General features: G+C 44.1%; 1 protein-coding gene across 1 annotated transcript; it reads left to right on the top strand.

The window, feature by feature from the left end:
• The first annotated feature begins 3,345 nt into the window (after window positions 1-3,345).
• On the top strand, window positions 3,346-57,717 carry ALDH9A1 (aldehyde dehydrogenase 9 family member A1). Its single transcript, XM_088459052.1, has 12 exons — window positions 3,346-3,420; window positions 8,247-8,432; window positions 15,384-15,529; window positions 25,951-26,080; window positions 30,561-30,695; window positions 47,751-47,947; window positions 48,129-48,269; window positions 52,977-53,165; window positions 54,210-54,297; window positions 55,865-56,006; window positions 56,914-57,026; window positions 57,414-57,717. Exons 2-12 carry the CDS (start codon window positions 8,255-8,257, stop codon window positions 57,506-57,508), a joined length of 1,554 nt encoding a protein of 517 aa, XP_088315178.1. The 5' UTR covers window positions 3,346-3,420; window positions 8,247-8,254; the 3' UTR covers window positions 57,509-57,717.
• The last annotated feature ends 14,372 nt before the right edge of the window (window positions 57,718-72,089 follow it).

Below are 72,089 nucleotides of genomic sequence, written 5' to 3' on the forward strand. Positions count from 1 at the left end.
ACGGCCCAACGCTGGCAGACCTCTGCGTACACGCAATGCCAATCTCCACACACCAGCTCCCCTGCCAGAAGGACCGTGCCACAGCACCCTCACTGGTAAGGACCGCAAACCTCCACACCGCGAAACCTGGGTTATGACAAACACATTGCTTTACAACACCTTTCTTTAGACAGGTAGTGCAGCCTGATGACAGAATCATCTTTGTTGATGGGTCACGCTTTCATTTGGATGGGTCATATGTGACAGGATATGCGGTCTTGGATGAGACCACAGAATGGTTAGACTTCCAGGTCACCTGTCAGCCCAACGTGCTGAATTGGAGGCAGTGAAGGAAGCACTCTTCCTCCATCCCCCAGGGAGACGCAATATATTATACAAAATTTATATAAAGGAGATGTCTGGGCGCAACTAAAACGGTATGTTGTAGCTCCAATCCTATCCTACTCTTGCCCAAAATACAAGAAAACAGTAGTATTTATGAATAGATTTTTAAAATTTGATCAAAGAGCGCTCCCGATAACTAGAAAAGGGCAAATAATATTCCAAATGTCCAAAAAAAAGATTCTTACAAAGTTCCTGTAACTTTTTCTTTTCTATATGCTTCTTTCACTCAAAGTTTTTCCAATATGAAAAGGAAAACAAGACAAAATCTGTATAAACTCTTTAAACGTTCTTACTCACTTCATAAAGACAAACAGTATGTGGAAATAGGTATCTTCAAAATTAGCACTCAACGTGTAATATCCACCAAAAATTTTTTATAATTGAGATATGTAATATACCTTACTCACTTAGTAACTACACAGTGGCATATCTATAATGGGTGCAGTGTGTGCAGGGCACACGGGCCCCCGTGTCCAGGGGGGTCCCGCACTGCACCCATATTTTTTTAAACTTACCTGTCCGAGGTCCTGCGTTGGTTAATCTGTCTCAGGGCACCGCATTATAACACATTTTCCTTTATAACACATTTTAACTCTTTACTGTGTGTGTTTAATATATATGTACTTCACTTTTTTTATTTTCATTATTTATATGCAGCTGCTCCTAACTATCTCTTTACACTGCACTTTTCTTACTATGGTGGTGCCCTGGGGAAGCTTGGCTGGGCCAGTTTTGGGGGGTCCTGCACTCTGGATTTGAACCCTAGTATGTTAGGGACCTACCCGAAAGAGGTTACCTGGATATGGTGGCTAGGCCCATAACCTTGGCAAAATTTTATTTCATTTATATATATATATTATTATTAATTTGGAGTTGTGCATCTGAAATTTGTCTGTTTCTGTGCCTGCAATTAGTCTTATCAGGTAGCACCTCCCATCATATATAGTCAGGTTGTGCAGTCCAGAAATCTTTCCCATATGCTCCATTTAATGTGCTTTATTGCACTTCTGAGGGAAAGGAAACGCCCACATTCTGGATTAGCACCCTTCCTTATTGGTTTAAAAGCATGGAGTATGGTAATGTATATGCACACTGTATTAGGCACAATTCTAGGTAAGTCCTACAAGTTATATACTGTAGTGCAACTTTGGTTCATTTTTGGGGTGTGGGTCCCCCTGGATTGCGTTGGTTAATCTGTCTCAGGGCACCGCATTATAACACATTTTCCTTTATAACACATTTTAACTCTTCACTGTGTGTGTTTAATATATATGTACTTCACTTTTTTTATTTTCAGTCTTTATATGCAGCTGCTCCTAACTATCTCTTTACACTGCACTTTTCTTACTATGGTGGTGCCCTGGGGCAGCTTGGCTGGGACAGTTTTGGGGGGTCCTGCGCTCTGGATTTGAACCCTAGTATGTTAGGGACCTACCCGAAAGAGGTTACCTGGATATGGTGGGTAGGCCCATAACCTTGGCCATGATTATGCTAAAAACCTCTATTGATTGCAAAATTTGATTGCATTTATATATATTATTAATAATTTGGAGTTGTGCACCTGAGATTTGTCTGTTTCTGTGCCTGCAATTAGTCTCATCAGGTAGCACCTCCCATCATATATATAGTCAGGTTGTGCAGTCCAGAAATCTTTCCCATAAACTCTTTAAACGTTCTTCCTCACTTCATAAAGACAAACAGTATGTGGAAATAGGTATCTTCAAAATTAGCACTCAACGTGTAATATCAACCAAAAAAATTTAATAATTGAGATATGTAATATACCTTACTCACTTAGTAACTACACAGTGGCGTATCTATAATGGGTGCAGTGTGTGCAGGGCACATGGGCACCCAGGTCCAGGGGGGCCCCGCACTGCACACACTGCACCCATATTAATTTTAAACTTACCTGTCCGAGGTCCCGCGTTGGGTGTCACTGCTGCTCAGAACAATGGAAAAATGGCCGCTGCAGCCATTTCCCGGTGTTCTGCGCATGCGCAGTAGACTCCGGGCACTAGAGAAAAACCATTGACAACTAAAAAGGAATCTCGAAGGAGGCGCAAGGTATTCAGGGTACATATTGATCAGGTGAAAACCACATGTGCTGTTTCCACTCAATAGGGTTCACACATCTTATTGCAAAAAAACAAGGAAACATTTTTCTTTTGCCCATTTTGTTGTAAATAAGTTTTTGAAAGAAATCTGTATAATCATACATGGCACTAAGCCAGAATCTACTCACCCGCCGCAGCACCGCTAGAGAGAGGAGGGGGCCTGCACTGAGTCTGCACACAGGACCCCTCCTCTCTTAAAACGCCCTTGAAAATCTGAACACTAACACGAAGCGGGCAGGGAAGTTGCTTACCTCCATGTATGCTGCCCGCAGTGCCAGGCACCCGGCGCTGACTCCGCCCCCTCATTTCACAGCAGCCACCCCGGAGCTCAGCTGCCGGCGCATACACAGAAAGGTCCTGCTGTCACCTCCCGACTACTCACCCTGGACTGCAGCCAAAAACAGGACCCCAACTGTGATCTTTAACTCTTATCAACTCCAGATTTATATGTAAATAATCAGCAAATTTTCTAATCCCTCCGTGTCTGGGCTCAGGCACAGCACCCACAAGGCAGCTCCAGTGTCAGTCTGCAACATGTGCCAGCCAGCAGCCTATTTTTCATATTCTTAAAATTAACAAATCTGTAGTTTCCATTGATGGTCCGAACATAAAGCAGCAGTGGACTATCTGGTGATCTGTGCTGTACTCCCCTCATGAGAATATCTGCCCTGCTCACTGGATTACTTGTTTGTGGTTATATTTTGTACCAAACATAATAAAAGTTAAAACATATAATGCAGTGGAAGAAGAGACACTGCTTATCTGAAAGCAATAAAAAGCTGGCAGGCATGGGTGCAACTGTCCTCCTGACAGCTGAGGGGAGGAGAGCTACAGTAGGCGGGGTAATGGTGATGAGCTGCTCTATAAAGCTGCATCCTGGGTAGCGCGAAGCCGTAGCAGGAACTCAGAGGAAACTGAGGTGAGTGGCTTATAACGGTGCTGGTGTGATTATAACAGGATCACGGCTGCAGTCAGTGTTTCTGCACTAGGTAGTCGTGTTCCGTGTTAGGTATGTGCTATGAATTGCACAGTGCACGCAGCGCGATTCAGTAGTGGGGAGTATCGCAATGGTTGCCGGGCTCGACGTCCTATACCTGTGTATTATGATTGTACGTCGCTCATGTAGTGTGCGAGGCACTGGCTACTGTACAACATAGGACATGGGTGGCAGTGTATTGTTTGGGGTCTGTTGGTTACCTGTCGGAATAGTTCATAGCTAGGACAGAATGTTAGAGAAAACACAGGAGTTTATTAAAGGTCCAGAATACAAACTGTTCTTCCCACAAAGGTCTTTAGAGTGCTTAAAAATAATTTTCCCTTTTAGACGGTGAATCTGCAATATTAGTAGTATTTTACATAGAGGGGAGACATCACCATGTGAATGGTGCCACATTGGGGAGACTGGGAAAGTAACAGTATATGCCAGGGTAACAGTGTATGCCAGGGTTTCCCAAACTCCTACATGTAAATACTGTGTGCAATGACTATGTACTACTAGTGGTGACCTGAAGCAACAGCAATCTGCCTTTCCTTCTGTAAAAAATAAAATATATAATGCACATAAAAATGAATAACCCCTCTGCTTTTAGGAAGTGTATTAATTGATAAATACTGTATTCATAATTCTATACTTAATTTCCAGTTCTCTGAACAGTAGAAGCAGAATAATGTAATCAAGTTTATGAAGCTGATTATAATTGTTATAAACTACAAGATTCTTGGCAACAATTATTCAATCTTGATCTGTATAATTTGCTGGTGGTAACTTCATTTGTAAATTGCCCCTGGTTTGCAAATAACTGACTTCTTACAGGAGGATCTGGCAACTCTGTCCTGGCATACAAAGCATGGTGACTGTTATGGCAATTGCTGAAACACCCCACGTTACATTACTTTCTATGCAGGCAGTGGTAACAGGACCAGCCTCCTGTAGATCTCTGTAATGGTTGGACCAGTACTTCTTTGAAGTAGCATATAAACTTAAAAAAAAAATGCCCCATTTCCTCAAATTCTCAACCATCTCCAGTGTTAGCTATGGTGTGTATCCACTAGCAGACTGTGAAACGATTACGACATTGTAATCGTGCAGTCATGACAGTCTGTGCAGTGCCTACACTGAACGATCAGTCATTTTAGTGCAGACAGTCTCCCTCATCCCTGAACATGGTCAATCTGTCGTTATCGTCAGATTGACCAGCATGTTTGGGCGATGATAGATGTCAAAAACTACCAGCGGGAGCACACATCACTGGTTGTTCTTGAAATTAAACAGCCCGATTTGTGCCTGATTAACTAACTATTGAATGATATCTGTCATTATCGTTCAAACGCTTTGTTTAATCGGGTAGTGGATACCTCTGGGCATGTTTTCACTAACAGGGAAACTGAGGTCCTGATGCTGATTCTTATGTGGACAGTATTGCACAGCCGCAGGGCAGCAGCTGTGCAATACCAGGGAAGCGGCTGTGCAATACCGTACAACGTAGGAGTCTTTCAATGGGTGCACACAGGCCCTGGGTCCAGGGGGGCCCACACCGCACACCCTGCACCCACAGGTAATCATACTTGCCTCTCCGCTGATTCCTGAAGTACTGCTCTGCAGCGCCAGACCGCATGCGCAAAAAAGATGTCCCCGGGGAAGTAGGCTTGAGCACCATTTTTCCAGAGACCCGCACATGTGCTGTCGATTCTGGCATGAAGCCAGAATCTACAGCGCTCAGTGCCACGCTCAGCTGCCGACAGAGGAGGGGGCCCAAATGGAGGCTCAATACGGGCCCCCCTCTCTTAAAATACCCCTGCCGTACAACTAAAATGCAACTGCAGAAGGAAATGCCTGCATCTGCGATCAGTGCCGTGATCAGACACTGCATTGGTTCACCATCAAGATGGTTGCAGCCTTTGGCCAGCCTGTGCAAGCTGAAGCTTAGCCAGGCTGGCTGTTTGAATTGGTCAGCTGAGTCCAGGAAGTCTGCATCCCGACAACGCAGACCCTGGGCTCTGCACGCCTACAAAACTAGGGCGACATGCCACTGTTTTGTAGAACGGTCTCTCTGAATCATGCTGTGGGAACTGAGTGATCACTCAGGACCCATTCTGCACATGTGCAGACTGAGCCCTGTGCATGACACCCAAATTTGGGCAAATCCGAATCTGGCCCAGAGTGTGGACCCAGTTTCTCTTGCCACAGCCATCATAAGGCTAGTCAGTGCATGGGCTTCTTCTGACCCCCTTATGCTGTAGAGCTGAGGCCTTTAATCAAGATTAGGACTGATCTCTGCTATGATCACTCAATGTTATCAATTAGGGCTAGAGCGTGTAGGTCATGGTTTGGGACCTCCATTTGGACTACAACTTGCGAAAGTCTAAAAGTGGCGAATGGGGGTCATGGGACTTCTCAAACATTATTTGCTGATTGGGTATGTTGTAATGGGCAAGTGTGCTAGATATTTTGAGTTGACATGAACAGATTATGGGGGGGTTTCATATGCCTCTTTTCGGTACATAACCTAAAGCTGGGTACACTTAACAATATTTTTAACTATTTGCTCTATTCCGACGGATCAGGAACGACAAATCATTTCAATTGTCAAGTGTGTAGCAACTATGTTGGCCGTTGTGGCTGACGACCCAACGGGAGCGTGCATCACCCGATCGGCCCTTCATGCAGCTCAATCTGATAGTGTGACTGCACCATGCTGCGGGAAGTGACAGGGGCCAACCTGTCGGACGAGCACTGGATCGTTTAATGTGTACCAGCCGCCCAATATGTTGGGGGGGGGGGGTTTCAGTTGCATTGCTGGGTGTACACGCCACATGTTGGTTAACACCGTATTTAAATATAATAGAACTTCATTAAATTAAAGCTTAGATTAATTAACAGTGACTGCAAACTGAATCCCAACTCTACATTCCAAGAATAACTAGCATAGTTATTAGTGCGTTATCTTTTCGTAACCTGGAACATCCTGAATTTTTTTTTTTTCTCTTGGTGGCTGTGTAAACTTTAAGAGGCCTATAAATCTTGCTTTTTTTTTTTTTTTTACGTGTATTTATCCTGGCTTTGTAACAGCCTAATGCAGGAGATATCAGACTGCCTGCAGTCCCCATTAATGTCAATGGGGACTGCAGTCTGACACCTATGCACAGGGCCGGCTCCAGGGGTCTCAGCACCCTGTGTCTGCTCTCTACAGTGCACCAGAAAATGGGGGCGTGTTCTAATAGATCATGCCTCCAAAGTGATATTTGGAGGCGTGCCAGCATGGCACACCTCTAACGTCAGGCTGGGGGGAGGCTCACTAGCTGGGCTTCCACAGCCCTCTCCCGTCACTGAATGGATGCCACGCGCAGCATCCATTCAGACTCCGGGATCTGGAACAGCTGCGGCGGTGGGGGTACCCAACCTCCCGATTTGACCACCCGCAGGCCACTTCGACCCGCGGGTGGAACAGCGGGACAGTACTGTCCCGCTGAAATTGGGATGTTGGGGAGGGGTGCGCCCTCTATGGGTGGTGCCCCAGTTCAACCACACTGGTCGAACACCCCCTAGAGCCGGCCCTGCCTATGCACCACAGTTTGGTCCCTTTGAGTTAAGCCATCCTCAAATGGCATAAACCGCTTTATGCCTCTGGAGGTATTTTTACTGGAGAGGGATCTTAGGAGGGATGTAGTTGGCATCCAGGCGTGTGGGATGCCGACAGTCTGAATTCCAGTGCCGGGAGCCCGACTGCCGCCATCCTGAAGGTAAGTATCAGTGTGTTAAGGGGAGGTTAGGGTTAGGCACTGGGTCTAGGGGGAGGTTAGGTTTGGGCACCAGTGAGGGGGTGGTAAGGTGCCCACACACATACAGACTATACTGGTGTTCCGACGATGTGTCCGATTTCCTTTGAAACTCTCCTGGCAGCTCTGCACGCGATATGCTGTCCAATCTCCTGCAGCCAGACTTTTTCAGTGCATTTGAGTCTATCGTCAGATCTGCCTTACAGCATGGCAGATCTGAAGATGCTATTTGCGACCTGCGGGGGCACGCATCGTGATTGTGAGTGGGGACTCACGATTTGGTCATTTTTTACCCGATCTGTCGTTCCGATGTGTCAGAATCTGCCAGATCGGGGGGAAAAAAATTGTTGTGTGGCAAGTTTAAGGATTAGGGTGCAGGGAGGGGGAGGTTAGGTTTAGGCACTGGGGCTAGGGGGGGAGGTTAGGGTTAGGCACCGGGGTGGGTTAGGGTAGAAGTTAGAAAAATACTTGCCTTGACTTCCTATGGGTGTCGGGATGCCACTGTCTGTATTCAGTGGCATCCCGACAGCAGGGATTTCATACCCAACCCATCTTGGGATGCCTTTAACTGGCTCCCGATTCTGACACTGTGCATAAGCAGGAGGGGAATCTTATTGTTTTTAGCATGCTTGCTCAGTAATGGGTGCCTGATGGCGCAACACAATTGATGCTGCGATCGGGCGCTAGAGCCACAGATGCAGATATTCCTTCTCGCAGCCACCTGGCGAGCAGAAATGTGTGAGAAGACCATGGTTTGGGTGCCACTTTGCGTGGCTGCACCCAGAGCTTTTGGGTGCTGACGAGCGTGATAATGTACCCATAGGATACAAAACCAGATCGGTTATGATTTTATCACATCAGTTGAGTGACCGAACAGCTTTGTGGAATATTTTTGATTTAAACTTTATTTCCATTACTTTAGAAGTGAAAAGAAATATGCAATGTAAATTTATATTGCACTTTCCTCAGGCTATTGAATGAAACTCCTTGGAGCTCGTCCTCTTGTTTACAGTCTGCTCCCAAAACTCCGACTCGCCATGAGCGCCATCAGTACTGGGACCTTCCAAAACTCCCTGCCCCTCAATTACCGTGGAGGGAGTAGAGTGCAGCCTATAGACTCAGTAGGACAGGAACAGGCCTATGAACCATCCACAGGTGAGTAAGCACTATACTGTAGCTCTTTTGTGTATCTCACCATTAATAAATGTAACAGAACTCTTGGTTACTTTTTTTTTTTTTAATTTTTAACTGTGCTTTGGAAATGTATTATGTATTTGCAGTTCTATGAGAACATTTATACTTTGTACATTTGCTTTATAATGAGCACCCTCAATTTGTCAGTGCATGACCTTAAAAAAGGGCCATGTTAGTATCTACTTCTGAAAACTAGTTTCGGGGAGATTATAGACTTTAGTAGAATATGCAGAGCAGGGGGTGGTGCCATTGAGAGGGTGTCTAGCTTCACTGAAGTGGGTATCTATTCCCACTAAGGGGGGGGGGGGGGGTGTACTGCAGTGGCAAGTGAGCCCTGCTTGTGCGAGAGCTCACAATCTAATGGGAAACAGAACTGGCACAAGAAAAGTGAACTTTTGCTGCACTATGGGGACAGTAAAAAATAGATTTTTACTGCGCTATGCACTGCTAAATTCTCAAATTGAAATCTCTATCAGGTTTGCTGTCTGTTTAATGACCAGGAGGCTTTTAAATAAAATGATTCTGATATTTTAATACAATATAATCCACATATAAACACCAATACTTGCAGTCAAATGTACAAGAGTAAAATCAGTTATATAGAAAAATGTCAATCATATAGAAAATTACAGAAATTATAACTCTCTAACTTTGATGCATTATTGTGAGAGTGTGGCTTGATACTATATCACTGAGGTTTCTACAGCACAGCGTTCTAATGCTGCCACTCCTGCAACAATGTGGCTTTGAATGTGGCAAATTGTTTCCAATGGTAAGGCAGCTCAATTCCGCTGCTTGAATTGCAATCACTACTGGCGTCCCAGTGTGAAATGTAGTCACGCTGGAGAGTGTAAAGGTGGAAAATGGACAACTGGAGTATCTCACCCCTGGATATCTGTGGCCCCACTGATGTCCGTCCCAGCTCAGCCCGTCTGAATGCTGTATATCCGTGGCTGGATGGAGTCAACTGCCGTGCAGCCGAAGACCAAAGCTGCTTGTAGAGCGGTTGCTGTGTAACGGCTGGCGGTAAGCTCCAGGGATGAATCGGCACCTTACACCTTATAGAGATCCTCCAAAATAGCGTGCAGCAGGTGGTAATGTGCTGTGAAACAATCTCAGATGCCTGGATAATGACGTCAATGCGTTTCGTCCCGTAAAAAACAGGACTTTCTCAAGACTGTCTATGACTATGGGGACAGTAACAAGGGTGCATAGGTGGGAGTATAGGTTGGAGTATGGCAGACTGTTGTAAAAGGGTGGGCTAGTGAATGTGAGGGAGTTCAGTGTGAGGCTGGGGCGGTCTGTACTAACAGTCCGGATTTTCAACTGCACAGTGAGGAAACCGGGAGGCTCTCATCACTTTCCAGGGGTAGTGGGAGCTCCCATCATAAAACAGGAGGCTCCCGTGGAAATCGGGAGAGTAGGAAAGTCTGATCTACTCAGACATGTCCTATTGTAAATTAGCTGTTGGTAGGTCTGTACATTGAATATCTAATTTTATCTCGACTCTGTTGCTAGATTTTTTTGGAAATCTGGTTAATTTGAAGTGTCTGCATTAAAACCGACTAGTAAGGGCTTCATAATAAACGTTTTCTTTTTCAACTTGCAATTATAATTTCTTATATTTTAACTAGCATTAAAAATTACAGGAATCTGCTTCCTTTGTTAATAAACTGGGGAAGTGGGTCACCACCGTCACACCCCCTCCCCAGACAGCGACAATCCACTCCAGTGCGTTTCGCAGGTGAGCGCCTGTTCGTCAGGCAATTTGCAGGCTTTGGCACCTGGAGGGAGACAGTCCACTCCTAGAGCAATCCCTGCCAGTCAGGAACACCGCTGTACTCCGTCCCTGGGAACACCTATCCGGGCATCTATATTAAACAGCCAGTGGGACGCCGCAGGTCCATAGACAGTTTATTTTGGAACCATATTCATATTAGCATGACTCTTCATTAAGCCTTGACATTTCACATCAAGTTGCAATAAGCCTTCAGTCCTTTTGACACACCTGCAAGAGAGCCCCAGATGGTTTCTTTATGTGCAAGTGACTGACAACAGCTTAAGCAACATCCGTATGCACCATTTATGAGAATTGTCTACTTCAGTACACAGTAGTCAGACTACCTCATAACCCCCCCCCCCCCCCAAGTATCTAATATTCATATGTTTTATTGTATACCTCACTTAAAGAATGATTAAGTTATTACTGTATTTTGAAAGTAAAAGATTTTTATGCATACAACTGTTTTTGAACATTGGGATCTGGCATACCTAACTTTTGACTAGTAACAAGCATTTCCACCAACATTACAGGGACTATTTTTGGATTTTTCTTTGACTATAGAATTTATGATGCAGTGCTTTCGTACAACTAATCTTTAATACTATTTTGAGGAGAGAATAGGACATCTCCGTTACCTCAGCAGCTCCCAAACAATAATACATTTGAGCGCTGGATCAAAATACCCTCTTGTTTACTATATTGGAGGTAGTCTCAGAAGGAGGGTGTATTAAAATTGGGGCATCCAAATTTCAATTATATTGAAAATAAGGAGATGTACTACCTTCCAAAGTGAGGCTATCCTTGGACACTCTAAAAATATTTAGGTCTGAGTACCCTCTTCTCCGCAGCACTTCCAGTAGATGGGTGTTATGCTTGTAGAAAATGGTAGCTAGTTCCATCAGATATATTCAGTTTTCCCAGATTACTGGTATCTGCCATAATGCGCATGCAGGAGGAAGATGTTGCAACATTAACTTGTCTCAAAATCTAGGCCCCCACCTCAGTGTCCCGTGCTCATGTAATCCCTTGCCAGGGCCTTTGGCAGAGAGCAGTCTATATATTGTGAATAATAGACCTCTAGTGGAAGATAAGAGCAAGCAGAAATGCTTGAGGGTGGATTTCTAAGGGTAAATACTTTTCCTGCAGTACTTGCAGAAGGAGTACCTCAGTTGAAAATAGTGAAAACTTGTCACGTTAATGACATGCAATATGGTGTTTATCTGATTACTGCAAGGAGAGGTGAAGTCTGATATCTTTCATGCTTCCCTTTGAGCATTGAGCTAACCCTTATATGTCTGGTGTTCTCCATTGTCAAGATATGTTAGTCTCTATCCACCTTTGCCCAATCTTCCTCCTGCTTTCCTGGCTGCCCAGTACCCCCCTCTCCCCAAAAAATTAACCAAACTGTTCACTTCTCTTATTACTCTAAAGCTGGGGTGGCCAACCAGTAAAAGGCAGAGACCAAAAATTTCTTATGTCAAAGAGCCAAGATCATCTGTGCACCAAAGGCGTGCATGCAAAAAAATGGTGTGGTCTTGTGCCAGCCAGGCTACGCCCCTGGTATGACGTTTGTAGGAGCTTGTAAAAGCACATGCATACAATCACAGTAGAGGTAATTGTTAAAGGGAAAGAAAAAGCCAGAGCAATACAGAAAACATTGGAAAAAAAAATCTACCTAAAATACACTGAAACAAGCCAGATCCAGAAATAATTCACTGAAAAAGCCACATCCACAAAAAAATTAATTTAAGTGAAAAAATTCACATTATACAATTGTGCCCTCCATGTGTCACTCCAGTGCCCTCCATGTGTCGCATCAGCAGACCCTCGTGCCACTTCAGCCTCCCTCACTTTCTCTCTCCAGGCCACTTCAAACCCCCCACATGTCACAAAAAAATTAAAATCACAAATCAAAACCCCATAGCTCCTACCTTGCTGTAGACTATGCATCTCATAGGTAGGCTTTGGCATCTGTGACAGCGTCCTTGTGGGTCCAGGTTGTCAAGTTGAGCTCCTTCTCCTGTTTGCAGCATGACATCATAACGTCATACATGCCTCCGGAGTGGAGCAGACTGCTGCAACAAAGGATGAGCTTCCTATGATCAGCTACGCGCCGATCAGTGGAGGCAGTCTGCCAGTCAGGGGAGCCACATCAGAATTATTGAAGAGCCACAGGTTGGCCACCACTGCTCTAAAGGATGACTTAATTTTCATCCAAGAAACCCAGCTGCTTTTCGCACTAAAGGGCCCCATGCTTCAGGCAGCAGTTTTGCAAGTTGGTGGCCATCGATCACCGAGCTGTCTGGGAATCCGTAAAATTCTTCATGTTAAATGCTCGTTTTGCTGTTCCTGATCATATTTTGGTCGGGATCAGCAAATTTGTGATGTCCAACATGTGTTTCACCCATGTCCCAGCATCTGGGGATTGGAGAATTGGCCCAATACATTGCAGATATATGGGGGCCTTAATGTCTGCTGTGACTGTCTCAGCTCCACATGTCAGGAAATGTACATTGGCCAAAAACATTGTAGTAAATATAAAAAGTCAATGATAAAATACAGAAAACATGATTGATCATTTTATAACTGGGAGAGAGAGTGCACAAGGGAAGAGCACACTTCAAGAAGTTACACACGCCCCCCCCAAAATGTCAGATCATATAGACTATATATTAACTATAAACTGCAATGTGTTGGGCCAGATGGTCAGGGCATCTGAAATCAAAAATTTTGATTCCTTGTTTTGCCTATAGACTATAAAATGATGGATCAGCAAATTGGGCATTTTTAACGTGAATTTCAGATTCCCAGATTGCACGGCTGTCATCAATCGCTGCTGATCAGCAATTCTGGTTCGATCAGGGAATTGGTGAAACCGCCGCCTGATGTATGGGGCCCTTAACACCCTTACTATTTCCAATGTGTTTCTGTAATAGACTGGTCCTAGCCCTCAGCAATATTGAGTTGCATAAATAGTAGATTTATAAAGTGGAAAGTAAACCCTACTGGTAATCAATCCTTCAAACAGATGATACATCCTATTGAATGCAGGAGGTAGTTGCAGACCAACCAAGGGTGCTGTAATAAGCCATGCTCCTATCTCAAATGGCTAGTTGCTGAATCTATAACTGGTGCACGTTATTAGCAGATTATGTGACTACTTCTGCTTGGGTGCAGCTCCATTTTAGTCCCAGCTGAAAGCTGTGTGTTGGGTAAATGACCAGGAGGGCCAGTTAAGCTGCCCATCCAGTACTAGATGCAGGGACAATGGCACGATTACGACATCATAATTGTGCCGTCGTCCCCCTAGTGGTGAAGTACATACAGTGAACGTTCAGTGTATGCAGATCAATCATCCCCGAACATGGCAACCTGACGGCAGTCGTCAGATTGGCCATCATGTTCAAGCGATTGATGGATGTTAAAAATGATCAGCGGGCACGCACATTGCTGGTTGTTTACATTTTACTGCACGATTTTGTGTGCGATTACCAAGCGATTGAGCGATAACTACAGTTGTTGTTGCTCAAGCGCTGCCCATCCACTAGGCGATTAAACCTAGCATTACTGCACATGCCTCCCCACCCCCACTGAGTGAAATACTGTGGCAGTTACATTTTGTAATATTTGCTTTCTGCATTTACCTGTTTATCTGTTCTTCCATGGAAGAAACTTCTGTTTTGGAATAACTTAAGTTTCCCTGTTGTAAACAAACACTTTTTTTAATCCAGCAGTTAAAAATGTTTAAGCCTAGTTTACTTTGATCTATTCACATTCCTTCAGAAATACATTCAATAATAACTATTGTCAACTTTTTTTATTTTTATCCCGTTTCTGGGGAACTTTCCTTTTTTGTAGCACTTTCAATATCCAAACTGACCTTTTAGCTACTGTGGTTGTGTAACTGTACAGAACAGTTGGTTTTGTGCCATAACAGTTGTGCAATATGTGGCATTGTCTATGTTCTGAAATGCTGCCAGTCTGTTTGGTACAGCTAGCGCTAAAGGCTGTTTTGGATAAAACTCCTATAATGTGACTTCTCTTTAGTAGACATTACTGTTATGTCTGTAGAAAATGTATTGGCTTGCCTGTGACTCTTAAACACATGCTTTTTATGATACTGTGCATATGATGTGGTAGATGACCTGTGGTTGGTCTAGAAAACTATCTTTCTGCCAAACATTTGAGCAATGTGGTGATCGTTTGATCTATTTATTTTGCTTTGCCATGAACTTCTGTTCAAGGTTTTCAATTCAATTTGTTTTAACTGAAACACATAAGTACCTCATACTTTGTAGTTCTTACCTATATAATTTTTTTTTTTTTTTTTACTGCAAATGCATCTTACTCAGGAGACTACACTGAATCATTTGCTATGTGGCACTAACTGCATGCAACTGAATCTACATGTGAAGTTCTATGATACCGTAGCTTTTTTCCACGCCAAGTTCTGTTGACAGACTGTTGTGCACAGATAAAAGTTGCATGTCAAATTAATCAGTGCAGTCTCCTGGTGCCTCCCTGTCACATCACATCGTTACGAAGATGCATTTTTGGTTGAAAAAAACAGCCAGAAACATGCTCTACACAAGCAGTCACACAGGACCTGGCAGCGGCTCACTCAGTGTGTCTCACACCTCATGGTGTATTGAGGCTAGGTGTATGCCCATATGGCTTCCAGGCTTTTGTGTGGTAATGTAGTATTGAAACATTTTGTCATAGCTTATGGGAAATGGTAATGGAAACTATAAATGTGAAACAAAAGAATATGGTCTCTAACCATAAAGCTTGAAATCTAAAGCCGGGCCCACACTAGACTATGTCTTTCACATCGGCCAGTGTGTACCAGCTATGTCGCTGACTATGTGCTTCGGCTAAATCATCTGTCGGACCTGCATGCAGGTCAGACGGGCAATATCTGCAGGGGCCATGCTACCGAATGCAGCATGGCCCCCGGCATCTGGAACTGTCTGCACCTTCCAATGCCAGGTCCTGTCGGAGACTAGATCGTGTTGGGTACACATTGTTTAGTGTACCCAGCATAAAGCTTAATTATTGGATGGATTTGAGAAATGTATTGGTCAGTTTTGATGTGGTAATCTGTTTTAATTTATTTGGTCTTTCGATAGGGCGTGTCACTGCAACTTTTGATTGCTCTGGAGAGAAAGAGGTAAATGAAGCTATTCAAAGTGCCAAGGCTGCCTTTAAAATATGGAGTCGGAAGTCTGGAATGGAGCGAAGTCGGGTCCTGTTGGAAGCAGCCCGTATTATAAGGGTAAGGAGACCTATTTTAATCTAATATAAACTCCTACCAGGTCTTCTTAAACATTAGTAAAATGTGGACTGACCAAACCTCAAATGACAGGCTGGCATATTCCAAAACTATTTTTTTGCAAAGAGGGTACATGCAGGTGACAATAGGGCTAACTCTTGTTGTGAATCCAATGATTATACTTTCATTTTTAAAGGTAAATTATCTGTTAATTTCCAAAGTTCAGCGCACTAATCTGTTTATGATCTGGATTAAACCAGTGAGCCATTAAGGGTGATAAATTAGTAGAGTAAGTTTAATGTTTAACATTTAATCCAAGTCACCACTTAATTCACACTGTAGTGGCACAGTGTGGGCCTGATTCAGTATGGATCACAACTGCAATTTAAATAGCAACTACGCACAGTCTCTCTGCATAGATAATCCACTGCGATCGCTATGCCGTCGATGTACAACATAAGGACATCCACTTTACCTTACACACATCCGAAATATTTAGCAAGACTGTGAAACCATTGGTACCATTGCAGCCTCATGCACACTTGCACAAGTTCTGACTCTGGAATTGCTAACCTCGTTGCACAAGCTGTGTATGGCATCGCAGTGGATAATTTATGCACGCAACGGCGTTCAAATACCCTGGCACGCCTGTTTCGCTGTCACCACCCCTAAACATTACTTCCTATTTCTACTTCAGGGTCCATAGGGGTCCACAGGGTTGACCTTGGGGTATAGCTGGATCTGGATCAACGGGCACCATGCAGTTAAAGCTTTGCTGCTCCCAGGATGCACTTTGGTCCGTCCTCCTCTATACCCCGCCCCCGAGCCACAGGCACCTCAGTTTTAGTTGGTGCCTGGCCAGAGTCTGGTCACCCTGGCGCAGTGGGGCTGCATAAGCAGCCCCTAAGCTTTCTTTTTATTTTTACAAAAGAAGAAAAGAGTTTATTTCTTTATTTTTACTTCTTCTGAGCGGCAGCATCAGACTGTCCATCTGGACATCCACGCTGCCGCTCCAACAGCCCCGCTGGCGCTGCGACGCCAGTACTGATCAGGGGATCGCAGCGGGACCCCGGAGTCCGTACTAGCGTGGCTCCGGGACCTCCCACAGACTGCTGCCAGACACAAGGGGTGAGGTAAGCCGCGTGCAGCGCTTCGCGCTGCGCGCGGGGGAAGTGTAAATGCAGTCTTTATGCCGCCGGTCTCTGGGGACAGACCGGCGGCGCTAGTAGCTGCGGCGGGCTCCCCCCTCTGTGGTATACCCCGCGTGTCCGCTGGACCACCTGGGTATAAGGCTGGCAGGGAACCGGTGTCCCTGGGGTTTGTTTACTAGCAGGGGAGGCAGCCTTCCCTGCTTTAACGCTCCTCCCCTCAGCCCAGCGTGCCTTCTCTCATGCGTCGCTGGGCTGTTCTCACTCTGCCACTCCTCCTCAGAGCTCTCTGGCGGCCATCTTCCCAGGCAGCAACGCAGAGCTCCCAGGCGGCTTCCAGTGGACCGGTCCCCCTGCGTACCTCTCCCCTGTTCAGGACAGTGTTCGCAGCGCTATAGCCCTCCCAGACACTGAATCTGGGAGGTTGATTGTAGCTGAAGGTGCAGTGAGTATAACTTCCTGCATGTTATGTGACTATTGCTAGTGCTGCTGTCTGTGGTTTTTCTACTTCCTGTCAGCTTTTTACCTATCCCTTTCCTTCTCCTACGGCCTGCAGGTGCGTGGGGGAGGGGTGTTCTTTCTGTCTACCTCACTTATATAGATCTACGTATTTGTGAGGTCTGTCACATACAGCGGTGTGCTACTCAGTACCATATTGTGGGCTGTTTGTGTTGCATACTTGGGAGTGCGCAGGTGTTATACGCCTTACCTCGTTTCGGTGATACATTTTTGCTGCAAAATTTTTTGTCATGTCTGAGGAGAATGAGCGCTCCGTGGCTCCTGTGTTGGTTTCCTGCCGACGCTGTTCGGCAGGGGTTGACGGGGCAGATTTGTCTCAGGACGGTCTGTGCGGGTGGTGCCAACTGGTACCTGGTCCCTCTAAACCCCCAGTGGCGCAGGATCCTCCGTGGGCGATTTTTACACAAGTGCTTGCGTCGATCGCAGACCGGCTTGCGGTCCCTTCTAGGGCGTTGCCCTAGCCTACCATCCCCCGTTCCCCGAGTGACGCATCTGGTGCAGTCTCCTCCTGGGTCTCAGACTGTGGGTCCTTGTGCGGGATTGCCTGTATTCGTGCAATCTCCCACGGTGCCGCAGCAGTCGATGGTACCTTTTCAGGGGTATCCTCAAACGGTACCCCCTCCCTGGGTGGATGTCCTCTCCAGCTCTGTTCAGAGTCCGGCGGCTTCATCATCGGCCTTTCAATATATGTTGCACAGTGATTTGCCCCCACGGGCGTCCAAGCGACCCGTTCCGGCTTCATTGGCGGCACAGTTCACGGACACGGACGTGTCTTCGGATGACGGGGAGATCCATGAAGACTCTGATGCCGGGGCCCCGGAGGTGGAGTCCTCCATTAATGTGCCGGCATTGGTTAGGGCGGTGCGGGCCATCCTTCATATAGAGGAGGATGCGCCGGCTCCCTGGTCGAAGTACCCTAATTGCAGTTGCCCAGCAAGAGATACCAACTGCAGAAAAGGTTGGCTTCCAACTATCCCTTTCCTGAGGCTCATTGCAGGAAGTGGGAAACTCCGCCTGCGGTGGATTCCCACATTACCCGCTTAATTAAAAGTGCTACGCTGCCTTTGCCGTCGATCTCCTCCCTGAAAGATCCCACGGACAGGACGGTGGAGACTTGTTTAAAGTCTACTCACTCTCAGGGGCCGTGGCCCGTCCGTCCATGGCCATCTCTTGGGTGGCTAAGGCCATCGAGAGCTGGGCCAACGCTTTGGAGGATACCTTTCCGGAGGATGCTCCGGAGATCCAGAGAGCGTTGATAGGACAAATGAGGGATGCGGCTTCCTACATTGGGGAAGCATCGTTGGATGCAAGCCTGCTGACCTCTCGGGTGTCGGCTGCAGCTGTGTCAGCGCGTCGGTCCTTGTGGCTGAGGTCTTGGAGAGCTGACGCAGACTCCAAAATGGGCCTGGAGGCCTTGCCTTTTAATGGGGAGTTGCTTTTTGGTCCAGACTTGGACAAAATAGTGGATACACTCACGAAGTCTAAATCCGCCTTCCTTCCTTCGGCTTCTGCGCCTACCAAGGTACGGAGCTCTGCCTTTCGGGTTCAGGGCAAGGCTAAAGGTCAGTCCTTCCCGAGGCAGTCGGCGACCAAGGCCGCTTCTAAGCCCAAGAAGCAGGCCTGAAGTGTCGGACGCCCATCTTCCAAACAGGAAGATAAACCTCTGCCTGATGGGACGGGCCTCCATCTGGGGGACCCCAGAGTGGGAGGCTGACTTCTTCTGTTTGCCCAGTGCTGGCACAATACCACCACGGATGCCTGGGTTCGAGAAGTGGTCTCCCAGGGGTACGCCCTGTCTTTTCGGCACAGACCGCCCCACCAGTTTTTCTGCACGAGTCCTCAGGACAGGACCAAGGCGTTACAGATTCAGGAGGCTATAGCATCCTTGCTGAAAGCAGGGGTCATTGTTCCCGTTCCTCAATCACAACAAGGGGCGGGGTACTATTAGTCTCTGTTTCTGGTGCAGAAACCCAATGGTTCTCATTGCCCTATCCTCAATTTGAAGTCTGAACAAATTCCTGAGTTCCCAAATTGAGGTTTGAAACATTACATTCCATCATTCTAGCGATGGAACCTGGGGATTACATGGTGTCCCTGGATATCCAGGACGCCTACCTCCATGTTCCAATAGCACCTTCGCACCAGTGGTATCTGAGGTTCGCTGTTCTTCAGCAACATTATCAGTTCAGGACGCTACCCTTTGGCCTCTCCACGCCGCTGAGGGTGTTCACGAAGATTATGGCTGTCATGGCCGCACATATTCGGAACCAGAATGTACGGCTGCTGTCGTATCTGGACGACCTCCTGTTGCTGGCGAGCTCCCCGGAGGTACTGCTTCAACATCTGCACCTGACTATCGCTTGCCTGCAAGCGCACGGGTGGCTGATAAATTGGAAAAAGTCCTCCCTGATTCAATCACAGCGGATGGTTAATTTGGGAGCCCTGCTGGATTCTCGTCAGCAACAGATCTTCCTGACTCCAGAGAAGGTCTTCTCCCTACAGCTGCAGATACACAGTTGCCTGAGCAGTTGCCACTTGTCGGTACATTCGGCTATGAAAGTTCTGGGGTCCATGGTGTTGACATGGTGGCATTTGCCCAGTTCCATTCCCGGCCCCTGCAGGGGCTGATTCTATCAGAATGGAACGGGTTACCTCACCGGATCCGCTCTCAGAGGCTGGTGTTGTCCCCGGAGGATCGGCAGTCTTTGGCTTGGAGGCTTCAGACAGCTCATCTGGTCGAGGGGCGCCCCTTTTGGATCCCGGACTGGGTCCTGATCACGATGGATGCCAGTCTCCGGGGTTGGGGGGCAGTGACCGGCTCATTATCGCTTCAGGGTCGTTGGTCCGCGGAAGAAGCACTTCTCCCCATCAACATCCTGGAACTGCAGGCAGTATACAGGGCCCTGCAGTCATCCGGCCCCGTTCTTCACGGAAGGGCGGTTCAGGTGCAGTCCGACAACGCCACCACGGTGGCGTATATCAACCACCAAGGAGGAACTCGCAGTCGGGCAGCTGTGTCGGAGATGTCTCGCATTCTTGCTTGGGCGGAGTGTCACATTCCAGCGATCTCGGCAGTCTTCATTCCCGGAGTCCTCAATTGGGAGGCGGACTTCCTCAGACATCACAACGTGCATCCCGGGGAATGGTCGCTTCATCCAGAGGTATTTCAGCTACTTGTGGACCGGTGGGGACAGCCGGAGCTGGACTTGATGGCCTCCCATCACAATCACAAGTTGCCCGTGTACGGGACAAGGGACGCAGACGCCTGTCTGGTAGACGCGCTGTCTGTGAAATGGACGTTTCACCTGGCGTATCTGTTTCCTCCGATATCCCTGCTTCCTCTGGTTCTGCGGAAATTCAAGCAGGACGGCGGCACGCTCGTGCTGGTAGCTCGGCGTGGCCCAGACGTCCTTGGTACTCCGATCTGAGGTGCCTCTCCATCGACGCTCCATACCTTCTTCCTCAGCGTCAGGACCTATTGTCTCAAGGGCCCTGCCTTTACCCGGATCTGGGTCAGCTGTCTTTGACAGCGTGGCTCTTGAGACAGCCGTCTTAAGGTCTCAGGGTTTCTCCAGTTCGGTCATTGGTACCATGTTTAGGGCACGCAAGCCTGCTTCCGCACGGATTTACCATAGGGTGTGGCACACTTACTTTCGGTGGTGTGAATCAAGAAGCTATGATCCTCAGGTGTTCGGGTTTCCAGAATCTTGGAGTTCCTTCAATCAGGTTTGGACCTCGGCTTACGCCTTGCCTCTCTGAAGGTTCATGTGTCTGCTGTGTCCGTGTGGTTTCAACGACTGATTGCTACACTGCCAGATGTTCACACCTTTTTCCAGGGTGTTCTCCGGATCCAGCCTCGCTTCGTGCCTCCGGTGGCTCCTTGGGACTTTGCGGTGGTACTACGGGTCTTGCAGGGTCCTCCTTTTGAGCCGCTTGAGTCGGTGGAACTCAAGTGGCTGACATTTAAGACCGTTTTTCTCCTGGCAATTGCTTCTGCCAGGAGGGTGTCAGAATTGGGGGCGCTTTCCTGTCGCCCTCCTTTTCTGTTTTTTTTTTCACCAGGACAGAGCGGTGCTCCGCACTCGTCGTGAGTTTTTGCCCAAAGTGGTTTCCAAGTTCCACATTAATCAGGAACTTGTTGTGCCAGCTTTTCAGTCACCTGATCTTTCAGTTGGTGAGGCTTCCTTAGATGTAGTCCGGGCACTTAGAATCTATGTGGACCGGACTGCTTTGGTTAGAAAATCTGATTCATTGTTTGTCCTCTTCGGTTTTCACGAGGGGTTGGCTTGCCAACAAACAAACGTTAGCCCATTGGCTTCGTTACGTTATTTGTGAGGCTTATGCACAGGAGGGTTTACCTGTGCCAGCCTCTGTTAAGGCTCATTCCACTCGTTCTGTGGGTCCCTCTTGGGCTGCTAGACGTGGTTTAATATAAATGGTATGTTTTGCATTGTATGGAAAGTGAGTGTTTTACACCTTTTATCCCATCACCTCATAATATATTCCCTGCAACAGCCCAGCATGATACTACCTATTTAATGTAACAATATACACCCCACCAGAATTCTGTACATGCAAACTGTTCTGTACATACCCCTCCATCCTTAATTTCTTTAAATACTTACCTGATGGTCCTCAACTTCTGATCCACTCTCAGCTTGCCTCAGCAGTGCTTTCACTATCATTCTCTCCAACCTGCTGCTGCTGGCTTTCAGAGAGCTGCTCTCCCCACACTCATTCTCTACACAAATGGTGCAGGGACTGATGTCAGACCATGACACTGCAGACAGAGGGACATCCTCATCCTGCTGACCATACATCAGTCTGTTCATGGTCAAGATCTAAAGCTTGTCTTTTTGGAGCTTCGACTGAAATAGATATGACTCCATAGTAGTCTCCTCTCCATAAAGATCGTCTGGTCATCATATTGGCACTCCGTTATCCCCTTAATTTGCATACCCTCTATCGCTACTACTTAGGCCAAAGTCTGACAGTGATCTGCCTCTGCCCAGAGACAGCCGGAGCAGTGCAAGTAGTAACTACCAACTTCCACAGCGGTCCTGTCATCCTCTGAATACACAACTCAGACTGAGCCCAGTCTTGCTGTAAGAACTGTTTATGTGCAGCAGCTGGATTCTTTATCTGCTCTACAGCCAAGGCTGATGTGGAAGAATAGCCCTGCCTCACTGCAGCCCTTGTATGCCATGAGGAACAGTAAATCCTCCAGTCTCCTTTAGTTGGATATCTCTGCACTGTCTATCCAATCTGCCTCCTCGCCTTCAACTGCCCAGAGGGGCTTATGCCCTTTTCTTAACTGCATCTTGCATCATCATTTCTGATGAGTTTGCCCAGTGCTTGGAGGCCAACTGGTGTTCATTCTACACAAGCTCCTCAGCAGGAGTAATGTATCCTGCCTCGCCTACTTCTCACTGGCAGCCTCCCTGCTGACCCAGACTTTCCTGGAAGTGATACTCTGCATACACTGTTCAACTGTTCAATCAGTCTATGACCCAGAGGTCCCTCTGGTGTAATTTTATGCATGCACAGAATGACACGCACTACAGGTGGGGGGGGAGGTTGTGCTGGCAGGGAACACTCAGCACTCCAAATAGAAGCCCATAGGCTTTAGAAGATTGAGATGCCCTGGAATTCATCGCATTCCAGGGCTTGGTGTATATGAATGCGGTCAAACTCACATTTTCGGAGTTTGACCGCATTTCTAACACTGCTGCATCCCATCCAATGTGCTTTATATAGAGCAACATATCACGCTTTGTCCAATCATATTCCATATATGGTACTAAATCTAATCATACTGACAGTATATACCTATAATTCATAAAACATACTTAACAGCAGGAATCAGGCCTGCCATCAGAAATTGTGGGCCCCCTCTGCCCGGAGGTATGCTGCAGAGGTGGGCAGGGCTGTGGATAATGTTGGTGGAGCTACTTCGGTTTAAAAATTCTCAGTTTGGACTGTGGGGGCAGTAATTAAGGATGGACATCTGAAGCCCACCATCAAAACTTTCACTAAGTAACCATTGCATTAAAAGTTTTTAGATTAAAAAATTTGTTTGCATGCGCAAAAGATCCTTCATGCGCAATAGCCCTATTTCAGTGCAGCGCTCAGCATAAAAAAAACCCATCACAACACCATCAAATCTTTACCATTCGATGGTAGCAAACATCACAAACCCTACAAGAAAAACTGATCTGTGACCATCTCCATGGCAGTTGTTGAAGGCTGGTTGGGTGGACTGGCTGGACTAGGAGGGATGCAGGGAAGACTAGCTGGCTGGACTAGGGGAGCGCAGGGAAGAAAAGTATCTTGGATGCTCTCTCTCTGTACAACATTACGATGATAAAATATAGTGTAGAACTATAAACCTTTTTTATATTAAAAGCCTAAAATACCCAAAAAGAAATGGGACTTCTTCCACCCCAAGGTAAAGTAATGGAAATATAGCTATGGCAAAGGAAGTGGATGTAATTTAACCTGTTTTGCTGTCCTTTACATGAGAACATAGAAAATGCAACTTGATGAATGTGTCTATTCCAGCTTCAAACTCTAAACTTTTTGTGATCACTTAATTCTGTCTATACTGAAAATATTGGCCACACCCACTCGTTACAGTTCAAATATGAATTAAATGTCCCTCTTTGTTACAACTTAAATATATGAGTTGGTTAAGTAATTAAGGGTTATTTGGGTGTAACTTGCTCTGTTCTCTTAAACAGGGTTTGTGCCTCTTCCTTTTTAAAACTACCAAAATCTTGGTCTAGGGTTGTCCCTGATAACCAGGAACAGTATTTGGCTTCTTCCTCCACTTCAGACTGACTGCATAAGATCCACTGTTAAATTAGCAGGTCAATAGTGTTAAGCTCCCAAGTGGCGTTTGTCGCATCTTCTGCAGTGCAGGCCGATCTGAAAATTGGAGGAACACCATGCTTGTGGATACAGCAGGGAAATGACCTATCTGGGCAGTCGTGCACAAGATTGTGTAGTGTACAGACCGCTCAATATTAGACTGTCTACCCAGCTTTAATGTAGGCTACAGTTGTCTGGCTGCTACTAAGTCTTTCATTGGGAACAAACTGCTAATGACACCTGTACTATATCTACTGTGGCAAATACAAATTCTTACATTTTATGTTGAATTCATGTCAAAACTCTAAAGGTGGATCCACCCTATACTGTACTATCTGACCTGTGGAGATAAATCACAGGTTCATATAAGCAGCTTGCATTTAGCCTAGTGACTAATTACATGCAGTAACATTCCTCTTTACACTAAATTACTCTTTAATCCTATACTAATTGTTAGAAAGTAACTTTTTTTTTTTTTTTTTTGTAAGGCTACACATGAGCCAATAAACAGATTGGCAAAACATTCCTATTCCTTCACTTTATTGCTCTCTTGAGCACTGTCCTCTTGGAGCTGTAAAATAGAACTTTTGCAATGCTCGTAGATGAGCAATACTTAATGTTGACTTACAAATACTTATAAGTTTTTATTAAGGGTTTGTTGTCTGAGGGCTGCAAGATTAAATTCTTGCCTTAACTGAATATATTGGGGTACCCAGTGCCAATAGCTTCATTCAGTTCTTTGTCACCTTGATCACAAGATGCTCTCCCATTTGAAGGGAATGGGTTAATGTAGGTAAGTTGTCCATTAAATAGACACAAATTACTTCCCTAACAACCAAAAACCCCTTGTTAAGTTCGATCTATTATCCACATAGGGAGTTATGGGATATGGTGCAAGAGATGCCAACACCAGAATCCTTACACTAGTCAGAATACCGGGTCGGCACTGGCGTCCCGACCGTAAGTACTGTGGTTAGGGGGAGGGTTAGGTTCAGGCACCAGTTAGGGTAATTATGGGGATGGTTAGGATACCAACCAACAAAGTGTTTGGTATTCTAACCCTATCTAGATTCTGACCACCGGCGTCTGGTATGTATTCTGGGAGATATACAATTATACGTACCATGCAGATAGCTGGCACTATGTTGCTGCTTCTGAAATTATCTTCCTGGTGCCTTCCATATTACCTTTCTGTATGAGGACTGGAATATTCAATAAACAGACTTATTTATTTTTATTTTTTAAATCCGCTTGCAATCGTAGCAGTCTCTCTGTCTTTATCTTTCAGGGGTGATGTTCTCTTAAATCTTACTGTCTTCTCACCTGCCCACTGTAAACATACAGCAAGCATAATTTGGAATTTGAGCTTGTAGAAACTTGCTGTCTATAAAATTTTGGTAATATTCATAAAAACTAGAAATTCAACGTTGTTTTTTTTTTTTTATAACACAACCTTAATGTAGTATAAGGTGCGCCACCATACGTAATTCTTTACAAAAAATTGTGTCATACATGTGGATATTTAAGTACTAGGCTATAAAATCGCCTTACTCCCCCAACCCCCCCCCCCCCCTCCTCCATTATATAGTAAGTGCTTATGAGAAATCGCTACAAATCTAAAATAGAAGCATATATTTGCAATTGTGAAAAAAGTGGCTTGCTGTAATGTTTACACAAGTGGTTAAACCCAAATTTACCTAATCTACAATGAGCAGTGATGGTGGTTTCACATTTTAATCCTGTTCTCCCTGTCTGTACTAGGCAAGGGGAGGATCTATTTCATTTACTAATCAAAAAAATTAAGATTGCTACTGACAAAATTGATGCAATACAAACACTTTGGAAATTGGGTAAAACTCTCTGCTAATGGTTAAATCTTTATTACAGGAGCGCAGTGAAGAACTTGCTACAATGGAAACTATTAACAATGGGAAATCCATCTTTGAGGCTAGAGTGGACATTGAGATTTCCTGGCAGACCTTGGAGTATTATGCTGGTCTTGCTGGGAGTATGGCTGGTAAGTGTTTATTTAGGAGTTATAGATAGATTTTTCTTTTCTTATGCTGAATATTAAACTCCTTTTTGAATCCCATTTTCTTGTCTTGCATAAAGAATCTATCTGCAATGCTCCATCTTGCAGATGATTGTGTTTGAGTATTGGCAAAAGTCAACATGTTTGAAATCCTTGTTTTGTCGAATCCAACCCAAAAATGATTGGGGATTTGAACATTTTTGACTTTGCCGGTCGTCTTAAATCTCATTAGAAGAATCAGACAATTGATGTATGGGCTCAGACTTTTCAAGCCAGGAATTTGTACTAATTTGTTAATTAACAAGTTTAATTTTTTTTACACTTTGTGCAGTCACTCTGTAATATAACATGACACTTATATCCAATTAATGTCCTCACTACCAGAAATACATCCCCATCCCTCACTAACTAAAGCTGGGTCCCAATCATGCAGCAGTCCAGTCATTTTCCCTGTGATGGGTAATACAGTTAATCTGTAGAGCTTTGTTATACAGGGGGCATGTTATAGTGAGGGTTTACTCAAGAGTGTGTGTGTGTGTGTCAAAAAATCTTATGGTTTCACATGTCCCGTTAAGGCTTCTTACACATGATATGAAATTTCACAAAACCTATGGAATTTCTGCCAGTCAAACTTCAAAAAGCAATGAAATTACGATTGTTAAGGCTGACTTGTTCCTTGCGTAATACAGCTATGGTATGCCATGATACCATGTGGTTAACTGCAGATTCAGCACTCTCATAGAGTAAGATTGCTGTCACTTACAAAATGGTGGAGCTGCTAATTCACAGAATTGTGTGCTCATTGGAATACCCATAGTCTATGCATCTGAGGTCTGAGTAGTTATTGGCACACATCTCACTCAGTGCCCACAATCTTCCCATTCAGTCACCAAAATAATCCCACTGGGTTCCAACATCCTTCTCACTCAATACATCCATCTCGCTCATTATACACATTCAGCTTCCTAATTGCTAAAACTATCATACTGCCTATGCATGTACACTAACTTTGCCTCCATGCTGCTATAACTTTCCAATCCCTACAGCTGTTTGCTGTCCCTACTGTGCTAGACTGCATGCCCTCATCTGCACAAATGACTTTTCCCATGTGCACCGCCCTGTCTTCCTGCATCCGTGCCACTGTTTCCTTCCATCTGCATCACTGCCTTGCCCCCAGCCATGTCACTGTCTTCCCCTCATTTATCTTCCTGCATCCATGCCACTCTGTATTCCCCATTAATGTTGCTCTGTTCCCCCAAACCGTGCCACTCCCCCATGTACACCAGTTTTCAACCTATCTGCATCACTTTAGCTCACCCCATCTATACTGCTTAATATTCACCCTCTCCACGCCTTTCTTTCTTTCTTCTCCATCCACCATACTCATCACATCTGTACAGTTCTGCTGAGACCTCAGTTGCATAGACTGCATGTGTATTCCAATGAGCACACAAATCTGAATTAGCAGCTCCACCATTTTGTGAGTGACAGCAATCTCACTCTGAGTGCTGAATCTGCAGTTCACTACAGGGTGTGATGGCATACCATATCTGTATTACGCAAGGAACACATACATTAAGGAGTCAGCCTTAATGATAGCAATGAAATTACATTTTGAAGTTTGACTGGCAAAAATTCAATAGGGTTTGTGAAATTTCAGATAATGTGTAAGAAGCCTTAATGGGGCATGTGAAGCCGTAAGTTTTTTTTTTTTTTTTTTTTTAATTAACTATCTGGGTTTGGAGGCGCAAACCGGGCCATCTGCAGGGGAGAAGGGCAACAAAATGGTACACTAACGCAGGTGGAAGAGGGGCCATCACGCAGGAGGTTGTTTTTGGAGGTGCAGAATGAGACTGCTGCAGGCATGCGGGGCAGCAGTGCAGTGCAAAGGGGCATCGGAGGGCTCACCAGTACTGCGCATGCACCTGAGAATATAAAATCAATAAGTCACAGATGCATGAATGCAGCAATGAGATCAATCTATGCTAAAAATTTAATCTCCCGATAAGAGCTGTCCTTTGCTGTGGCTCTGGTCAGAGGGACTTCTGGGCTTAACATCCAGAAGTGCTTCTGGCGGCGTCCTGCGCATGTAGAGCATCCTGATAAAGCCCATAGGCTTCTATTTGGTAACATCACCTGAAGGTGAATGCAGTAAAACCCCTGAAATTGCATTTTTGGGGTTTTACCGCATTTTCATCTTGGTACATCCCACCCTTAGTTTGACTTTCAAACCCTTCTTTTAAAGTAGTGTTAATCTAACCCAAATGAATGCAATTTTACAATTTTAAGTTTTCAGCATCTCAAATGAGCGATATGAAAAGATTTCTGTTGGTTAATGTTACCACAGATCTGTCAATCTAAACAGATTCTTATGAAATCTTTATTTTTTTGTGAGGCTTCTCAATACCAAATACTAAGAGTAAATAAGTGTTCTTTATCCCTAACTGAGGACTACCAGAAAACTTTCCTTCTAAACCTATTAGCGGTATTCATATTCAATGTTTGTTTTTATTTAAAACTATGCAGCACACAATTTCTTCATATGACAATTTTCATATTTAAAAAAAAAAACATGGGTATAATTGACAAAGGGCCATTCAACTATGTATCTCTATATTCAGCATGGATCAAAGACCTTTGTTACAGACCAACTTGCAGCAGCAAACTTTCGGCTCAATTCAGACCTGCTCACTAGATGTATACGCTCAAACCCAGAGTATGCAAAGGCAGGCGATCGCACGGCAGGACATAACGCCCACTGTCTTGGCGTGTGTTCGCAATGTGTATGCAGATGCCCACCAGCCTGTCTTAAGACACCCACTAATGCACATCATGTCCAGGAAGTGTATGCAACCATCGGTAACAACGAGTACCATCGGTTGGATTTCACACTGAAGCACTTACAGTAGGGTATGGTCAACCACAAGCACTGCAATTGCATCCAAGTGTCCAATCCAACTTATATTATGATGCTCTATCAATTGTGCACGCCTCTGAAACGGCATTGAGATGTTCAGGCATGCTTCCATTCTCAGCACCACTTCCCAGTTTCCATCGACCAACCTGTTACCACCCACAGACTACTTGTCCTATCACGCAGGCTATCGAGCTATCTATGCGCAGCAAGCTAACTCTTCCCGATCACCTGGACTAGTTCGCATGTGCACTGCACTGCTTGCACAGACTGCAAACCATAGGCAGCTACGAGCGAACGCAGCCTAGCGAGCAGGTCTGAATTGGGCCATCTGTTCCATGTTGAAGTGGAAGCAGATCCTTGCATTTCTAATCTCCCACAGAGAAGTGTGTTAATCTCCAATATACACAGTAAAACCAACTCACTTAGACATTTCAGTTGTGATTAATGGGACTTGGAATGCTTGGAATATGAGCACATATTAGTCCATGCATGTATAATCCAATGTCTCATTGAGTCCATTAGGATGAAGTGTATCTAAATTTAAAATCCATGGGGGACTGTTTGGCGGGAATCTATTCCCGGCAGCGGAAGCCCGACAGCGCTGGAAATCCCGATCGTCGCTAAGGTAAGTATAAACTAACCTTACCTTAACCCTCCTTAGGCAGCCGGCTTCCCGATTGTATACAGTTTGGTGCGACTGCAGCAAAGATGAGTGAGGACACATCTGTAACCTTTTCAAATCAATTTCCCCCTTTTTTTTAGTTTCTTCAAATTATTCTAGAAGTGTGAGGGTCAAACTAATAGTTGTTGCCTAACCAGGACCAAGCTCCTGAAAGTTTCACTTCCCAAAGCTCTGCATATGTAAAATTGGGCAAAATCCTATTTGGAGGTTTGACTATATTTTTGCCTTTGCTGCATTCTGCCCCAGGTTGTAAGGACAGGGGCAATCTAAGATTTGGATCTGGTAACAAGTGAGTCTCTCAAAGGTCTCTCTCACTCAAAAACATTCATATTCCAAGGATTAAGCTGTGGCTGTAATTTGAGTTGGGTTGGATATTAAGAACTGAAATATTTAGAGTAATGGTACTAGCTACCTTAGGACCCTCAATGCTCATAACAAAAGCTTATTCAGATTGCTCTAAGGTGTGTGTGTGTGCACACTCATGCCATGAGATGCCCTATGAAAGTAAATCCATAAATAAGCAGCCACTTGCCTACAGTATATAGAGCTGCACCAACATTCTATGGTTAACCGATTGGCATCTATGGGTTAAGACTTTCTTTCTCACTTATTGTCAACATCCATTCCCAGGACAAATAATTTTCTTATGCTGTGTATTTAACCAGAAAGTTATGATCTAAGACCATTCTATACCCTTTAACATTTTAATTGACCCCTTTAAAACACATCTATAGACAAAATGACTGCTAAGGATAGTAGTTTTTACCTTGAAAACCACTCTTCTGAAATACTGTCTGTGTGGTGGTCACTTGACTGACTAGTTATGTTGCAGTTATTTATATTTTCCCCTCTCTCCCCACCTACAGGCCAGCATGTGCAGCTTCCAGGAGGATCATTTGCTTATACAAGGAGGGAACCTCTTGGAGTTTGTGTAGGGATTGGCGCCTGGAACTACCCTTTCCAGATTGCTTGCTGGAAGTGTGGACCTTCCCTAGCTTGTGGTATGTTCACTACCCATTTAAACCTTTATATGAATATGAACACTTTCTATTCTAAAACTATCCTTTTTTAGATATTGCAATAAAATTATCCTTAATTTCTTATTGCCATGGTAAGAAATAATCTGGCTGTGCCCTGATCACATCCAGACATCGCTATCAGAGCTGCTATGTTAGAGAACTGCGATCGGTAGACTGCCATTCTACTGCATGTGCTTTCTGCTGACAGACTGTAACATGGAGCGATAGCTGCTGTGTTCCCCCATACATGCATTCAGGGGATCCTTGGTCATTGCGTGTAGTCTATGAAAACTGGTGTTTTTCGAGGGGATATCCCAAATTTTAGATACATGGGAGAGTATCAAGCCTTGGAGAGAAGCTCACTGGTTGGTAAAGTTATTATAATTCTTTGTTCTTTAGGGTCCTTGATATATACACACACACACTGAATCAGAACCTCTATACACTCCTTCCTATACCTTCTAATATCCTGCCTATACCTTTTAAGGATGACGCTAATTTGCGTACAGTCATACAGTAAATAAAGACTTCAGTCCTGGAATCTGTGGTTCTAAAGCACAAGTTTTATTCAAGTAAAAGTAGTCAGTTACACGCTATTGATCCAGACACAATTTGGCGCAAAGGAATTATACAGACCCAAGTACAGTATACATACGCAGCGCTTCCGGACCAGATGTTAGGCATCAGCAAGAAACCCCTTCATCAATCAGCATTCAGCACGAAAACTAAGACCCAGTGTGGGAGCACACATATTTATACCCCCCAGGAATAGACAAAACAATAGGGAAGTTTGTTGCTGCTGCCATTGGTTCCCAAAGGGGATACATCTGTTACAGAGCGTTTAACAGGCTGATTCAAATAGACCCAGCCCAGCCTCCGACAACTGAGGGTCCCTGGATTCCCGCTGCATGCATCATCCTAACAGTTGTTAATAAAATATACATTTTGTTGCTTGAAGTCTCTGCGGTCCATAAGTTGAGAATGCATGATGCGATCTCCCCACCGATAATACCGGAATACTGTGGAAAGAGTACGCATCAGTACAAAACCAAACACTGCTTACTTATGTATAAAACCTTGGTTACCAAACAATCTTTATTTCACAGCATTTATACTAAATTAACAAACTTAAATCTTAATAGCTTATGAAACCTTGTATGTAGATATGTAATGTGTGAGTATGCGGGGTTTGATATAAGGACGCTAGTTAACTTGGTGCAGATGCGTGCGCATAAAGCTAATAAACAGCGCTTTTATATAGGATCTTATGCATTCGCTAATATGCGACTAGTTAACAGCGCATATGGTGCGTATTAATGTGTATATGAGAAATGGTGAAAGATACAATCGCATGGTGCTAATATTAAAATCGCCATATGTACTTAATTGTGAGTTTAACTAAAATGGCTCTTGGGCGGCCATTCGCAAAATGGCATCTTGCGATCTCATTTCCAAGATGGTGTCTTGCTGCCAGTCGCATGATGGTGTCGCTGCGATTCAATTTTAAACTGATCTTGTCTCAGCCAATAATCCAGCTTCGACAATATATATCCTGTTAGTTTTTTGTTTGGTGCGCAGGAGTGCACATTGCTGACAGTGGGACTGCTGCCGCAGTCCCAAACAAGTATGTGGTTTTTTGGTTTTTTTTTCTCCATGAGTAAGTGTCACGAGCTGACCGGCTCAGCATCCGTATGGACGCCCGTGCTTCCTACTCAGTCTTCCTTCGCCGGTGGCGCACCACCAGTGAGGGAACTGTGGCGATTTTCAGCAGGTCTCAGACTGCAGCCGGGGACGTGAGTAAGTTTGTTTCCCACGGCTGCTGACGCGAGGAACCACGTGGCAGTCCATGACTCCGGTGGAGACTTGCCGGAGGACGCTGTAGTGAAGAGCCACGTGAAAAACTGCCTCCCACACTAGACCACCGGGACATGAGGGATCCTGACAGCTGGTGGATAAGTACATGGTGGTGGCCATGTCAGTGTGCCAGGTGGATCCATACAGGGGTGGTACACTCTCCCCTCCTTTGACCCAGACGCTGGTCCAGATTCGAAGCGTCTTGGTTGCTCCTCCCAGCCTCCCTCTGAGTCGGCCAGAGACCACTCTCAGGCGCGCTCGGTGGCTATGTTCTCAGGAAGTTGGGTCAGTCTCCCTGTATACATCTCCTACGGTGATCAGGTCATACAGAGCTCCATATCCTACTTGGCCTGAGGCTGTTTGTAGTTGACTAAAGAACTTTCTGCATATAGATATTGTGTATCATTGCATGTGATTTGTGATTCTGCTGGGTTTTTTCATACTGCATTTTATTTTTAATTTTTATTTCTGAATAACACTATTATAAGCTATCACTACTGTTTCCCCTCATAAACACTCTACTACAGGTGTGTGGGTTATATTTGGGTGTGAAACATTAACACATAAAGACTTTGCAGAACACTGGTGATATTATGTCCAATGAAAATAAGAAACAGGTGCTGGTGTCATGCATGGCCTGCAAAGCGGGGTTATCCCCACAGGATTTCATAAAAGATGGATTATGAGGTCACTGTTTTTAAGGAGTCACCATATCAGTCAAACCTACCAGCTTCTGGGCAGGAACCCCCTTGGGCTTCCTTTTCCCAGATCATGGTGCAGGTTGCAGATCGGTTGTTGGCTCCTAGATCAGTCCTGATGATGGGGTTTCCTCATCAACTGCAACCTACTATGTTTATGCCCCCTATGCATCGGTCTTGGATGGACATGTCTGCTCACTCAGGTCAGGTTATGGCTTCATCCTCTTAAGCTTTTCAGCAAACGCTGCAAGCAGCTAGACCGGTACAGCCAGAAGGTGGTCTGCCTCATACTATCACTCAGTCCAGCCTGCTGATTCTGGTACATCTTCTGATGTGTGGGGATATACAGGACTCCTCTCTGGAATCTCTTGTGGGAGAGGAGGAACATATTCCAACAGCAGAGGTTCCCTCCCTGAGTAGGGCATTCAAAGCTGTGCTAAACATAGATGATTAAGAGCCAGTACAAAGAGGCTACAGTATTCAAATGCCAGAAAGTGGTGAAGGCTGAATTTCCCAAATCTGAGCACCTCTTGGAACTTACGGGGGCAGCATTGAGTTCTCCATGTAGGAAATTCCATATTACAAAAAAGGTTGCAGCCTTATACCCCTCTCCATCAGACAAGTGCGTTAAATGGGAAGTTCCGCCATCAGACACGCATGTGGCGCTCCTGACCAAATGTGCCACATTGCCCATACCAGCTGCATCCTCTCAAGGGTTCCAAGGATAGGAGACTTGAAGCCTGTCTCAAGGCAGTCTTTTCTCTATCAGGAGCTGTTACTCGCCTGGCCATGGCTACGGCCTAGGTTTCTAAAGCCATTGAGGAATGGATTAAGGCACTGGAAGACTCTTCCAGGGAACAGCGGGACATTATCTCCTATATTAAGGAGGCAGCATCCTATTTGGGAGAGGCAGCGTTGGATGCTGGTATATAATCCTCTAAAGCAGGGGTGGGGATCCTTTTTCCTGTCGAGGGCCATTTTGATATATAGAACATCATTTGCAGGCCACGGTCCCTCAATGTGACGTCACACGGGGCGGGGCCGCAATCACCATTAATTACAACAATACCCAGAGCATCCTAAGGATGCTCAGGGGAGGTGTAAGGGCAGCAGTGTACAGTCAAAAGGGTCCTAAGGATGCTCCTGGCAGCACTGCTGCATTGTTTGGGCAGCACAGATGGTGTAATGGTTAGCGTTACTACCTCGTAGCACTGAGGTCATGGGTTTGATTCCCACTATGGCCCAAACTGTGTGGAGTTTGTATATTCTCCCTGTGCTTGCATGGGTTTCCTCCAGGTACTCCGGTTTCCTCCCACACTCCAAAAATATACTGGTAGGTTAATTGGCTCCCCACAAAATTGACCGTAGTGTGTATGTTTGGGCATGTGGTAGGGAATATAGATTGTAAGCTCCACTGGGGCAGGGACTGGCCAGTGAATGGCAAAATATTCTCTGTAAAGAACTGCAGAATGTGTGCACTATATAAATAACTGATTATGAATAATACTGGCTGCAGGGTGCCATTCTGGGCACCCTGCTAGCCAGATGAGGCTCGCAGGAAAAAAGCTCTGAGGGCCAGACCAAATGATTCCACAGGCTGTATACAGCCCCAGGGCCTGAGGTTCCTCATCCCTGCTCTAAAGCATCAGCAGTCTGTTTTGGCTCGCAGAGCCCTTTGGTTAAGGGACTGGAAAGCCGAAGCAGGGTTCAAAAAAGCCCTGGAATCCCTTCCGTTTACGGGAGGCATTCTGTTTGGCACAGAACTGGACAAGATTGTGGCTACGTTGGCAGCCTCTAAGACAGCTGGTCTACCTTCAGCATTTGCTCCCAGACATAGGATGACTGCCTTTCGGCCAGCCTTCTTCCAGAACCAGTTCGTGCAGGAAACTGCAATCTAACAAATTCTGGCCAAACTGACAACCGGTTTCCAGGTCAAAGGATGAACCTACAGCCTGATGGGGTGGGCCTCCCCCTGGGGGATCCAGGGTAGGAGGCTGACTTCTTCAGTTTTCAGACACCTGGCATCTAACAGACGCATGGTTACGGGAGGTGGTCTCCCAGGGGTACACCCTTACTTTCTGGAGAAGTCCCCCGCAAATGTTTTTCTGCACAACTCCGGCAGCGGAGTCTGTGAAAGCCTTGGCCCTTCAGCAGGCTATTCACTCTGCTGGTATCTGGTAATAATCCAGGTCCCAGTGAATCAGTTAGGAAAGTGTTTTTCCAGCCTGTTTGCTTCAAAAACCCAATGGGTCTTACCAGCCTATTCTGAACCTAAAGGGACTCAACACATCTATCTGGATGCCCAAGTTTCGTATGGAAACCCTTTGGTCAATTGTGTTAGCAATGGAAACTGGGGATTTTGTGGTGTCTTTGGCACATGTAGATATAAATCCTGAATGTCCAATTACACCGTCCCAACAACTGTTTCTGCGGCTTGCGGTGCTGCAGAAACATTCCAATTTCAGGCACTGCCTTTTGGTTTATCAACAGCCCAAAATCATTGCAGTAATGACAGCCTGCCTCAGGTGTCAGGGGGTCATGAATACTACCATACCTGGACGATCTCCTGTTATTGGAGTAATCTCCAAGTGTTGCAGCATCATCTCAGACTGACTATTGCCTGTCTACACAGACACAGCTGGATCATAAATTGGAAGTCTTCTTCTTCCAGGGCAACAGATGGTGCATCTAGGGGCATGCTTGGATTCTCTGGCACGGAATATATTTGCCATACAAGATTGCGGCCCTTCAGTTGCAGATACACAGGTTTTGTTCACAGCCGTCAGTATCTGTTCATTTAGCAATGCAGGTTCTGGAATCCATGGGGTGGGGGGGGGGGGGATTCAAATGTGGATTGTGGGTTTTTTTTTTTGTTTTTGGGTGTGATAATTAATGAGCACCCAGTTTGCTATTCAATTGTTCTGGGTGCTCATTAATTATCGCCGACTATGAGACTGGGTTTGACCATGTAAAACTGCTAAACCCATCTTAATTTCTGGTTGGGGTGCACTATCTGCAGTTGGCACGCCCTAACCAGGGTGTTTCAGACATTTCTGCTTGCGCGCGTGTAGAAATGCCGGCGGCTATCGCGCCCTGACAGAGCAACAATTGAAAAAAAAAAAAAAAAAGCCGGCAGAACATTTGAATCTCCCCATGATGTTCACCTTCGACATCGTGGAATATGCCCAGTTCCACTCTAGACCATTGCAGCAGTTAATCCTCTCGCACTGGAACGGGGAGTACCAATCAATAGTCAGACGATCCGTCTCTTGCTAGTTTTTCAACTGTCCCTGTCTTGGTGGTTACAGACAGTCTATCTCAGCAAGGGTCGCCCATTCTGGATTCCAGATTCGGCGCTCCTCACTACCAATGCCAGCCTCCGGATGCAGCACAGTGACAGGTCGACACACATTTCAGGGAAAAATGGATGACCAGGGAGTCTCCTGTCCATAAATGTCCTGGAACTGTGGGTAGTATTCGGAGCGCTGGTTCAAGCACAGGAAATACTGAAGGGCAGGCCTTTCTGACAACGCCACCACAGTAGCCTACCTCAAACCATCAAGGAGGCACGCGTATCCAGGCTGCCATGGTGGAAGTGTCAAACATTCTGGTCTGGGCAGAATGTCCTCTTCCAGCGATCTCTGCAGTGTTCATACCAGGAGACCTCAATTGGGACGCTGACTTCCTAAGTCACCAGGATGAAGATGCTGGAGAGAGAGTTCTTCATGCACAGGTATTTCAGAGCCTAGTGGACAGATGGGGTCTTCCAGAGGTAGACCTCATGGCCTCAGGTCACAACCAGAGGGTCCCAGGTACGAGTCCAGAACCAGGGATCCTGAAGCCGAGTTTGTGGATGCTCTGGTAGTGAAGTGGAATTTCGAACTGGCATATGTTTCCTCAGTTTTCCTTTCTTCCAAGGGTCATCAGGAAATTTAAGCAGGAAGGCGGGACAGTAATACTGATGGCCCCTGCTTGGCCCAGATGCCATTGGTTCACCAACCTCGAGTCTTTCCATAGACACTCCATGGCCTCTTCCTCTAAGGCCAGACCTATTAATACAGGGTCCCTGTCTGTATCCGGACCTTCCTCGTCTGTATTTGACAGCGTGGCTCTTGAGACTTCCATCCTAAGAGCTAAAGGTTTTTTCATTTCTGTAATTCAGATGATTGTTAGGGCACGGAAACTTCCTCTACCCACATTTTATTACAGAATTTGGCACTTGTATTTTCAGTGGTGTGAACATAAAGTATGATCCCCAAGTGTTTTATGGTCTCTAGTGCTTTTCTTCAGGAGGGATTAGATCTGGGTCTCCAGCTGGCCACCCTGAGGGTGCATTCATCGGCGCACTCAGTTTTGGTTTCAGCGAAGGATCGCCCCATTGCCTGAGGACATTTTTTCAGGGTGTTCTGATGGTTCAGCCTCCCTTTTTTGTTCCTCCGGTAGCGCTGTGGCATTTGTCTCTGGTTCTCAGGGCTCTGCAGGCTCCCCCATTCGAACCCCTGAATTCAGTAGAACTTAAATGGTTGACAGCAATAAACAGTATTTCTTCTTACTATTGCCGCTGCCTGAAGGGTCTCTGATTTAGTAGCAATATCTATTTGCTCTCCTTTTTTTGTTTTTTTTTTTCATCAGGATAGAGCTGTTCTTCGTACAAAGACAGTAGGGGAAGCTTCCCTGGATGTGGTGCGCGCCCTTCGTATCTACGTGGATCGCACCAACTCAATTAGGAAAACAGATTCCCTTTGTGTTGTATGGCTGTCATAAGCAAGGCTGGCAAGCTAACAGACTCTGGTTGGATGGCTTCGTATAACAATTTCTCAAGCATACACACCGGCTGATCTCCTCTGTTCCAAACAGTGACAGCACATTCTACAATATCTGTTGGACCATCGTGGGCAGTTTGTCTTGGTGCCTCTGCTGAACAATTGTGCAAGGCAGCCACGTGGTCTTCTGTCCACACCTTAGGCAAATGTGTCAAATGCATAAAATTTGACACTCAGGATGCTCCCTTCAGGCGTTGGATTCTCTTTTCTACTGAGACACAGGAGCATCCACACCCTTAAGGGAACTGCTTTGGGACATCCCCAAGGTAATTTCTATGGGCCTCGAAGAAGAAAATAAGTTATGGCGTAACACACCTTTTTTGGTTAACACTTTTTCTTCAAGGTCCACAGGACACCCACCCTAGCGCACATGTTGGGGTAATCCTTCTTCTTTTTTTTTTTTTTTTTCTTTATAAATCTGTTTATTGAACAGCAAAAAAATTGTTATGCACTATACAAATCAAGAATTGAATACAAGCTACATTGTTTCTTGTAATGTAAAATCACTATCTAATTTTTTTTCAATTTTCATATATTGGAGCAAACCTGACTTGTAAATTCTAAGTGCACAAAAATAAGTGCCAAAAAATATACTGAACATGTTGAAATAACAGAAGCTGCACATACTACAGGGTTAACTACATAGAGTGCAGATTTTATGTTTAGAAATACTATTCACACCACACATCTCACATCATACACTTGAGTTTCATATAACTTGAATCACCACTGGAGAGTATTGAGAAGAGAAATAAAAGTAAAATATGAGTCAAATCAGTTCTTATGGAATGGTAGGGGATGTTACTAGTAATCCCAATGAATAAGGTGGGATACTCAAGAATAGAAAACAAAAACCAAAGGCATATCAAAAAGAGACCTATAGGGAGATACAGGAGAGAATCTTAGGTGATCTGTCGCAATAAGAACCATTCTGTATGTTCAAAAACCTTCCAAATGTTGTTCTGAGTTTGGGTTGTTAAACACTTTATGTAGGGTTCCCATGTTTTTGAGGCAGCCATAACCCCTTTTTCAACATTAAGGATGGCCATGCGATTTTCACAATAAAGAACCTCCAGTAGGGCATTTCTCCACTCATTCAATGTGGGTGCTGATCTTGAAATCCAATATTTGAGAATTTTAGTGGTTTGGCCATTGTGACCATAACTCTCAGGGAGGGCTTCCATAGGTCTAAAGGGGATTCTGTTTCCCATACCGAAAAGTCAGCAAAGAGGTGGGCGGCTGCATTTTTAGATAATTTAAATTATAATGTAAAATTTAGATAGTATAGAATTTTATTCCAAAATTTGTTAATCTTCCCACAATACCACAGATTATGAGAGGCATTTGAACAATTACACCTCACAATTTCCTGTCTCCAGTGGTACAAAATGCTTCCTCTGAGCCGGAGATATACAAGTACGATTAAGCACTCTAAAATGTATCTCCTGTAACCGTGCTGACTTACGGCATGACAAAACATCTAGACCCGTAAGAATTGATTCAAAATCATGTAAATCGGGTATTTCTGTCTGCCCGGCCAGTGTAATCGTCGACCAAGCATGCATAGGCAATTCAATTAGATGGCCATACAGGTGTTTTATCCGATTGAACGACATATACTGTAGTGAAAATATGATATAGAATATCTGGGGTATCTGAATTCCGCAAGGGGTTAACCAGTGATTGAATATAATGATGTGTCTGTAAAAACTGAGTGAGTGAGACCATATGTCTCTTGTAACTGTGCAAACTAGTATATAGTGCCACCTGGGTCAAAAATCTTTGGACATAATACCTCTTTGGCTCCAATGTTTATACAGAAGATTGTCAAGGGAGGGAAGAAGGATTTGTCAAGTACACTAACGTTCAGCCATGCATTGTAAGTATCCCAGAGCAAAGTATTGGAGCGGAGGGTCAAAGGGATTTTTGCTTTTGGTGTGTAATAGAGCTGCTGGGGCGTAAGGGTAGAGTAAGGCTTCCTCTAGAGTAGGATTAGTATAATGGTCAGTATGCAGAAGCCAATCTGTTGTATATCGAAATAAGGCAGATTTCGTGAAAGCCGTGATGTTTGGAGCACTAAGTCGTCTGTTTTTCGGTAGATAGGCTCTGGAGCGAGGCATCCTAGGCTTCTGATATTTCCAGACAAACTTTAACAAAAGCTGATATACTGCGCTTTATACAGATTTTCTTCATGTGATAGGTAAGGACTGTAAGATATGTGCTAATTTCGGGATTATATTTTTAATCACTAACTTGACCTATGAGGGAGTTTCAAATCCTTCCAATTTAATAGCTGGTATTATCTATTCAGCAATGGGGAGAAATTAATGTCAAGTGCAGACAGTTGAGCTGGTATATAAATGCCTAAGTATTTGAGTTTGTCGTGACTGTAAAAAGAGAAGCAATATGAGGGTGGGAGGATAGAAAATTAGGCAAATTAATAGGAAGTAATTCTGATTTATCTACATTGATGCGATAACCTGCACAAGAGCTAAAGACTGATAGAATATCTAAAATTGCAGGAATGGAGCGTAAGGGATCAGAGATGAAAATAATCATAGCTGTAAATAAGAATAACTTGCATTCCTGATCTCTGACAGTAATACCCTTAACATCTGTTTTGTCTCAATGCATTAGTTTAGAGGCTCAAGTACAATCGCAAAGAGCGGGGAATGCAGACACCCCTGCCTTGTCCTTCTTCTTTGAATACAAAAGGGCGGTGACCTGTATCTATTGGGGAGGACCCTGGTGATAGGGGAGGTATATAAGGTCGTTATGGTTTCTATAAATAGGGGGGGTATGTCAAAGTGCTTTAACGATTCAAACAAGTGATCCCGGGTTAACAAATCAAACCCTTTTTCTGCAACAAGGGATAGCAGGAACCTGGGATCACCTGTCACCTCGCTTTGTAAAGTTTGTAACACTGTGAACCTTCATAATATTTGATTGAACTCCTTCCCCACACAAACCCAGTTTGGTCGGGATGTATGATTGACAGAAATATCACTTTGAGTCTCTCAGCCAATATCTTTGTCAGTAATTTATAGTCTACGTTAAGTAGAGAGATGGGTCTGTATGAAGAGGGTAAGAGGATCTCTACCTGACTTTGGGATGACTTTCACAATGGCTGAGTTGGAATACTGAGTGAGAGATCTACCACCTAATACAGAGTTAAATAGATTATTCAAGGGTTCGATGATATAGGGACGTAACATTTTAAAGAATTCACCAAGGACGTCTGGGCCAGGAGTTTTGAATGTTTTCAGGGATTTAATGGCCCGATCTACTTCATCAGAAGTGATCTTACTGGTGAGACTCTCTGCATGCGTAGGGGAAACTTGTGGCAAAGATGAGTGTTCCAGAAAGCTTTATTTTGATGGCTCTGTATTGGTACCTGAGAATAAAGGTTTTAGTAGTAATGAAACAATGTTCGCTTTATCGTCTCCCTTAAAATGTGGTGTCAAATGTTCATCTTTAAGTGCTGCAATATTACGATGTGGCCTGTTTCCCTGAAACATGCTTTAAGTCGGCTAGGTTTATTACCATGTCTAAAAAATAAATAAATAAATAAATAATGTAATTTGCCTGAGTAAATGTATTTGTCCATTTGAGTAAGGGTTTGATCAAAATGTAGTATGTAGCTCTATTTAATGGTGAGGGAGAAGCTTTCAAAGATTGGAAAGAATTTCTTGGAAGTCTGAGCATCTCTATAAGCGGTATCTTGTTCGGTCCTATATTTCTTAAATGAGATGTATCACGTCCTTAGCTGTTTGCCAGAATAAACCTGGGTTATCTTTGAGTCTGATTGTTAGTGACTTAAGTGGCCCAAGCAGTTTCCAGCATTGACTTAAGTTTAAGAGAAGAGGCAAGTTTTGCTCGGAATCGCCACTGATTTATGTGAGCCTAAAATGAATTTCCCCTGTATTTCTACCCACACAGGGGTGTGATCTGATATGGATATATAGGTTCGATATTGGTATCTGTGACCATTGGAGACAATGAATTAAACAAAAGTAGTCAAGTCTGGAAAACTCATTGTGTAGTTGAGAAGTATGTGTATTCCATCTCTGTGGGGTCTCATCCTCCACATGTCTAGCAGATTTGAGTTCTGTAGCAATATAAATCAATCCTATTTTAGGCTATTTAGGGGAGGGACGGCAAGATTTTCTTCCTATCTAAAACTGGAGAGGCAACAAAGTTAGTCTTCTCCTAGAATAATATGCGTCTGTAGAGGGGTATAACTTATTGATCAAACCTACAGTACTAATGAGTTCTCATAGGCATTAGGGCCATAAACATTGCACATAAAATATCTAGTAGCATCTATAACGACCATTCTGGTCCACTTCGTTAGAATGAATAGTATACTGAATACCCTTGTGTAGTAATATTGCTACACCCCGAGCCCTAGAGGTATGAGGAAAAGGCGAATACCTGATGTTACGTATTTAGCTTGGCATGTTCATCTGGAGTTAAATGGGTCTCCTGTAAAGATGCAACATTGGATTTAATTTTGTTAAGCTATGTTAATGCCTACTCAACTGGAGTGTGTATTCCCCTAACATTCCACATACAAAATCTAAGGTGGGAAGGCATCACATGGGACAGAAATTAGATACTGTAATATCTCAGTTTTCCATTATATACATTATGATCTCTTCAGGGTACCTGTGAATATTATTTATAACCGGATCGATAGAGGCATTCATGTCATTGCAAGTAGTTAGAATGTACTGAGATGAATATCTGCAGGTGACCATATTGCCAATTCTTAGATCTCTAACTCTGTTTTTATTTTAATTGTCTATCTATATCTATTATATAATGTTATAGTGTACCTTACGAGAGAGAATATAATCTCTTATAAGGAATAATGCTGCAACCACAGCCACCATGGTGACTAACATAATCGAACTATATATCAACACCACAAGTAGAAAATTATGACTTTAAGCAAACATTGATAGGTATAAAGGAAAAACCTGGTAAGTATAGTGAGGTAAATGAAAGGAATTCATTTTTTTTTTTTTTTTTTTTTTACGAAATTTATTTAGAATTTTACATAAGATACAATAATATGTGCATGGATAAGAGATATTTAGCATATTAAACAGATAAAAATATAGGATAACAAAGTATCCAAAATACACATATAGTAAAAAGACCAATCTGAAAACAGATAAAACATAAGATTGCCATATATCATAGCACATACTTCGAAAATATATTGTAAATAATAGTATGAATTACACAAAAGAACAAGTAGGAAATAGAAAAACACGTAAGAGAGAGAGGGGAGAAATGGAGAGAAAAGGAAGAATAAGATGGGGGACAGGGTAAGAGGGAAAGAGGCCGAATCCGGGTCTTTATTGTACATTAGGAAAATTTAAATAGAAGTCGCCATAGTAGAATGGAGAGAAAATAAACAAATAACTAATATAAATTAATTAGAAACGTTAGAGTATGAGGTTCGAAAAGCCTGAGGTCAGGGTCCCATGTGGCGTGGTGTTATAGAGGAACCAGTCACACCAGACCATGAGGAACCCAGGAGAGTTATTGTGGATATAAGCTGATATTTTCTCCATGGCCGCCACGTGCCAAATTTTATTTACAAGTTGTTGGCGAGGAGGAGGGTCAATATCTTTCCAGTGTCTAGCAATTAGACATCGAGCTGCATTCAGAATATGTGAATAGAGCTTAACGGCATGTTTATTAAGGCCCTCAAATGGACAGCCAAGGAGGAAAGACCAGGGAGACTTAATCAGTGGTGTTTGAAAAATTGCCGAGAGGAGACTGGCAACCCTGTCCCAGAATTGAACTATTTTAGGGCATGACCACCATATGTGTATGAAAGTGCCTATTTTGCCACAACCTCTCCAACATTGATCAGAGGCCAAATGATACATTTTGTGCAAACTGGCAGGTACCACCTATAATACACCTTGTATGCGTTTTGATTAATTAAGGAAGAAATAGAGGACTTGGACACTCTCTGTCGCACCACAGACCATGTATTCTCATCAGGTGGACTCCCTAAATCTTTTTCCCATTGAAGTTAATGATTTGGCGTATCTGGGATTTTAACAGAGAGCAAAAAGTTTATAGATAACAGATATAATACCTTTTCATAAGAGGATTATGGAGACACAAAGATTCAAATGACGTTAATGATCTATCAATTGAATTAGAGGGGAGGGAATTGATAAAATGTCAAACTTGAATATAGGTAAGTGTTGATAGAGGATATGTTAAATTTATTCTGTAAGGAAACCAGGGAGGCGTACCCACCCGAGTCAAGAATATCAGATACCACCCTAACCCCACTTTTAATCCATGGAGAGACGCGGGCGAGGTTGAAACCCGGGGAAAATGCCGGATTAAACCATATAGGAGTAACAGGGGATGGGTAGGAGGTAATATTATAGTGAGATGTACAATGAACCCAAATGGAGCATGTAAAAGATAACCAGATGCAAGCGAACAGATTGAGGTCTGTCAGGCGCAGCCAAAACTACGATAGCGGACATAAAAAGGATATCGCATGAGTTAGCTTCTACTTCTAACCACATGGGTACCTGGGATGGAGCAAACTAAGCTATTGCTTGGCTTAAATGCGTAGCGTAATAATATAGGTTAACATCAGGAAACCTGTTTCCTCCATTGGTAATGGGGCGACTGAGTGAGAAAACTGATACGTGGAGGCTTGGATTTCCATACAAATTGAACAAACCACCTGTGTAACTGCAATAAAGTCGGTTTGGGAACAGCAACTGGGAGGGTCTGAAAGAGGTAGAGTAGTCTAGGCATGAGGTTCATCTTAACTGCCACTATTCTACCTAACCAGGAAATAATTAGATCACGCCATCGGAGAAGATCTAGTTTAATTGTTTTGAGCAAAGGGGGAAAGTTTGCAGAGAATAGGATGTCATATCTGCTTGTAATATATACTCCTAGATATTTAATTTTAAAGGGACGCCAGGCAAAGTTATAATTGTGACGCAGGAGATCTAAGGCCGCAGGCGATATATTAAGTTCGAGAGATTCAGTTTTAGAGAAGTTAACTTTGTAGCCCGAGAGAGAGCCGTATACAGACAAAACTTGAAAGAGTTTCGGTAGAGACGTATGGGGAGAAGTAAAAGTTAGAGGAACGTCGTCGGCATAAAGGGACACTTTATATTCTGCTTTTCCTAGTAAGGTACCTCTAATATCTAAATTTAAGGCGGATTTGAGCTGCAAGAGGTTCAATAACCAAAGCAAAGATCAGGGGTGACAGAGGGCACCCCTGCCTAGTGCCATTGGTTATGGGGAAGGGGGATGAGAGAAGACCATTCATGGAGACCCTAGCTGAAGGGGTAGTATATAGGGCCTGGATGCCCTGGAGAAAATTACCTCCCAAGCCAAAGGCCCTTAGTGTTTGGATCATGAAGGGCCAGCAAATCTGGTCAAAGGCCTTCTCAGCGTCTAGGGAAAGCACCAGGGCTGGGGTACGAGTAGAATTAATAGAGTGGATGAGGCTAATAACCCGTCTAGTATTGTCCCTGGCCTGTCTCCCAGGTATAAAGCCAACTTGATCCTTATGAACTAGGCTGGGTAATACGGAGTTCAGGTGGTTGGCAAGTATCTTAGCGTAAATCTTAGCATCAGTGTTCAACAGCGAGATAGGTCTATAGTGGGCACAATTGGAGTGATCTTTTCCCTCTTTGGGAACGACAATAATCCAAGCTTCTAGGGCCTCCTTGGAGAAAGAGCCTCCTGACATCACACCGTTGAACACCTTAGCAAGATAAGGGGACAGTAAGGAGTTAAAGGATTTATAATATGTGGCCGTAAAGCCGTCTGGGCCAGGGGCCTTATTGGCCTTAAGGTTCTTTATCACCTCTGAGATCTCCTGTGCCTCAACCCCAACATTTAGGGATTCAAGAGCTGAGGAAGGTAGTTTAGGTAAATTGCAGCTGGTTAGAAAATTTTGTAGAGTCCTCAGTAGGGAGAGGACTTTTCAAAGAAGATGAGAGATTATATAGTTTGTTATAATATTTACGAAGCTCTTCAGTAATGCGTAAGGGATCTCTAATAGGGTCGCCTGCGCGAGAGTTAATCATCAGAACATTGTTCTGTGAGTTTAGATCGCAATCTAGACGCCAGCATTCTATCGGCTTTGTCTCCTTTTTCATAAAATGTTTGATTAAGCCGTTTAAGAGAAGTCTCAGCTTTTGATTTAAGAAGGAGGCCTAGTTCTCCTCTGGCAGCCACGAGTTTATGATAATCATCCGCTGCGCCTGAGGCTTTGAGTTCTATCTAATTGGGCAATGAGGTCCATGAGTTCAGTAAGCCTCTTAGTCCTAGTCTTCCTGGCAAAAGCCGTTGACTTAATCGGGGATCCCCGTATCACGGCCTTATGGGCATCCCAGAGAAGCTGTGGAGATACAGTAGGACTGGAATTAAGAGAAAAATACTCTGTAATCTCAGAGGTCAACTGTGATCGTAGGGCCGGATTTACAAGGAGCCTATCATTGAGGCGCCAAACATAAGAGCTATTACGAGGGAAAGGAGATTCAATATCTATTGTGAATGGGGAGTGGTCTGACCAGGTGCTGGGGTGAATACTGACGCCTAATAATTGCGCGGGGTCAATACCAAGAATCATGTCTAGCCTTGTGTGGACATCATGAACAGGCGAATAAAAGGTATAGTCCTTAGCAGTAGGCTCTTTTACGCGCCATGCATCAGATAGGAGGTGCTGAGAAAGAAATTGTTGTAAAGCTTCTGAGTTAGCACGGATAGAGCTAACAGATGAGCGTTGGGGAGGCTTAGATCTATCAAGGCGAGAATCTAAGGTAGCATTAAAATCACCTGCCACGACCACTACCTCTTCTATGTTGGGACATAAAAGGAATTCTTAAGCCTCATACACGCATGATTTTTTTTTAATGATTATTGTTAAACAATATTGTTATAACAATAATAGTTTGAAAAAATTGTTCACTTTCTGAGTCAAACTTTAAACTATCGTTCATGCGCGTTTCACTTTTGTAGTTCAGTCAGACTTGTCAACTCAACGACTTTCATTAAGGGAATATGCAAAAATCGTTTGCAGTTCAAAAAAATCGTTCATTACACTTTCAAAAATCTGACATAAAATCGTTGTGTGTATGCAGCTTCAGAGTGGTTCTAAAGTACAATTGTCCTTACTTTAACTTTTTTCTTTCTCCTGCTTGATAACAAACTGCCTGTAGCCAGGGGTGGGTGTATATGGAGGAGGACCCAGTGCATCCTGGGAGCTAAAGCTTGTTAACTGTTTTTGGTGCCTGGATCACTCCACCCACATACCCCAAGGTAATTTCTGTGGACCCTATGGACCTCCGAGTAAAAGTTATGGTGTAACACCTTTTTTTTTTTAATTTTATAACTTATCCAGGGGAAGCTTCTTAAATACATAAGGAAATTGGATAATTCATTCATTAACATACATTGGCACACCCACTTTTTACTAATCTCAAAGTGTCTGGGCTTACAGTCTAGAAAACCGTGTGATAACTCCACTTCTGTGACCTCTGTATGTATATTTTTGATGGGGAAGGGCGCAGTAACGGACTCAATCTCTCCAGTTTATCTGAGGTTTATTTAGCACTGATTGCTGTTACATTTCTTTTTGCTCCTCCCAGGTAACACCATGGTGTACAAGCCCTCTCCCTTCACTCCCGTTACTGTAGTTTTTCTGGCTGAGATCCTCAAGGAGGCGGGTGGCCCACCAGGTCTCTTCAATGTGGTGCAGGGGGGAGCTGCCACTGGAGAATTCCTCTGTAAGCACCCAGATGTAGCCAAAATATCTTTTACAGGCAGTGTCCCTACTGGCTCCAAGGTAAGGCAGCTTGTAGTAAATCATGCACATGGTGCTTATATGTGCTAAGCTGTAGGTCTGGTTTGTTCCAAATCATGTTCCAGAGCATTGAATCTCTGCCTCTTCCCTCCCCTCTATCTGGAAGTATTGGGACACTATAGCGACAAAACTTACAAATGTAATCTGACCCTGTCTATTTCAGATCATGGAGATGGCTTCAAAAGGCATAAAACCAGTTACCTTGGAGCTGGGAGGAAAGTCTCCACTCATTATCTTCTCAGACAGTGACCTAAATAATGCTGTGAATGGGGCCATGATGGCAAACTTCCTCACCCAGGGACAGGTAAGACTTCTCTATGTAATGGTTTTCATGATTCTGTCGAGGCGATGTCAAACCCATGCAGAAGGTATATAGTTTAACTCCTTGGGCAGGATGCATAACTCATTGCATTTGGGATGCGATGCATTCCACCACTCTTCACATGCATGCCGGCGTAACCAACGCCAGTATGCATGAACAAAAACTACAGCTTTCTCTGTAAGATGTCTTTTGCGAATGAGGGACTTCCAGGTCTATGACCCGGAAATCTCTCTGGTGTCATTCTGTCCATGCGCAGAATGACTCACGCCGCAGGGGGTCCTGGGAGGGATCCAATTGGATCCCTCTCACTGCACTCACCCTATAGAAGCCTATGGGCTTCTATTCGGAAACATCATCAAAAAATATGCCATTACCCACCGCATCCAAGCTATGCATTCCCATTCCGGGGCTTGGTGCATATGAGAAATGCATTTTAGGGGAGTTGACAGCATTTCTCACGTTGCTGCATCCCACCCATAGGCCATCCAGCCCCCTAGGTTTTATTCTTATTTTACTTACTTTTTTTCCTTTTTTAGCCTAAAATGGCTTATTGAAAGTGCAAGCAGGGACAGGTAGCTCCCTGGGGTGTGCAGTAAGAATGTCAACACTCAGTGTTGGCACTGGGCTGTGGTTAGGGCTAGGCTTACATTAAAAGTGGCACATCTCATTGTCAGCATGGTGTCTGTCACCATTCACAATGCTCTAGGTATGTCAGTTTGTAAATTTTATTCTTTCAGAGCATGCTTAAGGGAAGAAAAGCAGCAACCTAGTCAGTGGTTTACACTCCAAAGGCATAAGTGTAGTTTAGACTCTGACCTCAAGATAAGCAGTGACAAACACAGCTGCAAGGGGATATGGTCTTTGCTGCTCTGCTGGGCAGGATGCAGCCCCCCAGATACAATGAGGGGATGAGTAAAGCCAAGGTATTTGAATGCAGGAGACAGAAGTGTAGTCAAACTAGTTGAGTTTAGTCATGCAGAAGGTCAAGAAGGGTCTAAATATGGCCCAGGGGTAGAGTTGGCAATAGCAGAGTAAACTGGAAACTATCTGGGTTTGAGGCAGGCAGCTAATGAAGAATTCACAACCATCTACAGTCAGAATTGGGATCAGTCAAAACTGTTCAGGTCATTAACTGGAATCTTCAGAATAACAGCAGCAGTTAAAACCGTCCCAAGAACAGGCAAATTGACCAGCACTGGATGTATTTACATCCAAGCTTATACCCACCGCATGTGGGAGATTGGCTCTGGCCAGGATGTGTTGGGAGCAGGGACTGTTCAGAAAGCTAAAATGTTCCCTGAGCCATAGAGCAGTTTAGTCTTTGCTTAACTGGCTGGTGCACTGGTATCAAATCCACAAGGTCCTGGGATTAATTCCCAGGGAGCACATTTATGTTTTATTGTGGGATTGTGCTTTTAACTGTTTTATGTATGTATAGCATGCGATAGGCCACTGTCTTATTGTTCAGGAGGCTGAGGCAGTTTCTTTAGACTGTCTAAATCTACAAACAAATCCCTTTTATATTCAAAGTTTAATTTTCTGGATTGTGGTATCAATGCAGGATGTTAAATATATTAACAAACTGTAGGAATAGATACCCCTGCTTGTCTCTGCCTTTTTTCTTTAGTGACCCGCAAAAAGAAAATCCTAGAGGGAGGTCATGCAACAGCGCTGCATCTCTACCCTCTCCTCCCCTGGTGTTGCAAGACCAATCCCCATGGAGTGTCTTTATTTGCAAGACATGTGGATGCCTGCCTTTCAACGTCACTGGATTTGCAACATCAGCGAATGGCATTAAATCAAAGATATCCCTTCTGGATGCAGAGTGAAATTCGAAGTGCTGAGTTATGTCCTCTCCAGTGGAACCTGGAAGTATTATGGAAATGGCTTGCAGACTCTGGATGAGTTCTCATGTTCCTTTTGATACTGCTTCTATTTCAAGCTTTTCCTAGTAGAAAAATTAGGGGCGGTCTAGGAACAGTTTGGTCTGAGTTGGCATAATTTTTATTCATTTACGCAAGATCTTCCCACGTGGGATCCATACCGTCCATCCTACTCGGCTGTTGGCTGATAGACTGTAGCTCAGACATCTGTCAGCTTTCACTGTAGAGTAGAGCAATCGGCGGTGGGGGTCATGTGGTGGCGGGGGATCCATGTTGAGAGCAATGCCTGCGCCAGGATGGCTGGGGCATTTGTGTGACCTCTCAGATGTTCTCTAGAGGCATTGTTCTACACACTACTTGAACCATTGCAACTATAGACAAGAAGTTCCATTTATGCGAATGTGTCTGGACAAGGAGGCTATGAGTGGTCATGTGACTCCTTTGTATGACTGTTCTATACCACCCAAATATTGCACATCTCTTGACCTCCCAAGTAGGTCTTGGTTAAGAGTTGACTCACCAGCTAAACTCAAGTCTATCAAGTCCACTACAATATAAAATGTCCGAATGGCTATAATAGAAAGGATGATGGAATAAGCACCTGGTACAAAGTCTTTTACCACAAAGATAATTTAAAGATCATATACACAGTCTGTAACCTAAAATTTTTTTTTTTTTACTTGCTGTGGGCAGGATGCATCAAGCATGGTATTTTGGATGCGATACATACCAGTGTTTAGTAGTGCCGCATGTATGGACACTTTAAGCAAAGGACAAATCTTCCGATAAGAGCTGTCTTCTGCGGTGTGGGGATTTCAGGGTTTATGAGCCTCTGCACACGTATGATCCATGGGGGATCCTGGGTAGGAATCCTTCCAAAAAGAAGCCCATAAACTTCTATTAGGCAACACCATACATAGATGGCAATGTCTATCTGGTCCAAGCTCTAGAAATCTCTTCTTTCTGGAGCTTGGTGTTTATGGAAAATGTGGTTATAACTCAAACAGCATTTTCTGAGGTTTGGCTGTATTTTTAGCATTGATGGATCCCACCATGTGTGTGAGAAAGTATGTGGTAATGTGTGGGTTAGAGATAATGAACAAAATATGTGGATTGTTGCTGAGTGAGTGGAAGGGTTGTCTGTGTGAATCTGCACGAGTCTGAGGGGTTTGTTTACGAAGTCTTGAATGGAGATAAGGTACCAGCCAATCAGCTCCTGTCATTTTTCAAACACAGCCTGTGACATGGCAGTTCACTGGCTGGTACTTTATCTCCGTTCACTTTATTTCCATCCAAGGCTTAGTAAATAGACCCCTGAGAGTGCAAGATATAAACGTGGACTGCCTCCATTACAGTACAGGTAGGTGTAATACTGTATTGCAAGAGAGCATATAGAATGATGAGCAGAGGATTGTAGGATTACATATTGTAGCAATGAACAGTAAATATTGCAGGTTTAGTGACTTGGCAAGTAGGTTTATGCTAACTGTATTTAACCCTACAGTCGGGCAGATAAAATACAGTATATGAATAAAAGTTGAAGGTAATGTATACTAGTATTGCTAGTAGTCACAATGACCTTGGGGCTAATATAATGCAATTCAGTGTATAATGAATATTGCAGAATTCCTAAGGTTATGGAAGGTATTAGTTTGCAATATTACTCTGGTATCTGCCAGTGTTGCAGTGGTATAGTAAGGTGGTGACGACAGGAATGGAGATGAGACCTGGCCTATAAAGCATAGGTCCTTCTCCCAGCCTGCCCTGGTAAAACTGGATGTAGTTTGGATGCTGACGCTCAGAATATACCGAATTCCCACAGCAGTTAGAATCCCGACGGTAGGGGTTAGCTGCGGGGGGGAGGGTTAGGCTGCGGGAAAGGTGGGTTAGGGATTAAGATTAGGACACTTGCCTACTTGTGTCGGGATGCCACTGTCTGTATTCTGACAGCTGGCGGCGTCCCAACCTCCAGGATCCCATACCCAGCACGGTGAAGCATTGACCTGTTATTGCTAACTGGAGGTTTGAGACCCCAGGTTTGATAAACTTAGTGCAAAAAGCAGTTGGGAAATGGTGATAAGGACAGATACAGATGCATAGTCTAGCCAAACCTTGTGTAGTATAATTCTAATTATAGAAAAATTTATTTGCATGCTGATTTGCCATTTGGATAGCTCTTTTAATGCAATTAGTAATTTTAGCAATTGCTACAAATATTTTATGCCCCACATAATAAACAAACGTATTGACTGACGACATATCAAATTATGAATGGGGTTATTTAATCCCCTTATTAGGTAGGGTAAGTTAAATGGCAATTTTAAGACCAAACCCCAACCCAGCTTTTGGTCCTTTTTGAAGGCATTGATATCTAGTTTGGATCATATGTGATCTCACAGCAGCATGTTTTCTTACATTATTATTTAATATATAGTTATTAAAGATTTGGTTTAGCTTTATGCCTTGTTTTCTAAACTTGTCAGGAAAGCAAATAGGAGCTTGGTTTGCCAGGGCATCTGCTTCAAAATTTCCTGGGATTGTGTGTAGTGATTACAGACCGCATGTGAACAAAGTCTGTCTGTTTAAATAAGAATCTATTCTCATTTGGGCGTCGTCCTGATTTCCGGTGAATTTACTTGAGCATTTTTAGATAGTGGAGTTAATTGACCACAGATGTCTTTAGTCTTTCAGAGCTTTAAAAGGAAAAAATACTGTAATTATACTTACAAAAGTGTCTGATTTTGAAACAGGCTGGCATCCTATCCATTGTGAGATTACATCATAAAGTGACTTTGATTTTGTTTAGGTGTGTTGCAATGGCACGCGTGTCTTTGTTCAACGGGACATCTTGGAGAAGTTTACTGAAGAGGTGGTGAAGAAGGTAAAGAAAATTAAAATTGGAGACCCTCTTTTGGAAGATACTAGGATGGGACCACTCATTAACCGCCCTCAACTGGAGAAAGTATTTGGCTTTATTAAGTCTGCTGATAAGCAGGTAAGTGGTAAATGAGAATTTGTACTGAAATAAGACCGGTACAGTGGCATTGTTAAAAGGTCCTTTATGGAGTAGTATGTGTCACCATTTTAGGTTTGGCCATCCCATGTAGCAACACATTTCCTTATCTCTGCAGCGACCTCATCAGTCCATAGCAACACATTTTGCCGCACTGCCATTATACCCTCTCCATTCAGCTCACACTACTGTAAAGCCAGTCGTGCCATCAAATGGATGCATTCCTCAGGCTCCTGGAGAACTGCTCCCTGTGACATGAGACTTAGTGTATGAGGACACAACTGTACATATCTGAAGAGGGAAAAAACTTCCTGTGTGGCTTCAGTTGCGCCAAATAGCCACTCTTCCTAATTAACACTGAAGATGTATAATATTTAATCTGGTGATTATGGCCATTTCCAGTTACTGCCAGCTTGCTCCATTGTGTGTGTACTAAGCCTTGGAGAGTGATAAAGTACCAACCAATTAGCTCCTAACTGCACTTACAGGCTGTTTGAAAAATTACAGGAGCTGATTGGTTGGTACATTATCTCTCTCCAAGGCTTAGTGCATCTCCCCTTAAGTATTCACTATCTCTGATGTCCCTGATCTCACCTGGATAATTCTTTCCATCATATTCAACATAGAACCAGTTGCCAATGTTGACTACATCTTAAGTCACTGACAGTTACATTACGTTCATCAGTGGAAAGAAATGAAGTCGAAAATGTCTTGGCTTCTGATGTGATAAATTGTAATGTTCATGTATTGTCCTATATTTCATGGAATGACCCATAAACCAACTTACAGTAAATAGTAAAGTATGCTTTCTTGTATGACTAACATAGGGAAAGTGAAGAGCATTAGCCAGCAACTAATGTATGAAACAATTCCAAATGTATTTCTTGGTTTACATTCTGTTTGGTAAATGTCCAACAGATGTGTGCACCTGCTAGTAGTATCCTGTAGTGAAGCGATCACCCCCCACCCCCCTTCCTCCAAGTCAAGTACTCCATATAAAACTATGCAAACGTGTATTTTCTTTAGGGAGCCAAGATTTTGACTGGAGGGATTCCTTACATCCCAGAAGATCCTAAGCTGAAGGGAGGCTTTTTCATGAACCCCTGTGTACTAGGTAATATAAAGAAATATTATAGTTTTTATATAATTTTTTTTTTTTTTTTTTCAAAATACTTAATAAAATGGACATGTTGTGGCAGCTTTACAAAGGTGTTTTTTTTTTTATTTTTTTAAAGATTTGTGGTACAGGAGACAGTCTTAGCTGATCTTCTGTAGTAATAGAATTTATTTCATTATTCTATGGAAACCACAAATGTTTTATCAGGGCGGGGATACCATCTGTCACATTTCCTAGGTGATGCTGGACTGGTATACAGAATTTGGTAACCCATATATACAGGCCAGCTCAGAGTCCAGATCTTTACCCCATTGAGAACCTCTGGGTCCAGTTGGAGCGACTGGTGCATTCTAGGCCGATTTGACCACCTTCAGTGTCAGTTGGTCCCTGTACTTAAGACGGAATGGCAAAACATACCGCCTGCTGTTGTCCAGGAACTTGTGGACAGTTTGCCAAGAAGGGTGTCTGCAGTAATCACTGCCCGTGGTGGACCTACAAATTCCGGACGTCTATAAAATCTTGTTCTATTTTCTGTCAATCATTTTTGTGTACATAGTGTAGCTGGCTGAAAAGGTTTATTGCACCCCCCCCAAAACACTTACAATGTCAAGAACTGTGTATTCATCCTGTCATACATTTAAAATGTTGGAATCTAGATGAATCTGTATAGTAGGGAAATGATGAGCAGTGTATAGTGCGAACTCTCTAATTTCAGAGTGCTTTTGCTGTCATTTCTGAGGAGCTCCCTGAAGTAGAAATTACAGATAATCCCAAATCCACCCTTGCATTACAGTGCACACACGCTGAATAAGTACTTGGTGCCATTCCTTGCGTGTACATACACACCTTTTTTGTTTAGTAAAAGTAAAACCTCAAATTGATTTTTTTTTTTTTTTTAATTTTATGGAATGTGCTACCAAAGACTGAATACCAGGTCCAATAATTGCCATAAAGGGGCTATAATTGGAAGGGTGTGGAGTCTTGCACTGTTGCACTATGTCTTGGGGTATTATTTAGCTGCTGCCTCTCTGAATGGTTCTAGCCCTATTCTAAACGTTTGTGGATAAGTGTGTGCACTCAGGTGTGGCTTGTACGTAGGCTCTAGCTGTGTTATAGCTCTTTTTAGCAAAGCACATGCCGCCTGTGGGTGCATAGAGCTCTTGCCTTTTTGCACCTGTTTATTTTAAAGCGATAAACCAAAGGTTAGGGTATGTTTTTGAAACACAGCCCCTATGACATTCCCCACCTCAATCTCCCACAAGGTTAATGTTTGTCAAGAGTAACTCTGCACAGGGGAACAAAGTAAAATACTGTGCACAAAATGCAAATAACAGCAAGCGCTTAATGCACCTACAGGGAAGGTGTACATTGGTACTGAGGTATGGCTTGTACTTGGGTAGTCCCTAATGGTTTTACACATTGCACTGAAAGCTTTATTGAACTGATCTATTTTTATAGTATTTGAGTAGGGTAAAATTAGACCAGTTGTTGCATCTATTATAGTCTGAGTGCACCAAATTTTGTTTGGACTATTTGTCAAACGTGCTATTTTTCTCACCAATAGGAAACTGCAAAGATGAGATGACCTGCGTCCAGGAAGAAATTTTTGGACCTGTAATGTCTATACTGCCCTTTGATACAGAGGAAGAAGTGTTGGCAAGGGCAAACAACACACCCTATGGTTTGGCTGGAGGTGTCTTTAGCAGGTCTGATATATAGGAGGGTGTTTGCTGTGTGGTTTCTTCTGTCAGTATTTACACTCAATCTAAACAATTGTAAAATTAATGTTTTAAGTTGTATACATGCATGTAGTAATGCCCAATAGTGCATTTACTAGGTACAGTAACTGATAAATGACTTAAGGTGTCTACACACTTGGTCATGTGGTCATGATGCGATATATAGTGTCCAACTTCCCCTTGAACTCTCCCCAGCAGTTGTGGGCACGATTTGGTGTTAAACTGTCCAATGTAACAAATTATCTATTGTGCCTCCTAACTATTCCAGTGCATCGTGACTGATTGTCAGATCTGCCCTACAGCACGGCAGATCTGAAGATGCGATGTATGACCTGCGGGGACGCGCATCGTGATGAGAGGACACTCACGATTTGGGCATATTTTACACTATTTGTCGTCATGTGTCGGAATTGGGCAAATCGTGTAAAATATCAGTGTGTAGGCACCTTTAGACTACTCATTGGTAAATGCCAAAATAGGTTCTACTAAATTTCTGACCATTTACATTGTCAATACCATGATCACTCCCACTTCTGTGCATTCACCTAGCCACTCTCCTTAATCGCTGTTCATTACAAGGAATTACTGATTGGTGGTTTATTAAATAACATGTAGTAATTTAAGACTGGCAATATTGGCTGTAAGTCCTAGCATGTGACAGTGCACTACATATTTAAGTTGGGGTTTTTACTTTCTGCATGTGAACCAATTGCAAATTCTCCTGCAGACCATTTATTATATGTGCCTAGTCTTCTAGGGTAAAGTAAAATGTAATTTCTCTACATAAGTTTCCAGCTAATTTTTGTAATTTCTCATCACTCTGGCCATTTGAATTGTAGGTAATCTTATTTTATTATTTTCTATGTTTGATCAGGGACATCCAGCGTGCGCATAGAGTAGTGGCGGCTCTACAGGCTGGAATGTGCTTCATCAATAATTACAATGTAAGCCCAGTGGAACTGCCCTTTGGAGGATACAAGAAGTCTGGTATGTATTAGTAGGATCCCTCTCTAATTGTATGGACGTTTAAAGCATTGACTTGGATAATGTTTGGGGTATCTATGTATGTCCTTTAGTTGTATGGTGTCAGTGTGCAGGGCCTGGCTGGGGAAAATGGGACATGGATAAAACGGGGATATTCAGGATAGACCAAGTAAATGATAATGGTGAAATAAATGCTTGGAAGGGCATGCTCATGAGATTTGTTTCATTGAAAGCCTAAATTATATTGTGTTATTGTGAGAACAAACTTTTAATCTCAAATGTAATCCTAATTTTGCATGTTACTGTTTTGTGGAAACATTATGACAAAACAGACGTGTGCTTTATGCTGCCATCTTTTGCATGAAGTGACTCTTGCTAACTTGTCTACAGGCTTTGGACGTGAAAATGGACAAGTGGCCATAGAGTATTATTCACAACTCAAGACCGTTTGTGTGGAGATGGGAAATGTTGAGTCTGTATTTTAAATGGACAGTGACCGTCCATCTATCTTGTAATTCTGTTTTCCTTCATAGCAGAATGCAAATAAGTGGTTTGTAGTACTGCACTTTTATATCCTATAGCCTCTGCACTTACCAGGAGAAGCATTTCTAAGTATTCATGTCTGGAAACTGTACCAAGTTTGAACTACAGGCAATGCTATTGAAAATAAATAAACATTCTGTATATAAATGTAGTGTGTTTTTTTTTTTTTTTTTTTTTTTTTTCTTAAATCGCATGAGAATAATTAAACAGCACAAGGCGTGCACTAGAAAAATGGTGTAAATAAAATGGTGTGAGCTTACATAATTTATTAATACATTAAACAACTAGTTTAGCTTAAAGAAAGTGAAAAATTAAACTCAAAACATGCAAGTGTACATAAAGTTCATACCTGAGCTGGGTTGCTATGTAAGTATATCACTAATGTAAAAAATGCGAAGTTCTTGGCTGAGAATTGAAGGGTTAATTACCGCTCCCACAAGAACAGTCCAAATTGTAAAGGCGATGAGTTACCAGGGGATGCATATTATTCCTGCAGCTCCGTGCAGTCCCTCTGAAATGGTAGCTCCTTCAGCAGCCTGAACTGCTACTTGCTGGTATTCTTCATTTATACTTGCCCATTTGCTGAGGACATTCGTGTTCATTGGACTTCATTGTCACCGAAAGGACTACAACATCCAGCTTCACAAAAGTCCTACATTTCATCTTGCGGTATGCTGAAGGAGCAATCTCTTCAGCGGGACTAAAAATAGATGGAGATATACATATCTATCTCTATCCATAGACAAAAAAACCTTATGGTTTCACGTGTCCCATTAAGGCTTCTTACACATGATCTGAAATTTCACAAAACCTACTGAATTTGTGCCACTCAAACGAAAAAAAAAAAGAAGCAACGAAATTACGATCAATAAGGCTGACTTAATGGATGTGTTCCTTACGCAATACAAATATGGAATGCCATCACACCCTGTGGTTAACTGCAGATTCAGCCCTCTCACAGAGTGAGATTGCTGTCACTCACAAAATGGTGGAGCAGCTAATTCACAGAACTGTATGCTCATTGGAATACACACATGCAGTCTTATGCAACTGAGGCAAATTACAGGCACTGGGCTCTGAGCTGGTTCTGGAAATAGAGGGGAAAAAAATTCTTAGAGGACACTACTACCATAATAACCGGTCCACCTGGGATTTCAGTACAGAAATCCCGGTGTGGAGTGCTCATTGGCTGAGAAGTGAGCCTTCCGCCTCCCAGCCAATGAGTGGTTCTCACCATTAACTTCAATGGTGAAAACCATGCGTACCCATTTGAAAAATGGCGCCTAAGTGCCATTTTTTAAATTGAAAGATGGCTGCTGCTAGCCAATTATGGCTGGCGCTGTCATCACCCCGCCCCCTCAGCTGGATTGTATAAAGCCAGAGTGAGGCGCCAGTCAGTCGTTGGCCGGGTAGCTGGCGAGAAGACCAGCTGAAGCAAGAAGATGCTGCAGAAGCCCTGGATGGGTGACTGCCATGCAAAAAAGCTTAAAGGCTGTCGCCCCCTCCAGGTGAAGGTGCGGGAAAATAAAATACTTTACAAAAAAAAGTGTGTTTATTTCTTTTGCAGGGGTATTATAGGTACCAGCCCTGCCTGCTGGTACTTGTGATTCTCCAAGTACCAGTTTGCAGGGATGCCTGCTGGGACCTGTAGTACTACTGCAAAAGACAAAATATTTATAGTTTCATATGCACTACACAATCAACCTGGCACCAACCGGCCAGAGGTAACTGGGATGGCCTTGGATTATCTGCCTGGGGTGCCCTGGAGAGGGGGACCCAGCTCTCCAGGAATACCTGGCCTGACTAGCAGTCAGGAGTGATGTTTTGGTTGGGGAGCCCGGTGAAAGGGCTCCCCTGGCTGTGGCATCACCCCCAGCTAGAAAGGGTCCAGTGCTGGTAAATACAGGGGGACTTTACACAATTTTTTTTTTATATTTTTTTTTTGCCCTGTATTTCCAGAACCAGCTCAGACCCCAGTGCTGGTTGTGCTGAATATGGGGGACCCCAAGTCATTTGTCCCCCATATTTTGGCAACCAGGACTGGTTCAGAAAAGCCTGGTGCTGGTTGTACTTAATACAGGGGACCCCTACGTTTGTTCCCTGTATTTAGCACAACCAGTACTGGGTCTCCAATGCCCAGTGCTGGTTGATTTTTGGGGGTGAGGCCATGAGATATATATATATATATATATATATCTCATCTCACACACACACACACACACACACGTGTATCACGGATCTTCCAGATCTGAGCCTGCATCTGTGTGCTGCCACCTCCCCAGGGTTCTAAAGCCTGCACCATCACCGGCCACTAAGGCCTGCCACCATCCCCGGGTCCCTGGCTGCAGCTACCACCTGCTACCTTTCCCCCGGGGTCCCGCTGCATCTAACGCCAGCTTCCTTCCCCCGAGCCCACCGCTGCTAAAGCCCACAAATGATGGCCATCTTTTGTACACCCAATTGAAGCCACAGTGAGTACACCTGCCGGAGGCTCCGACTGCGCAAAAAGTCGAAATTTCCTATCTATTCAATGGTGCATTCTTGAGGTAATGGTTTAAAAAAAAATAACATTCTAATTTATCTGAACCCCAAAAGCATGTACCCTGGAACAATGGCTACCTAATAAAACAAACCTAGTCTAGATTTGCCTTCCCAAAAACAACCCATAGAGAACAGCAGAAAAGTGTTTCTAATTGAGAATGTCAGAGAAAAGTGACAGTTGGAACTTTAGATTACTCCCAAAGTTTTTATTTTTTTTGTTTATGCCCTGAAATTTGCAGCACCGAGCAACAGTTCTACCCGTCCGTGCCAAATCTCAGCTCTGTACCTCCAATAGCTTTTGAGGTGTAGCCCCTTAAACACCATGCCCCCCACCCCCTTTCTGGAATTCTGTGGGAGAATTGCAGTTGCAGCCTTAATATAAGGACATGACTGTGCTCTTATATGTATATAAAATATCATTGACAAAAGTTACGGTTTCACATGTCCCATTAAGGCTGCTTTCTATGGATTCCAAGTGTCACAATTGTTGCCCAAGGCTATTTTAACCATTGCACAACTACTTATTTAAATACTTAAATATATAAACTGGTGATTGTGCCCACTTTACCACCCTATTTACTGACCAAAACCACCTTCGGCAAGGCCAATTGCATGTGGGTTATATGTAAGTGACCCAGTGGATTCCAAGAGTCAAATTTGTTGCTCAAGGCTATTTAACCCTTGCACAACTACATCTACTTATTCAAATAAAGAAAATCTGTTCCCTGTGCCCACTTTACCAACCTATTTCATGCCCAAAACTTTGTTGGGCAAGGCCAATTGCATATGGGTCATATGTATGGGTACCCCTTCTATGGATTCCAAGTGTCACATTTGTTGCCCAAGGCTATTTAACCATTGCACAACTACAGCTACTTATTCAAATATATAATTTGGTGATTGTGCCCACTTTACCACCCTATTTCATGCCCAAAAGCTTTGTTGGGCAAGGCCAATTGCATGTGGCTTATATGTAAGTGACCCCCCTTTAGTGGATTCCAAGTGTCAAATTTGTTAACCAAGGCTATTTACCCCTTGCACAACTACAGCTACTTATTCAAATATTGAAAATATGGTCCCTATGCCTACTTTGCCACCCTATTTCATGCCCAAAACCTTGTTGGGCAAGGCCAATTGCATATGGGTCATATGTTTTGGAAACCCCTCTATGGATTCCAAGTGTCAAATTTGTTGCCAAAGGCTATTTAACCATTGCACAACTACAGCTACTTATTCAAATATATAAATTGATGATTGTTCCCACTTTACCACCCTATTTTATGCCTAAAAGCTTGTTGGGCAAGGCCAATTGCATGTGGTAAGTGACTCCCCTCTGTGGATTCCAAGTGTCAAATTTGTTTCCCAATGCTATTTAACCATTGCACAACTACAGCTACTTATTCAAATATTGAAAATCTGGTCCCTTTGCCCACTTTACCACCCTATTTCATGCCCAAAAGCTTTGTGGGTCAAGAAAAATACAATTGAAATATGTGTAATAGATACCATATTTTGTTTATACAATGTAAGCTTAATGATTCTATTTGATTTAAATGTTTTAATATAACATGTTCTGAATTAGAAGCTGGAAAATTAATAAGTAGTGAATAAGAAGTAAATAAGAAGCTAACTTCAGCCTCGTGTCCTCGGCTAGCTATAGCTATTGGTGATCAGAAATAAGGTTCTCTAACTCGTTTCTTCCCAACAGGGATTTTCTCAGAGGGGTCTGGTCATTGCTGTGGGAAATAGCCTCTGTTTCCACCGAGTGTCATATTCCTGTGTGACTGACTGGACTCGGGACATTGCAGTGGCTCACCAATAGTGGACCCCGCCACGTTGAGTGACCAGATCCTTTGTACATAGCTGCAAACAAGTTGGGGATGCGGTGAGACAAGGCAGACCTCACCACGCTGAAAATGTTCTCATATTGGTGAGTGCTGGGTCAGCACAATTGACCACTACTTTACTGTGGAGTACTTTGACTGAAAAAAATATGAATACTTCGGCTTGACACAATTAGGCGCTGTGTACCACTCACCCTTATATTCAGGTGTCACCTGCCACTAAAATCTTTAACCGGATGTGGCTACAGGCATAATCATAATATTTCTTTTTTGCACAATTTTAACACTTTACTGTTTGTTTTTATTATATTTGTATTTTCACCTTTCTATGCAGCCATAGCTGCTCTTATCTTTCTTACTTCACATTTCACTTTTCTCATTATAGCGATGCCCTGGGGTGGCTCGGCTGCGTCAATTTAGGGGTGTCCTGTACTCTGGATTTGAACCCTAGTATGTTAGGGACCTACTCTACAAAGGTTACCTGGATATGGTGGATAGGCCCATAACCTTGGCCATAATTATGCTAAAAACCTCTATTGATTGCAAAATTGTATTGCATATTATATATAATCAGTCATTTGGAGTTGTGCACTTGTGATTTGTCTGTTTCTGTGCCTTGGATTATAAATATACACAGAAGGTTTTACAAATTGCAGTGCCTATAAAATCCCCAGCTAAACCCATATGAAGAAACCAGCAACCTTGTTTCTAAATTGTTTCAGTACTACATACTGTATATTGCAACATCAGGCGATACGAATTTGTTATTTTGTTGAACTGTCTGATTATTAGCTGTGGTATTTGATTGCAGATACCATACAACATCTTTTTATGATCCCATACCAGTGTATTTTTCTATGCATCAATGTTGGTGTATTTTATACATTAGATATTGATTGATTCAGGGTATTTATTAATACATTTAAACAGCCTTTTTATGGCATAACTGATATTCTCTAAATATATAAGTGTAATTCAAGAAGATCCCCCTTATGGAGAGCTTTGTTTTATTATTGAGCAGGGAACACAATCCTGAGTGCTAATAGGAACACTGTATCTGCTTAGTAAAGATACTTTGCTTTTACGCACTCTGGGAGGCCAACCACATATATTTATATCCAGAAATATTGCAACAGTCCTGCAATGGAATTCGGGAATACATTCTTCCCCTTAAAGACAAGTGATTTATGACTGAATATTTAAGATTCCAATATATGTTCTACAGCAATATCTGGATATCGTTATGGAGTTCTGAACTTCTCATGCTGTGTTTAACTCCTTGAGTGTGGATGACAAGTGGGGCTCTACATCCACATAAACATCAATACGGAGGACAAGGGGAACAGCAATAAGATAAAACCATACCTTGCCTCTATTAGTAAAAGGTACAGATGAAGAACTGAGAAGGCCACAGGTCACTGGTGTCTTTATGTCAGGCCCAGATAATGTCATGAGGGGTGAAATAAATCTGTAGGGTGGTGACTGATTATCCATCCTCCCCCCTCATCCAGGCACCTAAAAACATGGGTTCACCCTTGATTGGAAGAGGGAAGTCCCCTATGTGCCCTCAGAAGTTATTGTTTGGCAATCTTTGTGATCTTCAGCCAATAACCCACCTACATTACAGAAAACTAAAGTCCAAGAATGGGGTAAGTGGTCATCCTGGCTTTCATTAATTCAAAAACACCCACAAATGAAAGAAGGGATCTAATGCGCAGACTTCCCACATTCTGGTTAAACTAAACTGAGATCCCCATTATTACAAACACATGCCACACCAACTATAGTATACCTTGGGAAACTTTCGTTATGGCCAGAGACTGTAAATCAACATTTCAGTACACTTTAAATACAAAGGACTGTGAGTCAGAGGTGGCTGTTTATCCCATCCTGGCTGCGATTCCTGTACCCAGAGGTACTGAGAATTTGTTAATGCCACTGCATCTCTAATCTGCTGCTTGCGTACAAAGATGCACTATCCAACTTCTGAACAACACAACCCGATTGGTGCTCAGAATGTTGGTCATAACTAAGGCCCTGATTCAGAGCCGGATGCTCTGACCAGAGCGCTCGCTCTGAATCAGGGCCCACCTCCATAAATATGGAGCGTCCTCCCGGACGCTCGTATAGCTGTGGGTCACCACCCACAGCCTATACGAGCGTGCAGGATGATGGTCGCGATGGTCTTGACCATCGCGACCATCGCTAGTGCGAGAAGAAGCCTGCGGTTGAGTTTCTCAACCGCAAGGCCAGGAGTGATTTTGGCTCTATCAGAGCCAAAATCACTCCCACTGACATCACTAGTGATGTCAGTGGGGCCGGCTTCTGACGGTAGGCGTTCCCTTGGGAACGCCTCCGTCTGGCAGGCACGCCCACCAAAGGGGGCTTGCTGTCAATCAACATCGACAGCACGCCCCCTTTGATCAGACACAACGAGCGAAGGAAAGTCCTTCGCTCGTCGCGTCTCGCGCATGCGCACGACGGAGCTCCCTCCGTCGTGCGCATGCGCAGTGCACACCATCGACCCACTTGCGAGCGGACAGCCGCTCGCAAGTGGGTCTGAATCAGGCCCTAAGCTGCTTGGACCAGAGAAACTGCGTACAATGTCCACCACTCTGTGTCCAAATACTCATTACAATTACGATCGGTAAACAATTGTGAAACGTGCAGCACACTCAAACACATGCAGTACAAAAAATATAGACCAACTGCACAAACATCTTTGTAGCCTTCATCTGAATCAGGCTCTGCACTTGTATAATTATTTAAAGCATGAGTGCTGCCTCCAAAGTGTGAGTATATACAGGGCTGTTAAAATATCCCTACTGAGAGTATTCTGGAGCAAGTTTAAAGTCTCATGATGAAGTCAAACTTGGAGAACAGGTTTGCCTTTTCAATTATAGCTTGCCTCAAGTCATCGGACAGTGCATCCTCTAAAGTACTGTGTTCCACTTTTCTCTTCAATACGAGGCTTAAAGCTTGCTTTAAAGTGCTCTAAGTAGGAATACTGTAATATATATATATTCCATGGACAAAAAACCTTACAGTTTCACATGTCCCATTAAGGCTGCTTATTTGAAAATTCTCAAACCCTATTGATTTTCTGCCACTCAAACTTCAAAAAGCAAAGAAATTACGATCATTAAGTCTGGCGCCTTAATGGACGTGTTCCTTGCTCAATACAGATATGGTATGCCATCACACCCTGTGGTTAACTGCAGATTCAGCACTCTCACAGAATGAGATTGCTGTCACTCACAAAATGGTGGAGCTGCTAGTTCACAGAATTGTGTGCTCATTGGAATACACACATGCAGTCTATGCAACTGAGGTCTGAGCAGTTATGTGGCTCCCACATCCCACTCAGTGCACACAATCTTCCCATTTGATCACCAAAACAATCTCACTGGCTTCCAACATCCTTCTCACTGCATACATTTATCTCATTTAGAATACATGTTCAGCTCCTTTATTTTTAAAAATATCATACTCTGTCTATGCATGTATACTTTCTTCCCCTATATGCCTCCATGCTGTTATATATTCCCCAATCCCTAATGCTGTGTGGTCTCCCAACTGTGATAGTCTGTGTTCACTCATCCGCACCAATGTTTTTCCCCAGCCGCACCGCCCGGCATCCGTGCCTTCTCCACAGCCATGTTGCTGTCTTTCTCTCATCTGTGGCACTCTTTCTTCCTCTATCTGCACTACTCTGATCCCCCCCAACCATGCAACTCTGTCTCCCCACACCACTCTGTCTTCCTCCCCATCCACACCAAACTGTCTTCCCCCAATCCCTACTGCTGTGTGGTCTCCGAACTATGGTAGTCTGTGTTCTCTCATCCGCACCAATCTGTCTTTCTCCATCTACACCGCCCTACATCTGTGCCACTCTGTTTCCTTCAGCACCACTGCCTTCCCGTAAGCCACGCCGCTGTCTTCCTTTCCTCTGTGGCACGCTTTCTTCCTCCCATCTGCACCACTCTGTCCCCCCCAACTGTGCAACTCTGTCTCCTTCCCCCACCCGCACTACTGTCTTCCTACCCATCCACACTAATCTGTCTTCCTCAATCCCTACTGTTGTGTGTTCTCCTATTTGTGCTAGTCTGTTTTCCCTTATCCGCATCAATCTTTACCCATCTGCACTGCTCTGACTTCCCATGTCCATGTCACTCTGTACCCCCATCCAAGTTGCTGTCCCCCCAAACCGTGCCACTCTGTTTCCCCCCATCCGCACCACTGTTTTCAACCCATCTGCATTACTTTGGCTACCCCCCCTCTGTACTGCTTAACCTTCCCTCCTCTACACGCCTTTGTGTCTCACCTATCCACGCTTCTGTGTCCTCCCCCCATCCACATCACTTATCTCATCTGCACAGCTCTATTTTCTGCTTTGACCTCAGTTGCATAGACTGCATGTGTGTATTCCAATGAGCACACAATTCTGTGAATTATCAGCTCCACCATTTTGTGAGTGACAGCAATCGCATTCTGTGAGAGTGCTGAATCTGCAGTTAACCACAGGGTGTGATGGCATACCATATCTGTATTGCGCAAGGAACATGCCCATTAAGGCATCAACAACACAGTAGGTGTCTGCGCCGATGTCAATACATAAAACACATGTCTGGATAAATATATCATAAAAATTTATTTATACATATATTAAGAATATATAAATGAACTGCAGTTCAATAATACAATTAGATATACACACATAAAAAGAAAAAAACAAATATATCTGAATACTGTCAATGTACAATATAGAAAAAAATGACTAAATATGTTGTTGCATCCAAGTCGACATACCAATATTGCACTGTGACAGTACATAGGACATCTGATTAAATGAAGCTGGAAATTAGGCAATTATCTATATTCCCAGCATCCGTTATCACCTGTAATGCATAGTGAGTGATTCTGATACTAGATGAAAAACGTGTCCAAAAACAGAACCTGTTAGCACATAGAAGGGATGTCTTAAAGGCTTCTCTGCCTTTTGAAAAAAACCCTGGCAAGGGGGAGAAACGCGTCAAGGATTCAGCTGACTGCAGTCTTCAAACACCTATTGTGTGGTATTTCTCCATCTGTCGTGCGCATGCGCACTAGGGCACCATCGACCCGCTTGCGAGCGCTCAGCGCTCGCAAGCGGGTCTGAATCAGGTCCACTGTTTTTTTAAAACATTTTATTTAGCGGGACCTTCACCTGGGGAGCAGCAGCCTTAAGCTCTTTTACATGGGTGCCGCTCCTCCAGGATGCGCCATTTTTTAATAGGACACGTTCGGTTCTCACCATTGCATTCAATGGTGAGTACCGCTCATTGGCTGAGAAGTGGAAGGCTCGCCTCTCTCAGCCAATGAGCTCTCCGCATCGGGATTTCTGGACTGAAATCCTGCAGCGGAGCTGTCATTCGGGTAGTAGTGTCCTTAGAGGCTGCCTTAGAGGACACTACTAATGTCCGAGGGCTCGGGTAATTCGTGTTTTTTTTGCCAAGACCCAGGATTTGACTACTTTGGAACAAGGAGGACAGATCTACGCATAAGAGGAGGTGAGTATGACATTTTGTATTACAGGTACACCATTGGATTACCTTCTGGAGAAGAGGACAGATTGGCTTCAGGGATACATAGGTGAGTATGTGAGATAGTGTGAGTATATGTGTGTGTGCGCGCATGTATGTTTTAATAAAATTGTACTTTTCTACGGTGTGTTGTGTGTTTATTTTAATATTGCTTTTGCTGTGGAACTAAAAGTAGCAGCAAGCCCGTAATGCCCCGCATGCTGATACTTGTGGTTCTCCAAGTACCAACATGTGGGGGAGGCTTGCTGGGAACTGTAGTTCCACAGCAAAAGACAATATTTATATTTTCATATGCACCACACTTAAATAAACCTGGCACCCACCGGCCAGGGGTGCCCTGAGGAGGGGTCCCCAACTCCCCAGGGATCACCGGCCTGGGCTAACTAGCTGTCAGGGGTGATTTTGCGGCTGGACTGCCCGTTGAAAGGGCTCCCCTGGCTGTGGCATCACCCCCCCGCTAGAAGGAGTCCGGTGCTGGTTCTGGGAAATACAGGAGGCCCTATGCATTTTTTCTCCCTGTATTTCCAGAACCAAGACCAGCTCAGAGCCCTGTGCTGGTTGCGCTAAATACGGGGACCCCTACGTCATTTGTCCCATGTATTTTTGCAACCAGGACAGATTCTGGAAAGCCTGGTGCTGGTTGTACTTAATAAGGGGGACCCCTACATCGTTTGTCCCCTGTATTTAGCACAACCAGTACTGGGATTCCAAAGCCCAATGCTGGTTGTTTTTTGGGGGGTGGGGCCACGCTCTTTTTCTTGGCTGCCTCCCACTAGAACTTCTGGCGTCTTCGCCTGGCGGGCGCCAACCCGCCAGGGCTTCGGTGTCTTCGCCTAGTGGGTGGCAGCCTGTGTTAGCTCTTTTTCTTGGCTGCCTCCCACTAGAACTTCTGGCGTCTTCGCCTGGCGGGCGCCAACCCGCCAGGGCTTCGCTGTCTTCGCCTAGTGGGTGGCAGCCTGTGTTAGCTCTTTTTCGTGGCTGCCTCCCACTAGAACTTCTGGTGTCTTCGCCTGGCGGGCGCCAACCCGCCATGGCTTCGGCGTCTTCACCTGGCGGGTGCCAACCCACCAGGGCTTCGATGTCTTCACCTAGTGGGCGAAAGCCTATATTGGCTCTTTATCATGGCTGCCACCCACTAGGACTTATGTCGTCTTCGCCTGGTGTGCGCCAACCCGCCAGGGCTTCGGCGTCTTCGTCTGGCATGCGCCCACCCACCAAGGCTTCTGGCGTCTTCACCTGGGGGTGGCTGCCACCTCCCCAGGGCTTCTGTGGTCCTCTTCTTCAGGTGCTGCCGCATCCAATGACGTCACGAGTCGTGATTGGCACGCGCCGGCCATCTTTGAAAATCAAATGTGGCCACCGTGAGCCAATCACGACTTGCGACGTCATCGTCGGCAGCACCTTGCAGCTGCTGGACCGGTGCTTGTTCGGGTGTCGGCGACGGGCCTGGATCAGAGAGAATCCAGCCCCTGCCAGCCATTCTGCCGAGTACAGCAGCACCGCCCATTTAAAAAACGGCTTAGACAATAGCAGAAAAGGGTTCCTAATTGAGAATGTCAGAAAAAAGTGACAGTTGGAGCTTTAGATTTTTTATGTTGTTGCCCTGAAATTTGGCATGCAGCACCGTGCGACAGTTCTACCCGCCCCTACCAAATTTTAACTGTACCTCCCATAGCTTTTGAGGTGGAGCCCCTTAAATACCCTGCCCACCCCCCGTCGGAATTCTCTATGGAGAATCCGTTTTTTTTAGATGCAGCCTTAATATAAGTGTACAATATATATTATATTAGAGAATCAAACCTGTATTTATATTTATTAATACACTTCGTCTATATTTGTGTGCATTTCCAAATGAAAGCTGCAGAATCTCTGTTCTTTCTTTAGATATTCTCAGTGCTGAAAAAAATTATATATTAAATAATTGTAGAAGGTCTGTCCTGTCTCCTCAATGCGCACACAGTGGGAGCCTGGACCCCGTTCCTAACAGCTCCCACTTTGAAGGATAGACCTAGGAGAAGGATCACTCGCCAGGGTAAGCACGGGTACGGGGAGGTCTGAACGGAGAGGGGGGGGGAGAGGGGGGGGGAAAGGTGGATTTGACAGCACAGAGGGTCAGAGTATGGGCTAATGCGGAGACTGAGACAACGTAAGAAGGATGTTGTTAATGTACCATAATGCAGAGGTTCCCAAACGTTGTCCTCAAGGCACCCAAACAGTCCAGGTTTTAAGATACTTGACCACAGGTGACTTAATTAGTACCTCAATAAATTTGATTAAGCCACCTTCTGCTGAATGAGGATTTTGGGTGGCCAAGCTCACTCAGATGGCCAATGGATATCTCTAAAACCTGAACTGTTGGGGTGCCTTGAGGACAGCATTTGGGAACCTCTGCCATAATCAATTGTGTTCTGTGCAAAGAAGGAACAAGAAAAAAAGCTCATCAATATGAGTATGTGTTCATCAGAAAATTGCATCCTGGGCCCCAAAACATTGCAATGTTTAGACCTCATTTTACAGCAAGTGGCAGCCATTCTCCTCTGATATAAATTAGACTAAAAATGGGAGACAAGGCGCCAACTGTGTGAAGTATTTAGATAGTTTGTGCCAAAGTACAAGTGAAATAACCATATATAAAGAATTTGTACCACAAAGTAACTAAAACTGCTTATCTGTGAATATGAAACTTTAGTTGATGTCAGTCTATCATCCAACTGGAATAATATGAAAATAGATAAGTAGTCCAGTAGTGTAATATGTAAACACAAGTTTATTTAGCAAAAAGGTATACAATGTATCAGGGGCGTTTTAAGAGAGGAGAGGGCCTATGTGCAGCCTCCATTTGAGCCCCCTCCTCTCTGTCAGTGCAGTTGATTCTGGCTTCCTGTAAAGGTCTCCGGGAAAATGGTCGCCACCTGTCTGGCGCTGTGGAGCAGCACATCAGAATCTGCGGAAAGGTAAGTATAATTAACTATGGGTGTGGGCAGGGCCGGACTGGGACTAAAAATAGGCCCTGGCTTTACAGCACACAGGCCCACCACGCGTGAACACCTGGCTCCAGGCACAGACTCCTCCCCTTACTATTTATGACTCCTCCCTCTTCTTAGTCTATACAAATATAATCTTAGAACAACAAAAAAGTATACATCATTCTCTGTATTAAAATACTCACACTACAGAGCTCATACTGTAGGGGACATGTGCCATAGTCAGACATTTGGTATTTGGTTGGTTCTGTTGGGTAAAGCTGGCACTACAATGGTCAAGGTCACACACAAAGGAAAGGCACCAATTGACCAAGCCCTAGTTTAGCAGTTGTAGAGGATTAAATAGGATTGTAGGAGTTTTTTAGGGCAGGGGTACTGAACGCAGAGGGCACATCCGTGCACAATAAATCAGAGCTGTTACTACACATTGTTGTGCCCTGTGTACATAAAAAGCATTGATGCCCCCATCCACAACTAAAGAAGGGAGAGCACTCCGAAAAAAGCATGTGGTCTCGCTGGGAAGGGGCACAACCACACAATAGTACCCCAAATGCAAATTACACCGCACAGTAGCAATGCCCCTAATTCACGTTATGCAACACAGTAATGTCCCTGAGAAGACATCATACCATGAAGTACTGCGCCCCAGACCCGAAGCAGGGTAAGCACACGCTGAAGGCGCGTGCCAACAAAAATAAGTATGGTCTCGCTGGGAAGGGGCACGACCACACAATAGTACCCCAAATACAAAAAACACCACACATTAGCAATGCCTCTAATTCACGTTATGCAACGCAGTAATGCCCTGAGAAGACATCATACCACGCAGTACTGCTTCCCGGACCCAAAGCAGGGTAAGCGCGCACTGAAAAAAGCATGTGGTCTCGCTGGGAAGGGGTATGACTACACAATAGTACCCCAAATGCGAATTACACCACACAGTAGCACTGCCCCTAATTCACGTTATGCAACACAGTAATGCCCCTGAGAAGACATCATACCACGAAGTACTGCCTCCCAGACCCGAAGCAGGGTAAGCGCACACCAAAGGTGCATGCCAACAAAAAAGAATATGGTCTCGCTGGGTTGGGGCACGACCACACAATAGTACCCCAAATGCAAATTATGCTACACAGTAGCAATGCCCCTAATTCACATTATGCAATGCAGTAATGCCCTCAGAAGACATAATACCACGCAGTACTGCCCCCCAGATCCAAAGCAGGATAAGCGCCTGCTGAAAAAAGCATGTGGTCTCGCTGGGAAGGGGTAGGACTACACAATAGTACCTCAAATGCAAATTACGCCACACAGTAGCAATGCCCTTAATTTACATTATGCAATGCAGTTGCCCTGAGAAGACTTCATACCATACAGTACTGCCTCCCAGACCCAAAGCAGGGTAAGCACACGCTTAAAAAAACATGTGGTCTCGCTGGGAAGGGGCACGACCACACAATAGTACCCCGAATGCAAATTATGCCACACAGTAGTAATGCCCCTAAGTCACGTTATGAAATGCAGTAATGCCTCTCAGAAGATATCATGCCACACTGTGATGCCCCCAGAAGA

This window comes from Taudactylus pleione, unplaced genomic scaffold (genome assembly GCF_031769625.1).
Source record: "Taudactylus pleione unplaced genomic scaffold, aTauple2 ptg000889l, whole genome shotgun sequence".
Lineage (NCBI taxonomy): Eukaryota > Metazoa > Chordata > Amphibia > Anura > Myobatrachidae > Taudactylus > Taudactylus pleione.

Excerpts from the sequence above, each read along its gene's own strand:
- ALDH9A1 (XM_088459052.1), top strand. The coding sequence starts at position 8,255 with ATGAAACTCCTTGGAGCTCGTCCTCTTGTTTACAGTCTGCTCCCAAAA. Across the intron at positions 8,433-15,383 it reads GGCCTATGAACCATCCACAG|GGCGTGTCACTGCAACTTTT; the intron begins GTGAGTAAGCAC and ends GTCTTTCGATAG. Across the intron at positions 56,007-56,913 it reads GCTGGAGGTGTCTTTAGCAG|GGACATCCAGCGTGCGCATA; the intron begins GTCTGATATATA and ends ATGTTTGATCAG.